Source organism: Taudactylus pleione, unplaced genomic scaffold (assembly GCF_031769625.1).
Source record: "Taudactylus pleione unplaced genomic scaffold, aTauple2 ptg000671l, whole genome shotgun sequence".
Classification (NCBI taxonomy): domain Eukaryota; kingdom Metazoa; phylum Chordata; class Amphibia; order Anura; family Myobatrachidae; genus Taudactylus; species Taudactylus pleione.
In genome coordinates, this window is record NW_028285073.1 from 4057896 (window position 1) to 4129984 (window position 72089).

The following is a 72089-nucleotide window of genomic DNA, read 5'->3' on the forward strand; positions in this document are numbered from 1 at the left end:
AGTGAAATTTTGTATATTTTCGTAAGTGACTGAAGTGAGCACCGCCACGACCCAGCTAGTCCAGGTTGTTGTATCTGAGAGTCAGCCGGGTTCGTGATAACTGCTAAGAGACTTTTACGGCCCTGTTTTTAAGGGGCATAGGGCCTGATTCAGAGGTGGACACTAATGCGTATGCAGCCACATAGTCTCACGCTCGCAGCTGTGAAAATATGCTAATGTTAGCAAAGATCACCCGAGCATAAAGACGCCCACTGCTGCCTTCGCACTTGCATGCGCGATGTGGCTAATTTATGCACGACCACGTAACGCCTGCGTTTACTTAACCACCCCCCGTCAACACCCCCAAATGGTCATTTCCTGTCAATCAATCTGCAATGGGCCTCCGTGGTCTGTGCCTCGCACGGCGGATGCAGCGGGATCGCACAACTGCCTTCATGCACGCACAATGCGATGCATACGCATGCCCAATGGCAATCGCTCAGTCTGTGTGTGCGAATTGCAATAGCGTCCACCTCTGAATCAGGCCCATAGTCAAGTGTAGAGGTATGGCCATACCTTATTGTGAATACTGGGGTCCTACGTCACTGTGGAATGTGTGGGAGCATGGCTGTGCTTCCTGGTTTCAGGTTAGTAAGTTAAATTAGCTACTTTAGTTACTTTCAGGATGGATCTAAATGGCAGTAGTATTAATATGATAGTGGCAAGTGTGTAACCCAGATACTGGCGATAATACAGGTGCTAAGTGTCCAAGTAGTTATCACTGGAGAGAGGATTAGTAGCTTGTCTCCAAGCACACTAGACAATCACCTAGCATTGTGTATTAGGTATGACATTGCTTTCTGCAGGTGGGGACAGAGATAACAAGAAATGCAACAAATACACAGTTCAGATCACAGAATGCAGCGGTAAACTCCATCTTTCTCTAAGCTGCTGCTGGCTGACTCTGGGCCTGATTCAGAGCCGAACGCAATTAGCGCTCGCTCGTCCAGAAAATAGGGGTGGCTATTCAAATCAACCGTTCGCTCTTTGCGGTCTGTTCATGCCTCTAGGTCTGAACGAGCGAACCAAACTTGCGGTCGTTTTTTTTTTAAATACGCCCCTTGGCCGCTCGCATCCTACGTTATGTCCGCTATTTATTAGATTAATCGAGTACATCGACCAGGGAATGAACTGCTCGCTATTCTTGGGGTTGGTTTTTCCTACCACAATTTTGCGAGCAGTTCTGACTATAAAATAACCCAGTGACGTGGTCAATGACGCTGCTGTTTTAATTAGGCACACCCATAAAACGCCCGTTTTGACCTTTAAGCACGCCTGCATTCGGATCTCAACTCCCCGTTTTCAAGCACCTTCCCCCGTTACCACCCACATACGCCTCTTTCTGTCACTGAAATTATCAGGCATTCGCTATTTTGCAAGCACATGAATTTCGACCGCACTGACTGGTTCGCGCATGCGTATAACAATCCGTACGCATGCGCAGTTGGGCAAACATCGCTCGGAGCAAACGAGCAGCCGCTTACGAGCGGCTCTGAATCAGGCCCTCAGTTTGGTGAGAACTGGGCCTTCAGAATAATATGGAACTGGAATTGAATACAATTAGGCAGCCAATGCAAGGCATTATCTTGGTGGTGGATCATGGTTTAATACAAATCCCAATATGACATTGCCTTTCCAGCGCAAGTCTGGCCACCTAGCAAAGCAGACGTGCTTGATAGTCTGACTCTGGGCCACCTCAACCTACCTCTGGCTCTTACGCTAGACCAGTTTCCCAACTCCAGTCCGCAGGGCTGAAAAGCAGTGCATGTTTTTCAGGTTAAAATGGATCAGGCAGTAATGCATACACCTGTTCTGAAGAATGGAGAATAGAAAACATACCTGGAAAAAAATAGTCCTCTACCATTTAGCTGTGCTTGCTCTCATCCATTCTTGATCTGGCCTGCCATCACCAATCTAGTCTGCAGCCTAGTACTTCTCAAATTTTCCTGCGGCATCCTAGTCCCCCCTCCCCCCTGGTTGCACTGCTATGCACTGGGCCTCCTGTTTGGGCACAGGGTTTACTAGTTCCTGTTTAAGCATCCCCAAACTAATCTAATAGTGCGTACATACGGTACGAATGTTATGAGCGATTAGAACGATATCGTTCATATCGTTATCGTTCACTTTTTTGCAGTCACCAACCTGACTAGGACCAACAATGCGCATTCCAGTATGAACAATAACTATATCTATGGTCTTTTATGCATGCAGGCCAACTTGGACGATTTTGTAAAGATTTGCCTGTAAAAAGATAGCTTCACTGAAATATCTATCATAGATATCTATCAGTGTGTACAACCAAAATCGTTTGCCCTGCACTACAGAAAGTTGGAGGGAAATCTATCAACGATATCTATGGTTGTTCTAGTTGTTCCGTGTGCCTGCAGCACTTCTATTTGGAGATGGAACCAGTTCCGCCTCCTCCAACCCACCTAGCCTGGCGCCGCAGGGAGGCTCCATTTGCCGGGCGCCCGCTGAGATTTTGTTACCAGTGGGCGCCCGACTCCCTCCCCGCAGCTCTGGCTCCCACAGTACACCATGAAGTCTCTCCCATAGTTCTGAGGAGCGGCCAGCCGGACGGACGCGGGAGTGAGACTTAAGGTAAGTATTTATTTTTTTGTGTGTAAGCGGCTTCATATTGGGGTCATAACTTCTGGGGGCAATACTACTGGGGCATTACTATTGAGGGCACTACTACTGGGGGCATTTACTCGGGGCATTACTATCGGGGTCACTACTACTGGTGGCATTTACTCGGGGCATTACTATTGGGGGCACTACTACTGGGGGCATTACTACAGGGGCACTACTACAGGGGGAATTACTACTGGGGGCATTACTTCTACAGGAGGCATTACTACAGAGGGAACCACTCCTTGGGGCACTGCATAAGGGTTACCAGTACTGGGGGCACTGAGTAAGGGGTACCACTACTTGGGTCACTGAATAAGGGACACTACCACTGTGGGCACTGCATAAGGGGAACTACCACTACTAGGGGCACTTCATAAGGGGCATTACCACTGTGGGCACTGCATAAGGGGCACTACCACTTTTGGGGGAACTGCATAAGGGGCACCACTACTAGGGTCACTGCATGGCACTGCATAATTGGCACTACCACTACTGTGGGCACTGCATAAGGGGCATTACCACTGTGGGCACTGCATAAGTGGCACTACCACTAATGGGGGCACTGCATAAGGGGCATTACCACTCTGGGCACTGCATAAGGTGCACTACTACTACTGGGGGAGCTGCATAAGGGGCACCACTACTGGGGGCACTGCATAAGGGGTACCACCACTACTGTGGGCACTGAATAAGAGCACTACCACCACCATGGGTACTGCATAAGGGGCACCACTACAATACAGTACGTGTAAGGGGCACTACTGCTGTGAGCATTGTATAAGGGGCACCGCTACTGTGGGCATTATGTGTATTAGGGGCACTACTACTGTGGGTATTGTGTATAAGAGGCACTACTATGTGAATAAAGACTGTGCTACTGTGTGGCGTAATTTTAATTGGGAATACTATTGTGTGACCACACCCTTTTTAAGACCACATCCCTTAAAAAGCCACCGATGGTGTGGGGGGGTTAGTTCCACCACTTCTCTAGGACTACTTTAAGCACTGCGTAAACATGTCTTCCGTTGCATGGGCATCAGTGGCGTAAGTTCATCCCAGACGCAAGTTATAATTTGGTGTCCGCCCTGTCACAGCCATTGACACTGTAATGTAGCAATTCGCATGCAGACAGGCTATAGATAGATAAAGGCAGAAGTTGATGGTCTGACATAGAGCTCTCCACTAGTGTATGGTAGCTTCTCAGGTGCCGGGAAGGGGTGCCATGTATTGGGCGGCCGTGACGATACACTCCGGGTACATAGTTACAGCCCTAAGTGGGGTGAATATGTTGTGGACAATGGAGGAGGTGCCCCTTCAGTGCTGGAGCCCGGCAGCAGGCGCCTCCATTGTCTCCCATAGTTCTGCCCATGATGGGCATGCATAAATTATCCCTTGCGATCTCCTAAGCAGCATGAATGCTCTCTGCGTGTCAGGAGAGCCAATGTATTTGAGATAGGTCAGACCTGCCGCAAGGTCCATACCTCCCAATTGTCCTTTTTTACTGGGACTGTCCCGCTGTCCTGCCCGCGGGCCTCAGTGTCCCGCGGTGGGGGGAAGTTGGGAGAGCACAAACCGCTGTGCTCTCCCAACTTCCCCCCAGAGCAGCGGGTGTGCAGGAGGAGAACAGATGCCGTGCACATGCGCACGGCGTCTGCTCTCTTGTGTAGGGAGAGCCTGGGGGCTACCCAGCGTCTCGGAGAGTGCTGGGCACGCCCCCAAAGTGACGAAAACTGAGGGAGCTCCGCCCCTTTTCCATTAAGCCACGCCCCTTTTTGGTCACGCGCCTTCGACGCGCGACCTGTCTCTCCTTCACAACTTTAAATGTTGTGAGTTATGAAGGTCTGCATGGGTGGTCGATGAGCATTGATGCTACCAATTTTTACGCTGGTACGGAATGTCGGACGCAGAAGAGAAGGCAGCAGTGGGTGTCCCTCCCTATGCTCGGGTAAGCTTTGGAACTATTAGCATATTTTTGCAGCTGCAGTCCGTGCGAAGACGCAGCTGTAATGCATTAGCATACATCTCTGAATCAGGTCCACCGTCTGTCCTGGGAGGATCAGTTTCTTCAGAGGTTCCCTGGAGCAGAGAAAGGTATATTTTTATTTAGTACACACACATACAAAAAAAAAATCAGTATAGAGTATAGAATCTTTACACAGAGCTGGGCTTGCTGCAGTGGCCCGGGTCAGATGCTGTCCCTGCATCTGTATTGTTATGCATTGCGGTGATTATATTTCCTGTTGCTAAGCCAAAATAAACCTTGATTTGCCTTTAAAATAATTGCCACTTTAAATCTAGTGAAATGATCCGGCTCCCGCAAATTGCGTGCTTTTACATTTGGCCCTGCCTTCATATACTGAGACTTTTTTTTTTCAAGAATGGACCGTGTAGCAGTGTGATATTTGTACTCGTGACGTTTCCAATACTTTTCAATTTTCTGGTACTGTATTTTCCATAAATTATTTGCATTGAAGGATTGTATTGCAAATGCAATATGCATTAATTTTTTAGTCCATGGTTTCCTAGCGATAACATACATGTAAGAGCAGCCGTCATGACTGCTAGGTGAGCTATGGGAGATAGGGGAGGGGAGCTGAGGACAATTAGCATTAGGAGGTTACCATGGAAACACATCCACAGTTCCCGGACCCGGCCTTCCCTGGTCTATCTACCCGGAAGTTGGCTTATGAGCACACCTCCTGTCATGGCGGCCCGCAGTGTGTTTGTCCCGGGACTGTTCAGGAACAAAGTCGCCATTGTCACGGGAGGAGGAACTGGCATTGGGAAAGCCATAGCAGCCGAGCTGCTGGGACTAGGTCAGACGCTTTGGCCAGGCCACGGGCAATCTGACACCCAGCGCTAATCACATACACCCTGTCACCCAGAGCAGGCCCCGGACAGGCTGTCACTCAGTGCTGGTCACATACTCCCTGTCATCCAGAGCAGGCCCGGCAGGCTGTCACTCAGTGCTGGTCACATACTCCCTGTCATCCAGAGCAGGCACGGCAGGCTGTCACTCAGTGCTGGTCACATACACCCTGTCATCCAGAGGAGGCCCGGCAGGCTGTCACTCAGTGCTGGTCACATACACACTGTCACACAGAGCAGGCTCCGGACAGGCTGTCACTCAGTGCTGGTCACATACTCCCTGTCATCCAGAGCAGGCACGGCAGGCTGTCACTCAGTGCTGGTCACATACACCCTGTCACACAGAGCAGGCTCCGGACAGGCTGTCACTCAGTGCTGGTCACATACACCCTGTCACCCAGAGCAGGCCCCGGACAGGCTGTCACTCAGTGCTGGTCACATACTCCCTGTCATCCAGAGCAGGCCCGGCAGGCTGTCACTCAGTGCTGGTCACATACACCCTGTCATCCAGAGCAGGCCCGGCAGGCTGTCACTCAGTGCTGGTCACATACTGCCTGTCATCCAGAGCAGGCACGGTAGGCTGTCACTCAGTGCTGGTCACATACACCCTGTCACACAGGGCAGGCTCCGGACAGGCTGTCACTCAGTGCTGGTCACATACACCATGTCATCCAGAGCAGGCTCCGGACAGGTTGTCACTCAGTGCTGGTCACAGACACACTCACCCAGAGCAGGCCTGGCAGGCTGTCACTCAGTGCTTGTCACATACTCCCTGTCATCCAGAGCATGCGCGGCAGGCTGTCACTAAGTGATGGTCACATACACCCTGTCATCCAGAGGAGGCCCGGCAGGCTGTCACTCAGTGCTGGTCACATACACACTGTCACACAGAGCAGGCTCCGGACAGGCTGTCACTCAGTGCTGGTCACATACTCCCTGTCATCCAGAGCAGGCACGGCAGGCTGTCACTCAGTGCTGGTCACATACACCCTGTCACACAGAGCAGGCTCCGGACAGGCTGTCACTCAGTGCTGGTCACATACACCCTGTCACCCAGAGCAGGCCCCGGACAGGCTGTCACTCAGTGCTGGTCACATACTCCCTGTCATCCAGAGCAGGCCCGGCAGGCTGTCACTCAGTGCTGGTCACATACACCCTGTCATCCAGAGCAGGCCCGGCAGGCTGTCACTCAGTGCTGGTCACATACTGCCTGTCATCCAGAGCAGGCACGGCAGGCTGTCACTCAGTGCTGGTCACATACACCCTGTCACACAGGGCAGGCTCCGGACAGGCTGTCACTCAGTGCTGGTCACATACACCATGTCATCCAGAGCAGGCTCCGGACAGGTTGTCACTCAGTGCTGGTCACAGACACACTCACCCAGAGCAGGCCTGGCAGGCTGTCACTCAGTGCTTGTCACATACTCCCTGTCATCCAGAGCATGCGCGGCAGGCTGTCACTAAGTGATGGTCACATACACCCTGTCATCCAGAGCAGGCCCTGGACAGGCTGTCACTCAGTGCTGGTCACATACACCCTGTCACCCAGAGCAGGCCCTGGACAGGCTGTCACTCGGTGCTGGTCACATACACCCTGTCACCCAGAGCAGGCCCTGGACAGGCTGTCACTCAGTGCTGGTCACATACACCCTGTCATCCAGACCATGTTGCGGCCAGCTGGGCTACATCTAACCTCAGTTGTAACGTTTACATACAACACGTGTATTATTTATAAAGGGTCTATAATTAGAGCTCATTGTTTTTAATGTTACCAATCCATGCTGTCTTTACTTGCGTTGTGATGAGTTCCTCATTATATTACAGCCAGAAGTACATGTATTGAGGAAGCCTACAGTGACTTTCCAGTGAACCTAAAATACTAGTCTCAAATGCATGTGTGTTTGGCATGCATTTTCACTTGTTCTTGTTTGCATTTATCAATAACAATAAAGGTGCCAGTGATTGTGAGGCATAGCACCATTTTATATGATGTACAGTACCTGAAATCTCAGCCATTTTACAGTCATCAGTCCTTGCCCCATTGGATCTTACAGTCTGAATTCTCCAACATACAAATTCACAGATACATGCTAGGTTCATTTTATCAGAATCCATTTACCCATGGTTCTATTTTCCTAATGTTTTTCCAATTAGGCCCACCCCTGACCTAGACAGAAGTAAAAAATAAATATAAATAGTGATTATTGCACATATAGTAGTACATAAAATATAAATAAAAGTGATATAGCTTTTTAATCAAGCAGTGACCTCTTCACACTTTTGTATTTTTCTTTTTTAGTATGTTTAGTGCTAAAGAAAAAAATTGGACATAGATATGTAAAATATTGTCACGTTATCATTAACGAATAATAACTGTTATAAATATTTGTAGTTCTGTGTTAAAAGAAGAAAACATTTGTTGTGCTTGCAAAACTTAATACTATCGATTTTGGAATAATATATACTATATGAATCCATATATGCAAAACCTGGTCAAGCTAACACAAAAGATCACTGCAAGATAATAGAATGCTAGTAACATAGAAAGGACCTCATTTTACAATTGTGAAGTAAAATGTATATTGTCATCATCACATTATTAGTGCAATTCTGTTTTACAATGCAGACAAATAAATAGTAGAAATGGACAAACTTCTGATAAATATAAAAAGAATTAATCTAACCTCCGAAGAGTACCGTATATACTCGAGTATAAGCCGACCCGAATATAAGCCGAGGTACCTACTTTTACCACAAAAAACTGGGAAAACTTATTGACTCGAGTATAAGCCTAGTGTGGGAAATGGCAGCAGCTGGTAGTGCCCCCAGCAGTAATTCCCCCTGGTTGTGCCCCCAGTAGTAATCCCTCCTGGTAGTGCCCCCAGTGGTAATCCCCCCCTTCAGTGCCTCCAGTAGTAATCCCCCCCGGGTAGTACCCCCAGTGGTAATCCCCCCTTTTAGTGCCCCCTATAGTAATCCCCCACTGGTAGTGCCCCCTGTAGTAATCCTCCCCTGGTAGTTCCCCCAGTGGTAGTGCCCCCTGTAGTAATCCCCCCCCCTGGTAGTGCCCCCTGTAGTAATCCCCCACTGGTAGTGCCCCCTGTAGTAATCCTCCCCTGGTAGTTCCCTCAGTGGTAGTGCCCCCTGTAGTAATCCCCCCCCTGGTAGTGCCCCCTGTAGTAATCCCCCCCTGGTAGTTCCCCCAGTGGTAATCGCCCCCTGTAGTCCCCCCCCCCCCCCCCCCCCCAGTAGAGAGAGACGTGACAAGAATAAAAAAAAAAATCACTTACCTGAAACTCCCGCTCCTGGTCCCGCCGCTGTCCGCTCCTCCGGCCGCTTTGCATGGAGAGACGTCGTCATGACGACGTGTCTCCCATCACCCACTGCGGGAGCCGGAAGATGGCTCCCGCACTGGGAGCAGCAGCAGGTGATGAGAGTCTGACAGACTCTCCACGGCTGCTGATTACACCAAACACGCAGCTGCCGGCTCCGGCGGCTGTGTGTTTGGCAGTGTGTAGCGCTGACCGAACTCCGTCCGGTCAGCGCTACACTTGACTCGAGTATAAGCCGAGGGGGTACTTTTTCAGCACATTTTTTGTGCTGAAAAACTCGGCTTATACTCGAGTATATACGGTATCTGTTTCTACAAACTATAAAGGTGCATACACACACAATGATTTTTTGAACGATTATCGATAACGATATAGATTATTGTTCAATCGTTGAAAAAATCGTTCACTTTCTGAGTTAAAACGATGAACGATTATCGTTCATGCGCGTTCACGTTTGTAGTTCAGTCAGACTGACCAACTCAACGATTTACAGTAAGGGAATATGCAAAAATCGTTTGTAGTTAAAAAAAAATCGTTCATTACATTTAGTAAATGAACGATTTTGGTAAACGATTTTCGTTCATTTTTCCCTTCAAAAAATGAACGAAAATCGTTTACTAAAATCATTCATTGACTAAATCGTTGTGTGTGTATGCAGCTTAAGCAATATATGGGTGACTCTAGTGTGCTACCTATTTTAGCCCAATATGCTAATCAGCTGTGTTCAGGAGTATAATTATTTTGGATAGCAAGAACTTTACCAAAGGTACACAGGGACTGTATTGGGACATTGATTGTTTTGGAGTAATTTTAGTAGTGTTTTTAACTATTTAAACAGCAAATTACATTTATTATGAGGCAGTATTTTACACTAGTCACAGTACAAAGTACCCTTCCACTCAGGGTGATTAATAGCTGAAACTTCAGTGTGTACTTACACTTGTTTTGCTAATGTGAATTAGAAATCTGACTGATTTATTGGAACTTTCAGGAACGTAGCATGTTTTCCAGGCTTCCAAAGTGAAATAAGCATTCTCAAAAATTACTGAAATAACATCTATACAAGTGTTTGATAATAGAAATGTTTATGTTATATGTTAACAGGTTGCAGTGTGGTTATTGCTTCTCGGAAACTTGACCGGTTAAAGGAAGCTGCAAAAGAACTGATCTCTCAGATTTCTCCTGCAAACCCCTCTTTGCTGACTGCCCTTCAGTGTAACATTCGCAAGGAGGATGAGGTGAGGGAAAAGTGTATGGTATATACCTTTATTAGCAGTATTGTTTTTTGATGGGCCTAGTGCACAGGTTCTCAAACTCGGCCCACAGGACCCCAAACAGTGCATGTTTTCCAGGTCTCCTCACAGAATCACAAGTGAAATAATTAGCTCCACCTGTGGATCTTTGAAAATGTGTCAGTGAGTAATGAATACACCTGTGCACCTGCTGGGTGACCTGGAAAATGTGAACTGTGTGGGGTCCTGAGGACTGAGTTTGAGAAACACTGCAATAGTGGTTTGACAATTTTCCATTTGTGTAAAAGCCATCTGAAACATTCACCACCTTTTAATGTTCTAGTTCACACACAACTCTCTTGCATTGCTGCTTGGGGGGATGGTTTGCAATCTGATAGGTTGCTCATGTGTGCTGCAATTCTAATGTTCAATGTGATCTGATGTTAATTCTGATGTTAATTGTATGCAATATCACAGTGGTAATGGGTGGAAAGTGACCACCGATCCAGAGGGACAGACAATGCTGTGGTCTTTAGGTTTAAAGGCAGAATAACTGGAATGTTAACGTTTCTCCACAGATCTGGTGGCATTGGTTCATCTCACATAATAACTGCCTTCAGTGTGTATAGGTGGCTGGTCCACTTGAAAATCAGAGAATTAGTTTTACAATGTCCTTATTTGTCTCACATTTTCTAGTGAATTGTCTTCCTAAAATACTAGTAAGGGTGATCGTGGACACAGGTTTATTTATAACATGTCTGATTTGAAATGATGACCCTATCAATATAGTGAAAGTTTCAGATGTCCTGTTAATTTTTTAAGTGTTCCTGCATATAATTTAAATCTAGAAATTACATTGTAATTTATTTCCAACTTCTCTGAGATACAGCCTCATCACCTTCCTATTATTCTGTCAGTGTGAACATAAAGGCAGAGACAGCCTCAGTCTAAAGGTTCGTATCCACTAGACCAGTGGTTCCCAAACTTTTTAGAAGCACGGTGCCCTAGAGTATCAGCATTTCTTCCACGGCACCCCTGTAGCAAAAGTTTCTTATCGAGAAATTCAGCAAAACTTAAATGAAGTAAATTGTGCTTATAAGTCACCCTTAGGTTCAGTCACGTGGCGGTTGACAGGGCTCCACTTTTTCTTGTCCACATATTTTTTGATTGGCAGCAGCCAGCACTGGCTAAAAATAATTTTATTTGTACTGGACCTCCAAAACAAGGCACCCAGTTTGGGAACCACTGCACTAGAAGATTAAAATGAGTGATTGAACGATTACGACCTCATAATCGCTCATTAATCGATCATAAATTGTGCAGTAAAATGTCAAACGACTTGCGATGCACGCTTCCGCTGGCCGTTTTTGACATCTGTCATCGCCTGAACATGCTGGCCAACCTGTCGATATGAGGGAGGGTGCCTGCACTGAACAACATATCGTTCAGTGTGGGCACATTATTCACTGCACAGGATGAAGAACAATGTTGTAATCGTACAGTCATTCCACTCTCGTGTAGTGGATACGCACCTTAACACAGAAACCTAATGCGATATAAAGTGGCCCCCCAGGATCAGCTGTTGAACTATAATTAAATAAGGACATTGAATAGCTGCCCTGAATTGGGCTATTTACAAGGCGGACTCTTATTTTTTCATTTAGCACCTTATATTTCTATTTCTTATTATATATTAGGAGTAATGGAAAAGTGAAAATTTACTGCATTGGAGTGTAATTTTGTGCTATTATACATTAAGTGTTTTTTAAATATTGGTGTTTTGATGTACATTTCTATTAAATGAATTATTTTATTTATATGCGCTCCTTGTTATTCTATAAATAAAATTTATTTACATGGACAGCCTAAACTTTCAACCTTCTTAGTACATTATTATTTTATTAGGTTATGTCCTGCAGGCATTTTTGTAGCTTGATAGCTAAACTCTTAATAGAAATGTTTGGGAGAACAATTTAGGTATGACATCATTTATTCTTTATATATGCAATAATCCAGGGTACAACCTTATCGATGTCATCACGTGGTGACACTGAGATTAAAACCAGGGACTCCTTTATGTCCTTTACCACTTTACTATTCTTTATGGAAGGCTCTTTCAAAATAATCAGGAATAACAAAGCAGTTGGTGAACTACAATTCCCAGCATGCATTGTGTGAGTATCCTTTATACCACATTGCAATTGGGCATTATCAGATTCAGATCATTTGCAAGCTGATGGCATCTTTGTCAAATGCTTTATATTCTCCTACCTTTGTTTTCATTATTGCATTTATAGATATATGTATCTACAAATCTGTAATTTTTCTAACACAGTCTGTGACATGGCAGTTAGGAGCTGATTGGTTGGGACTTTATCGCCGTTCACTTTATCTCCATTCAAAGCTTAGTAAATAGACCCCAGAATCTTCTCATGGGATGAAAAGATTTATGAACAGAACCTGCGGAAAAACATGTCAAAATATTTAGCTAATTTGGGATTGCTGACTGAGGATTTTGTGCTTGGCAGGGGTAAAGTATGCATGTAATTCAATAACATTATTGAGGCAATAGAAACATATTTGACGATAATAGTGTCATAATGTTGGAAATATATGTTGAGCTTAGTACTGATGAGGAAAGCATTATGTCAGATTACATCTACAGAACCCCGCCCCCCCAATGAAGGCTTATTCCATGACATGGGCCAAATAGCAAAGATAGAATAACTGGAGTTAAAGATGTTACATGTGTAATAGTAATGTCACCAGTCAGCATGTTCACTATAATGGTTCTAATCTGTATAATTCACACACAGCTGGCATATTATTATTCCCCTCATCATTTTTGAGTGTAGGTGCAGTCGTTGGTTAAGTCTACCTTGGACCTGTACGGGCAGATTGATTTCCTGGTGAACAATGGAGGCGGCCAGTTCCCAAGTCCAAGTGAAGCCATAAGTGCCAAGGGATGGAATGCAGTGATAGACACCAATCTCACTGGCACCTTCTACTGTTGTAAAGCTGGTTAGTACCAAATATAGGACTCAATAATCGGCTATCAGAAGTTATAAAGTATTTTTCTATGTTATAAAATAGCTCTGCAAGTCTATCTGGTCAGTCCTTGTCAGAAGGACATTTTAGATAGGTAAGCCTAAACAAATATACATTGCTTCCTGTTATATAGAAGCATGTGTCTTAGAATTGATTTGATTTCATTAAAAGCTAGTGGCGTAACTAGGGTATTTGGAATCCCGGGCAAAATGGAAAATGGAGCCTCCTCCATTTGCGCGCGTGGTGAAAAATGGGGCGTGTCAACAAGACACACACCCCTTTCTCGTCACTGTGGGAACATTCCTTTCCATTACATATGCACCTTAATGACCCGCGTAGTAGTGCCCCTTATGTAATGTCCCCAGTAGCAGTGCCCCATGTAGTAGTGCCCTTTATACAGTGCACCCTTATATAATGCCCCTTATGAAGTGCCCCTAGTAGTGCACCCTTATACTGTGCCCCCTATGCCGTGCCCCTTATACAGTCCCACCTATGCAGTGCCCCCAGTAGGGGTCCCCCTTATGCAGGCCCCCAGTAGCGGTCCCACTTATGCAAGCCCCCAGTAGTGCCCCTTATACAGTACACCAAGTAGTGGTCCCACTTATGCCGGCCCCCAGTAGTGCCCCTTATACAGTGCCCCCAGTAGTGATCCCCCCTATGCAGTGCCCCCGTAGGGATCCTCCCTATTCAGTGCCCTTTGCCAGTAGTGCAAAACGGACAAATTCATGACATACACACACAAAACACTCACTGACTTACCTGAATCCCCGCTCCTGCCGCACCCGCCACTGTCTGCTCCTCCGTTCTCCCGGTCGGTACTATGGGAGAGACGTCATGACGTTTCTCCCATCTCACACTGCAGGAGCCGGAAGGCGGAGCTCATGAGTGAGCTCCAGCCTGGCTCTAGCAGTGGGCGCAGTAGCCAATGAGAGTCGGCGGCGATGTGTGTGTAACTCTGTAGTGTGGACCGCACTAGAGTGACTAGGGCGGGCCTGTACCGAGGACGGTGGCACACGCAACCCAAACCCCCCACCCCCGTGTGCCGCCGGACCCACGGCGCCCAGGGAACGAGCCCCGGCGGCCCTGCCCTAGTTACGCCACTGTTAAAAGCTTATAAGGGGATTTTTGGTACTTACCTTTGAATCCTTTTCTCTGACTCAGGCTGGGGGACACTGGACCATGGGGTTGTAGGTGGGAAGGTGAGGAGCTGGCACTTAACAAACTGTAACTTTAAACCCAAGCTCCTCCCCTCTGCAACCCCATGACACCAGTGTAGTTTAAGTGCCTGAGGAAGCAAGGCACAGTTTAGGAGGGTTGCTGTGCAGCTCTGGTTTCTAGTTAGGATTTTATTTTCTTTGTAACCTTTCTTATATTTTTTTTTTTTACTTTAGGAGCTGTGCGCTGCTTACGGCAGTGCACAGTGTGAGTGCAGCGGCAGCTGGAGCCGCGCATTGCTGGGAGACGGCAGGAGGTGGTGCGCTAGTAGCAATACCCTCCGCCGCACTCCGGTCTCAGCAGAGACCGCCTGGGCCCTGGGACAGCGCGCCCCCGCACCCTTATAGAGGGCGCAGGGAGTCAGCGCTGTCCTGGATGGCGGCGCCATCTTTCCTGGTTTTGATGTGCCGGTGGCTCCTCAGAGCAGAGAGCCGGCCACAGGCTGCCCGCGATGCGGGCGTACCAAGTGTTTTTCCCAAGAGGGGAGTAACGCTTGCTCGAGGTAGCGGCTAGCTACCTCCTTCAAGCACGGGGGGTGGGGGCGGACCCTATTGCTGCTGGCTCAACCCCGCTCTAGGGCTGCAGATGGTTGAATCCTGCACACGTAGGACAGAATTAACCTGCGTAGGCTATCCAGGGGCCCTGTATGATCAAGGAAGGACACCTCAAGCTCCTCTCTTCTGCTCTTAAGCCAGGAAGGCTAAGGGGTAAATTTACTAAAGTGAGAGTTTTTAGAAGTGAGTTTTAAAAGTGATGTTGCCCATAGCAACCAATCAGATTACACTTGACACTTAACTAGCACCTTCTAGAAGATAATAGCTAGAATCTGATTGGTTGCTATGGGCAACATCACTTTTAAAACTCACTTCTAAAAACTCTCACTTCGGTAAATTTATTTAGAATTTTTTTTTTTTTGCCTGGGGGGACTGATTAACAGTCGACAAGTGACCGCACTTTATTTTATTTTTGTGTGTGTGTTTTCGTATGCTAACCGTGTTAGCGGGGTAGTGCAAGCGGGGAAGTTATGACTGACAAGTCGAAACCCGCAAAGGTCCAAACCCCTACATTGGCTATCTTTTTTACGTGTGCCCAGTGTCTTGTCAAATTACTATGTGGGCAGTTGGACGCCTGATAAGAAGTACACCACGCGTAAGTTTGCAGCCCTTTACCCGCTTGCAGTGTGAAAGAGATAGTTAGGAGCAGCTGCTGCTGCATATAAAGAATGAAAAATTGGATATCGGAGGCTCTTTTTGTTGTATCTTTATGTACACTTGGACCTGGTCCCTAGATCTGGAAAGAACTGAAAAAGGAAAGATCCTTTAGATACTGACATATGAAAAGTTATAGCGGATTGCATCGTGGGGATTACACAAAGGTTTTGCAAGGACTTATCCCTAGACCTTATGGTGTAAAAATTTTTGCTATAGAAACCACTAATGAGAATGGGTACACTGAAGGCGCCGTTCCTTCACCTTTTGTAATTAATTATTTTTGTGATTTTTTTTGAATAGATCACATGTTGGAACGTTTGGCAGCCACCGCAAATAGGGAGTGTTTATAATATTGATGCACAAGTCACGTGCTTTACTTGTTTTCCACATGCAGTATTTATGAGCTTTGTGTGCCACTTACATTAATTTGTATCATATATATATATATATATATATATATATCTTATATTCACAGTTCAGCACTCTTGCTGCTCCAGTGCCCTCCTCTCAAATAGTAATGAAAATTGCTGCACTCAGTATCTTGAAGCAAATTCAATGTATTATGTATCCAGCATACCAGCGTTTCAGGACACACAGGTTCTTTTTTTTTCAAGGTACCTGTGTGTCCTGAGACATTTATATGGTGTTATCCATCTATACATCTTATACATTAGAACGTCTGTTTGTTTGTTTGTCTAATTTTGATAAACTCCAAAACCACTGCGATTGTGATTCTGTTTTCACCATTGTGTAGGTAATTTTCCCAGGCAGGTTTAAGGTTAAGGATCATCAAGATCGGTCATCAGGGGGCTGTGGGCAAGGCTCCGTAGGGGGGCTCTCGGCAAGTCTAAATTATTTTCAGCCCTAAGCTCTGAAGAGGAGCTTTTGCTGTGAACAGTGATAGGAGTCCAGAGCCTGCAGTAAAGAGGGCAGCTGCCACCTGAGGAGACTTATTACAAAAGCGCTGGTGTACCTGCTGTTCAGGGACCTGTTATGTGCTGTGATTGGTGGAGCTCCCTGTCATCTGGGGAGGCAGCAGCATTGTCCTCAGTGACGAGACGACCGTAGGGCAGTCACTGAAGAGGTGGTTCCTGTGCAGGAGGCGCAGCACTGCCTCACTATAAGGGAGCTGATGTCCAAGTGGCAGAGATTACCAGAGTGCAGCCCACTGAGGGAGGGAGCCGGCTGCCTAGGGACAGACAGTTCACCGACTTCCACCCGAGCGGAGACGGGTGCTGCAGCTAGTACGTAATAAACCAATTCACTCCATTAGTATATATAAGGGGGATGTAGTTATGTGGCCGCCGGTCAATCCCGACAGCGGAATCCCTGCAAGGTATTTAACATAGGCGTCGAAATACCAACGACGGAATGCTGAGGACGCCAGCCCGAATGAAGGTAAGTCCGGGGCGCCCTTAGCATTAGCTGCGGGGGAAGGGTTAGGATTAGGGAGTCTAGCGGGGTTAGGTTTGGGGGGGAGATTAGGGGTTAGGCACCCCTAGGGGGAGGGTTAGGGTTAAGCACTCCCAGGGAGAGATTATGGTTAGGCAACCCCCTCTCCCCCTGGGAGGGCTAGGTTTAGGGAGCGGTAAGAGGGTTTTAGGGTTATGCACCCCCATCTGGGGTTAGGTTAGGGTCAAGCACTAGGGGGGAGGTTAGGGTTAGGCGGGGGGACAGGGGAGGGTTAGGGTACTTACCTGCCCCAGTCAGGATCTCCTCCTTTCTGGCATCCGCTGACGGCATTTGAACCGGCTTTCAATGCCCTTCCTATATAAGGGACTCATTAAATTTGAAACAGCTGGAGTAGGTTTTTTTTCAGACGGAGTGAGCCAAACTACCTGTTGACAGGTGCAGAAGACTCATTGAGAGCTACAGAAATCGCTTGATTGCAGTGATTGCCTCTAAAGGTTGTGCAACAAAATTTCACGTTAAGGGTCCCATCATTTTTGTCTGCCATTTTCATTTGTTCTATTATTTTAAAATACTCTGTTGAATCAAGGATCAAAGGCAAAGTCTGATTCCAAATACCTTTGCCACTTTCAAACTATTTTAAAGAAAAATTGTGGAAGGGTACCAACAAATTTGTCCAAATTTCGTATAAGCCCTCTCAGATGGATGCGTTTCCACTGGGAGAGAGAATATCAAAGGAGGGTAAAAAATTGCTACTTGCTATCATTGAATTCAGATGCACTCACTACTGTTTCCCTAATAAATAAATAAATAAATAAATAAATAGTTCAAGGATTTCAAAATGAATTAGATGGAAACACTTTTTGAGAAGGAAAGGTGAACTAAAAGGTTTCATAGCAATGAAACGCTAAAGCTCAACACTGTCCACCTCTGTACAAACCCAGATTCAGAGAAGTCTGGGTCATACTACATCGTATGAACTTTGACTGATTGCTGAATACCCTCCAACAGAGCAGTGATTACTTTCAGAACCTGTTCCTCTTTTATTCGACTCAGTTCCGCCCTTGAGTGCGTTAAAATGTATTATTTGCTGGCTGCTTAGAAACGGAGCTACACTTAAATGACGTCTGTTTAGAATTTGTGTATATTATTTGCATTTTATTATTTGTGGTTATATAATATGGATATTTTTGTGAATTTATGACCAATACTTTAATGAATAAAAAAATAATGCAAATAAAAACACAACTAATAATAGACTGGACCATTGTTTTATGAACAGCCTGTACCTTTAGTGAACATTACCACTCATACTGACATGTCCATCTGTTCGCAGTGTACAACATGTGGATGAAAGAGCATGGAGGAGCCATAGTGAACATTGTTGCAGACATGTGGAGAGGGTTTCCTGGCATGGCGTAAGTGTCTTTGTATCATACAATATATCTGCTGCTAATGTACATCTATTAAATATATTTACCCAAATTAATGTAATATTTTATTATTGGTCATTTCTTTTCTCATGGAGAACAATACATGCTAATAAACATCTCTGATGCAAAGTATAGAAAAATAGATAAACGCGTTTAGTCTAGTCCACAGACTTCTATCACCCTTGAGGAAGTCTGTGGACCAGACGAAACGCTTTGGGAGCTCCATATACCTGCCTTACATGAACTTACCTAAAAGATTAACAAATAAGATAAGCACTTGGCCATTTATCTATTTGTCTATACTTTGCACCAGAGATGTTTATTATGTTTACTATGAAGTGCTTCTTTTAGACATAGATCTCCTGCTATTAAAGTATTTTTCTCTTTTATAGTTTTTTATATATATTTATATATTATTAATTGCTGTTACTAGCTCAATAAAAATTGTATATATTTTCTTATATATAATATTTGTCTTTCTGGTTTATAATGTAAATAAGGAAATATTATCCAGATTGTGTTAGATTTTAGGATACATATCTTATGTATATGCACAGAGGTACACGTTCTACATAACTATTTTCCACAACTGCACTGAAACTTTATCACATTAGTTAACTTTTAGTTTTTTAGTTTATTCATTCTTCTTATTTACATCTCATTAGTAAGTAACACATCTTTTATACAAGTATTTAGTGACTATATTTACAGTTGTACCATTTATTTATTGTTGTATTAATAATTAATAACCACTCCACATATAATTCATGTGTATGCACATATTGCACTGACACTTTTTACACTATATAATTCTTACCCCCCTTTTTTTTAGTATATTTACTGTATCTACATTTCATTTGAAAACTGTACACTTTTATATTAATATTCACAGTTATTTATTATTGAATTAACGATTATTAATTAATCCATATATCTAAGCACTATTGTCGCTGCACATCAAGTTCACTTTGAAGACATTTCTTATTATAATAGCAGATTACCACTTCTACTTCTATCTCTTGAGATAGCTGACACCCATAACCAGATGGGAAAGTGCGATTAGATATTGTATTCAACCTTTGTTTCTGTATAAATATAATCCAGGTTGCGCTTATTTTGCTACCACTTTTCTATATATATACAGTATGTGTGTGTGTGTGTATATATATATATATATATATATATATTAAATGTATGCACATTATTTATTGTTGAAGATATTCAGTGTTTAAACATACTACACTATTAGCGCCCTCTTGTTTTGTTTTTATGTTTTATCTTTAGATCCATTCTGGCAAGGATCATACAGGAGGAGCAGCTTCCATTTCTCTCTGGTTATTTTTAAAGTATTGTCAATATTTGTATTAATAGCGCAGGGTTTGTGATTTTATATATATATATATATATATATATATAATCACAAACCCTGCGCTATTAATACAAATATTGACAATACTTTAAAAATAACCAGAGAGAAATGGAAGCTGCTCCTCCTGTATGATCCTTGCCAGAATGGATCTAAAGATAAAACATAAAAACAAAACAAGAGGGCGCTAATAGTGTAGTATGTTTAAACACTGAATATCTTCAACAATAAATAATGTGCATACATTTAATTTTGTATATTTACGCTTATCACAATTCCAATCAATGAAATGATGAGTCAGGACACAGTTTTCATAGGATATCCAGAACTTTGCCCAGCATCAAAAACAAAAACCAGAAGAAGATCATAGGGTAGAATATCAAAACTTTATAATTCACGACATATGGTTATGGACACGTACAAGATAAAAACTTGGTTTATAACATATCAATCAAGCATGGTTCACCCAAAACCAGGAGTCCAACGCGATCCCACTGAATGGTACCAAATTCAGATGATCTCTGTAATGCTGCCTCCAAGGTGTGGGCTTGAATGAATGTAACCAGGAACCGCCAACGCGTTTCGTTTGTAGACAAACTTCCTCAGGGATAGGTTCCTGATCCATTTGTGATGCTTTAAATAGGGCTAAGAGTTCACTAGAGCAGTCCAATGTATTACATTTTTTCACAGTAAAAAAGGACTCCATTTATGGTCACATATATTTCAAGAAAATGGCCGAATTTACACATTATAATTATGCATTAATGTACATTTGCACAATCCATTTCTCTGTAAATAAAATTGATAACATTTGACATTATTATAAAAACACAATCCAATTCAAATGTATACATTTAAATTGCTTAAACCCATTGAAATTCATTTATTAACAAAAATCAGGCTCACCAAAAATGGCCACCAAATATACAGACCATGCATAGAATCACCATAAACTAAAGTACAGCTGGTGAATAAATTAAGCTGTAATCAGCCATAATCAACCTATAAATGGCTGCCAACACATATAAAGGTGCCAACCAATAACATTATGTGGATCACTACTACCAATCAAAACTGATATCGTGTGTCATCCGGTTTGTCGGAAGTGACGCATTACCGGGAATATCCGTCTCAGTGGGAGACAACCCCGGACAGGCATATTATAACCGCCCGGATGTGTGGCAACAAAAGTGTGCCGATAAAGGAGTGCGCTATGAAAACACTATGATACGTCTTCCGATTACCGGAAGTGAAGTGACGCTAATGCCATAAAGGAGATAGGGCAGTGAGGGCACCAATAAAGAGTGCACTGTGAACCCACTATGACACGTCTTCCGATTACCGGAAATTATGTGACGCTAATACCATAAAGGTAATAGGGCAATGAGGGCACCGATTACTGTATGTAATGCGTCCTCCATTTTTACCGGAAGTGACATGACGCTATATTTAAGAAATTATAAATGAATAAATAAAGACACAGGGGAAAGTGTTTTGTCAACCTTAAACCGGAACTTACATAGCTTGTCAATCAAGCCACTAAAAAAAACCGCAACTAAACTTAATAGTAAGGGCAAAAAGAAATGAACTAAAAATCATAAATAAAAAGAAAAATTGAAAAAACTATTAATAATAATGACCTTATCAATATACTAATGTATGCAAATACCAAATGCAAACACAAATAAATAAATACATATAAGTTACCTATAACCTAGCACAGGAATGAGACTATATCAATCCCCTCGTTTAGACCTAATGAGGCTAATGAATTACACATATATATCCAATAGGATTCTTTTTTGGACAATACTAGATCCCTATTATAATGATAAGATGGGACATGTTCTAAAACTGTAAATTTGAACGTATGAGTGTCTGATCCATGAATACGGGTAAAATGTCTAGGTAAACTATGATTGGACACATTATTGCAGATGTTGCGTAGGTGTTCCTGAATCCTGATTTTAATTGGCCTCTTGGTCTTCCCTACGTATACCAAACCGCATCCATATATAATTCGGTAAATAACATAGGTAGTATTGCAAGTTACCATGGATTTTAGCATATATTGCTTACCATTGTCCAATTGACAAGAAAAAGGATGTTTATCCATATATTTACATACCATGCAGTTGGTACAGGGGAAACAACCATTTTTGTTTAATGTTAACCAATTCTTTTTACCAACTGTATTAGATTTCAAATTACTTGGAGCAAGCATAGTTTTCAACGCTCTTGCTTTTTTATAGACAACTTGAGGTCTTATTGGTAAATGGGGACCCAAAATAGGATCTTTTAGCAGAGTTTTCCAATGATGATTCAAAATGTTTTCTATTTTTCTATTCTCTACATTAAATTGAGTCACAAATGGTCTCATTTTATAATTAGTTTTTATATCCAAGGGAATAGATTCCTTATCCTTAAAAAAATTGGATCTATCTTTATTTCTCGCTTTTAGTCTTGCTTCCTCTAATTTTGTTTCATCGTACCCCGTATCCAAAAAAGGTTTTTTAATGAAAGAAGATTGCCTCTCAAATGAGCTTATCTCTGAGCAATTTTTCCTAATACGCATAAATTGCGAATAAGGTAAATTTTCTTTCCATAGTCTCAGGTGACAACTGTCTATGGGTATATAACTATTTGAATCAGTTTCTTTAAAATAAGTACTGGTTTTTACAATATTTTCAAGACTTGATTCCAGCAGAATGTCAAAATAATCTATACTGACTTTGTCGGTTTTATAGGTGAATTTAAGATTCCTATCGTTATTATTCAATTGTGTTAACAGGTTTTCAATGCTTTCTATGTCACCATTCCAAATGAAGATCAAACCATCTATATATCTTTTATATAACTTCACATTTGTGAAAATCGATTAATTCTTATAGATGACTTCCTCTTCCCAACATAAAAAGCAAAAATCTTTACTGCGCTAGACACTGTAGGTAAATTGGGATTTATGGATCTATATCAGGTTTGCTGTCTGTTTAATAAACAGGAGGCATATAGTAAAATATTAACTAATATTTAATACATACAAATTAATCCACATACAAACATCAAAAAATTGCAATCATATACACATGAATAAAAATCAGACATTTATAGAACTGCAGAGATCAAATAACTCTCTTACTGTAATATATTAGTATGAGAGTATGGCTTGATACCATGTCACTGAGGTTCCACAGCACAACGTTCTATTGCTCCCAATGCTTTGCAACAGTGTGGCTTTAAGTTATCAATTAGTTTCCAATAAAAAAACGTCTGAATTCCGCTAATTAATGGATATTCACTACTGGCGTCCCAGTGTGAAGTATAGTCACGCTGGAATATAGAAGGTGGGAAAGGGGAAAGAATTGATAGTACCTCGACCCCTGGATGGCTGTATCCACACCAATATCCGTCCTTAGTGTGGCTTGTCCGCTATCTGTAGAACTGCGGCTGGATGGAGCCAGTTGCTGTGCAGCGGAAAACCAGAGCTGCTCACGGAGCGGTGGTTGTGGTAACGGATGGCGGGGGTGCAGTGGAAGAACAGAGCTGCCCACGGAGTGGTGGCTGTATTTCAGCTGACGGTGGACTCCGGAGATACGGCGGAGGACCAGAGCAGCCTGTGGAGCAGTTGCTGTGTATCAGCTGGCGATGAACTCCGGGAATGGATCGTCACCTTCTAAAGATCCTCCAAAGTGCAAGTGCAGCAAGTGGTAAGGTGCTGTGGAAACCTCAGGTGCCTGGGTGATGACGTCATCACCCAGGCACCTGAGATAACTTTTCCATAGTAGCTAGAAGACTAATTACATCCTCTTGTTCTGACTCAACAAAAGTTGCCATAGAATCTGAGAATATTGACTGACATTTTGATGATCTCTTAGAACGATCTAAAAATAAAGGCATAATGCACAAACAGCAAATCAGGAACTGGCAAAAAAATACGATATAAAATCACAAACCCTCAATGCGCTATTACTACAAATATTAACAATACTTTAAAAATAACCACAGAGAAATGGAAGCTGCTCCTCCTGTATGATCCTTGCCAGAATGAATCTAAAGATAAAACATAAAAACAAAACAAGAGGGCGCTAATAGTGTAGTATGTTTAAACACTGAATATCTTCAACAATAAATAATGTGCGTACATTTAATTTTGTATATTTACGCTTATCACAATTCCAATCAATGAAATGATGAGTCAGGACACAGTTTTCATAGGATATCCAGAACTTTGCCCAGCATCAAAAACAAAAACCAGAAGTAGATCATAGGGTAGTATATCAAAACTTTATAATTCACGACATATAGTTATGGACACGTACAAGATAAAAACTTGGTTTATAACATATCAATCAAGCATGGTTCACCCAAAGCCAGGAGTCCAACGCGATCCCACTGAATGGTACCAAATTCAGATGATCTCCGTAATGCTGCCTCCAAGGTGTGGGCTTGAATGAATGTAACCAGTCAATATTCTCAGATTCTATGTGAACTTTTGTTGAGTCAGAACAAGAGGATTTAATTAGTCTTCTAGCTACTATGGAAATGTTATCCAAAAAAGAAATTAGACTTTGGTATGACATCATTACCCTAGAGAAATATATTGAGGTGAAAAGAGTCCCTAGAGGTCTTCGGCTACAAAAAAAATCCTACATGTAATCCTAATAATGAGGAATTCATTAAAAAATGGAATATAATATTAGAAGAATGTTCCATAAAATTTAATTTCATTGATTGATAGTAGCAGAAAGAAAAAAAGAATTAGTTACACTAGACAAACAAATGGAAGAATTAGAGAAAAAAATTGTCCCTCATTTTAATTCAGAAGAGTTCAGTGAAGAAATTAAGATGATACAAAAAGAATTGGAGGGTTTAGAAAATGAAATTATCAATAGGATACAAAAGAAATTTGATCGTGATAAGATGGACTATGAGTTAAATAAGGTGAGAAATTGGACAAATAATAGCCGAAAAGTCCCCTTTGATCCTTATACTAATTACTCTAGAACCAATAATCGTTTAAAAACTGTAAGATTTAATAGAGAGGTCAGACGACCTAATTTGAGACGTATTGATTCCACGGATTCTCAATTAAGTAACAAAATACCTGTTAGGAATAGATTTGAGGTGTTCAAAACCACCTTCCAAATCTCCCCCTACTAGGCCTAGTTTTTTAGGGCGAGAACATCATCGTTCCAATATGCCCCCAAAAAAAGAAATTTTACATCAAAGATTAGATTCACCAATGGGGTTCAAGAAACGGTTCAGACAGTACCTAGACGAGGCAGACGAGGAAGTGGAAAATTCTTCAAAAAGAGGACCACATGCAGAATCGAAGGGGGAGGGGATTTTCAACCTTTCATCAAAAACATTATCTTCCCCACAGAACAAATTATTAAATAAGGGCCTAAAATTTGCCCCCAGTCAACATGTAGACAAATTTAATTTGTTTATTGATTTAAATAAATTTATACGTAATCTTACTTTACAACGTCATTTTTTTAAAAATCCTATTCCTAAATTAGACTATCAACCCACTAAAAAACCTATAGTTTCATTACCATCTAAATATTACCCTGTGGAATCCAGAGGGAGTCGCATAGATATCTTATTTGACTCCGTTAGTGAGGATTTTAGAAAACTGAAACTTAACAAAGATGGAGGAGGTGATAATCTAACAACTCAGGAGAAAAAGGCACTTAAAGACCTGTCTCAAGATCCAACAATTGTTATAAAAAATGCAGACAAGGGGGGAGGGGTAGTTTTGCAAGACAGATCCAATTATATTATAGAAGCCAAAAAGATTTTGGAAGATACCCAGATATACTGTAAATTAACTAAAGATCCTACATTAGAATTTCAGGTGGAATTATTTTCGTTACTCCATAAAGCTAAAATAGATGGAATTATAAATCAAGATGAATTTAACTATTTATATGTTCAACATCCTAGAATGGCCACATTCTATCATATTCCAAAAATCCATAAAAGTAGAGACTCCCCGCCAGGGAGACCTATTATCTCTGGCATGGAGTCTCTAACTTCAAATCTTTCACACTATATAGATTTAAAACTACAACCCTATGTCAAAACATTAACCTCTTATTTGAAAGATTCCATGGATCTACTGAGAATTTTAGAAACATTTGAATGGAATAAGGATTTATGTTGAATTACAGTAGATGCGCAGGCTTTGTATTCCTCAATACCACATGACAAAGGAATATCATCGATTAAACATAGATTAAATCGGGACTTGAATTTAAGTCTAAAAGAAAAGAACTTTCTAATTGATGGTATTAATTTCATTTTAAAACACAATTTTTTTAAATTTGAGGAAGACTTTTTTATTCAACTCAATGGCACTGCAATGGGCACTAAGTTTGCCCCTGCATATGCCAACATATTTATGGGGTGTTGGGAAGAGGAAGTCATCTATAAGAATTAATCGATTTTCACAAATGTGAAGTTATATAAAAGATATATAGGTGATTTGATCTTCATTTGGAATGGTGACATAGAAAGCATTGAAAACCTGTTAACACAATTGAATAATAACGATAGGAATCTTAAATTCACCTATAAAACCGACAAAGTCAGTATAGATTATTTTGACATTCTGCTGGAATCAAGTCCTGAAAATATTGTAAAAACCAGTACTTATTTTAAAGAAACTAATTCAAATAGTTATATACCCATAGACAGTTGTCATCTGAGACTATGGAAAGAAAATGTACCATATTCACAATTTATGCATATTAGGAAAAATTGCTCAGAGATAAGCTCATTTGAGAGGCAATCTTCTTTCATTAAAAAACGTTTTTTGGATAGGGGGTACGATGAAACAAAATTAGAGGAAGCAAGACTAAAAGCGAGAAATAAAGATAGATCCAATTTTTTTAAGGATAAGGAATCTATTCCCTTGGTTATAAAAACTAATTATAAAATGAGACCATTTGTGACTCAATTTAATGTAGAGAATAGAAAAATATAAAACATTTTGAATCATCATTGGAAAACTTTGCTAAAAGATCCTATTTTGGGTCCCCATTTACCAATAAGACCTCAAGTTGTCTATAAAAAAGCAAAACTATGCTTGCTCCAAGTAATTTGAAATCTAATACAGTTGGTAAAAAGAATTGGTTAACATTAAACAAAAATGGTTGTTTCCCCTGTACCAACTGCATGGTATGTAAATATATGGATAAACATCATTTTTCTTGTCAATTGGACAATGGTAAGCAATATATGCTAAAATCCATGGTAACTTGCAATACTACCTATGTTATTTATCGAATTACATGTGGATGCGGTTTGGTATACGTAGGGAAGACCAAGAGGCCAATTAATATCAGGATTCAGGAACACCTACGCAACATCCGCAATAATGTGTCCAATCATAGTTTACCTAGACATTTTACCCGTATTCATGGATCAAACACTCATACGTTCAAATTTACAGTTTTAGAACATGTCCCTTCTTATCATTATCATCTTATCATTATAATAGGGATCTAGTATTGTCCAAAAAAGAATCCTATTGGATATATATGTGTAATTCATTAGCCCCATTAGGTCTTAAAGAGGGGATTGATATAGTCTCATTCCTGTGCTAGGTTGTAGATAAATTATATGTATTTATTTATTTGTGTTTGCATTTGGTATTTGCATACATTAGTATATTGATAAGGTCATTATTATTAATAGTTTTCTCAATTTTTCTTTTTATTTATGATTTTTAGGTTGCCCTTAGTTCATTTATTTTTGCCCTTACTATTAAGTTTAGTTGCGGATTTTTTTAGTGGCTTGATTGACAAGCTATGTCAGTTCCGGTTTAAGGTTGACAAAACACTTTCCCCTGTGTCTTTATTTATTCATTTATAATTTCTTAAATATAGCGTCACTTCCGGTAAATGGAGGAAGCATTACATACAGTAATCGGTGCCCTCATTGCCCTCTTTCCTTTATGGTATTAGCGTCACGTAATTTCCGGTAATCGGAAGACGTGTCATAGTGGGTTCACAGTGCACTCTTTATTGGTGCCCTCACTGCCCTATCTCCTTTATGGCATTAGCGTCATGTCACTTCCGGTAATCGGAAGACGTGTCATAGTGTTTTCATAGCGCACTCCTTTATCGGCACACTTTTGTTGCCACACATCCGGGCGGATATAATATGCCTGTCCGGGGTTGTCTCCCACTGAGACGGATATTCCCGGTAATGCGTCACTTCCGACAAGCCGCATGACACACGATATCAGTTTTGATTGGTAGTAGTGATCCACATAATGTTATTGGTTGGCACCTTTATATGTGTTGGCAGCCATTTATAGGTTGATTATGGCTGATTACAGCTTAATTTATTCACCAGCTGTACTTTAGTTTATGGTGATTCTATTCATGGTCTGTATATTTGGTGGTTATTTTTGGTGAGCCTGATTTTTGTTAATAAATGAATTTCAATGGGTTTAAGCAATTTAAATGTATACATTTGAATTGGATTGTGTTTTTAAAACAATGTCAAATGTTATCAATTTTATTTACAGAGAAATGGATTGTGCAAATGTACATTAATGCATAATTATAATGTGTAAATTCGGCCATTTTCTTGAAATATATGTGACCATAAATGGAGTCCTTTTTTACTGTGAAAAAATGTAATACATTGGACTGCTCTAGTGAACTCTTAGCCCTATTTAAAGCATCACAAATGGATCAGGAACCTATCCCTGAGGAAGTTTGTCTACAAACGAAACGCGTTGGCGGTTCCTGGTTGCATTCATTCAAGCCCATACCTTGGAGGCAGCATTACGGAGATCATCTGAATTTGGTACCATTCAGTGGGATCGCGTTGGACTCCTGGCTTTGGGTGAACCATGCTTGATTGATATGTTATAAACCAAGTTTTTATCTTGTACGTGTCCATAACCATATGTCGTGAATTATAAAGTTTTGATATACTACCCTATGATCTTCTGGTTTTTGTTTTTGATGCTGGGCAAAGTTCTGGATATACTATGAAAACTGTGTCCTGACTCATCATTTCATTGATTGGAATTGTGATAAGCGTAAATATACAAAATGAAATGTACGCACATTATTTATTGTTGAAGATATTCAGTGTTTAAACATACTACACTATTAGCGCCCTCTTGTTTTGCTTTTTTTTATATATATATATATATCTATATATACATACATTTCTATCTGCATATAATGCAAGTTGACGCAGGTATTGAAAATGTATATTTCATTAGTTGCTGTATGGTTTATAAATTACACTAATGAAAACTAAATTTTTAGGTGGGCTTTGCAGGAATCACCTTGTGTCCTCCCCTTGTGTGACCACCTCTCTTCTCTCTCCTGCCCATCCCATGTGTGTCCTTTTCTCATCTATGTAAGTTTCTCTCTCATCTATCCCATGCGTTACATCCTTTCTATTCTCTCTTGCCCATCCCATGTGTATCCTCCTCACCACTGTGTAACTTACTATCTCATCCCTCGTGACCATCCACTGTGGTTTATCATCTCTCCTGTGAAACCTCCTACCTTATCTGACATGCCATTCTCATGTGTGTCCTCTCCCCTGTGCAAGTTTCTCTCTCCTACCTATTCCATGTTTGTCCTATACTTCCATGTGTAAACTACTCTCCCTTATCTCTCCTGCCCATCCCATGTGTGTCCTCCTCTCTCCTCTCTCTTCTCTCTCCTGCCCATCCCATGTGTGTCCTCTTCTCTCTCTTCTCTCTCCTACCCATCCCATGTGTGTCCTCCTCTCTCTTCTCTCTCCTGACCAGCCCATGTGTGTCCTCTCTCTTCTCTCTCCTGCCCATCCCATGTGTGTCCTCCTCTTTCTTATCTCTCCCACCCATCCCATGTGTCCTCCTCTCTCTTATCTATAACGTGTGTCCTTCTATCTCTTCTCTCTCCTGCCCATCCCATGTGTGTCCTCCTCTTTCTTATCTCTCTCACCCATCCCATGTGTGTCCCCCTCCTCTCTCTCTTACTAAAAGGCATATAGAAAAAGCTGCCAGGAATTTCTCAAAATGTCAGCATAGGATATTACCTACCATGTAATGTGTAGTGTTGTAGAGCAATCACTCTGGATATTGTGGAGCTTCCTAACAATCATCCCTATCTGCACTCCCAAGGTCTTCCACCACAGCAAGCTTTACTCCTTTTGTAGCCAGTATACTGTATGTATACCTGAGACAATGCCTGTAGTATATTTCATTAACAGTACATTAGTATAGGAAGATCTGCGAATGTTAGTGTACCATTTGGAAACTGAGTATTTATAGCGTGTCTAAGCTACAAGTATCCATAAAATTGTTGAAAACATTTAGATACAATATATTATATGAAAACAATTGGTATAAATAAAATAGTCCATAATATCGCAAGGCAGTGCTGGAGTAAGATGGTTTGCTACCTATAACAATCTCTTATTTTATGGCCCTTACAGCTTGTGTCTCCATCTTTATGTACACCCACCAGGATTAGTAGTGGTAACACTTCTGCTAACAAATGCTGGCTATGACATAACTGGTGACTCAATATTTCAGCTAAGAATAGAGTAGGACAGAAATACTGTACATGGCTATTTGTACCCATGTTACACGTTTACTGGATGGAGTGCACTTTTCAGTTTAAAACTCATTTTTGTTTCAGTGGTTATGCAGTAAGCTTCCTTTGTTGAACTGTTTGTACTACTATCTGTATCTCATGTCAATGTCTTCATTAGGCACACGGGTGCTGCGAGAGCTGCTGTGGATAATCTGACCAAAAGTCTCGCTATCGAATGGGCGCACAACGGTGTCAGGATAAACTCTGTCGCTCCGGTAGGTAACACTGTTATTTTGAAGGGGGCTCATTTATACATACATACAATACATATCCATACATACAGCTGTGTCCTCATACACCTAGCCTCAATATGCAATGCAACTTTTCCTTTAAATTTACATCTTATTCACATCACAGACGCAGCAAAACACTACTCAATCTGTAATTGCATAGAAACTAGTTTTAAATATTTACAAAGTTGCAGATGAAGCAAAACAGAACTTGGAGGAAAAATAGCTACAGCCGCTGCATCGTAGCTCTTCGTATAGAGCAGGGATGGGAACCTCAGGCCCGGGGGCTGTATATGGCCCCCGTAATCATTTGGTCTGGCCCCCAAGGCTTTTTTCTGCTAGCCTCGTCTGACTAGCAGGTGCCTAGAATGGCTCCCTGCAGCCAGAATCTATGCAGCAGTGCTGCCTGGAGCGTCCTTAGGACCCTTCAGATGGTCACACTGCTACCCTTACAGCTTCCCGGAGTATCCTTTGAATGCTCCGGGCTTTGCTGTAATCACCTGCGATTGTGGTATTCCGACCAGCGTGACATCACACGGAGGGGTCGTGGCCTGCACCGGTTCCTGACACCTGGTATAGAGTCAGACTCATTCGCACACAAAATTACAAGTGTCGCATATTAAATGAATCCGTGTTGTCTCGTTAAGCTTCTTGGAATTGCATTACGACTAACGCATATTCAAGCAAAAAAGATGGTTGATGCAAGCCAAGTCGCTCGGGACCTGGCGTGACGAGAAGGGCTGTTTGGCGTGATTGCGGCTATAGTGTATGAAAACAAATATGTATATACATATAATCTCAAATCACGTTGCCCCTACTTTTGCAGGATAGCTGGAAATGGAGAGTAAATATGTCAATGTTACTGTAATATTTTAAACTTTATCTTTTTTCTCCCAACACAATTCTCATTCCTGCCTTCTTTATATTTTATGTTAGTCGTTAGAGTTTGGGGGCATGGGCACTCTCTGATTTACGTGTCATCAGAAGATACAAACTATTGAACATCTTGATGCACTTATCCATGCTCTTATGCAGGGCCGGCCCTAGCCCCCAATAGTAAGCCCCCTATATAGTACCCCCAGTAGTAGTGGTACCCCCTATGCAGTGCCCCCAGTAGTGGTCCCCCCTGTGCAGTGCCTTTGGTGCCCCCAGTAGGAAGCTCCAGCCCGGCTCCGGCAGTGGGTGCAGTAGCCAATGAGAGTCTAACAGACTCTCATTGGCTGCTAATCATAATGAGCACACAGCTGCCGGCGCCGGCGGCTGTGTGTTTGTCACTGTGTAGTGCTGACTGAACTCCGTCCGGTCAGCGCTACACGCGCGGTGCAGCTGTGTCACGAGACACAGTCTGCCCGCATGGTCGCAGCTGAGGCGCCCTCCACTATGTGGCGCCCTACTCAGCTGCGTACAATGTGTAATGGTAGAACCGGCCCTGCTCTTGTGTATAATAACATCATAAAGCATAATTTGTATTGTAGGCTGCAATTCTGCAGCTTGTTGTAATTTTAAAGACTTTTTACCACTTACCCACAACCGTATTTACTGATCTATAGCCTAAATATGACTTTATGCACCATTAATTGTTTTATCTGATGTTGCTTTTCAGGGCACAATCTTTTCACAGACTGCTGTTGAGAATTATAAAGATATGGGTCCTGCAATGTTTCAAAACTACATCCCCAATATTCCAGCGAAGAGACTAGGAGTCCCTGAAGAGGTATAACTCAAATTATCATAACCTAGCAAAAGGTTGCTAGTCCTATATCTGTCTCTGGCAGCATTGTGGGATTGATCAGTGTTAGGACACAAGCACTTTTCCTTCACCTTTGTGGTATGATTCCTGTAAACCAGAGTTACAAATACATCAAGTGTCCAGTGAATTAAGGGTCTGAGATGGATGCAGCCCAGTGATATCCTATTGCCCATGTTTCATATAGTGCTCAATCTTTTCACTGGAGTCTACTATCAGGTTTTTCTTGTAGCACTTAGTATACATATTCAGAGACTCAGGTGCACACTGATATACAAGTGTCGCATATAAAATTAATCAGCACAGTTTGCTGGTGTATCCTAGTCGTATCGCATTGCAACTTAAATGCATTTTCGTCAAAAAAAGACGCACAGCGCCAGCAGAGACTCACAGGACCTGGCACGCCAAGAGCATTTTTTTTGGTGTGACTGCAGCAAAGATGTGTAAGGACACATTTGCATATTGTAAGCTACACTGCGGCAGGGACTGATGTGAAGGACTGAAATATTCTCTGTAAAGTGCTGTGAAATGTCTGTGCGCTATATAAATAGCTGGTAATAAGTAATTACATCGGACGCAGAGAGGCTAGTCACACACAAGCCCATCCTTTCACTTTCCTTAGGCAGCGGGTGACAAGGTCACCACACAGATACATACATGGACAACAGCGATCATTTTCTATCTGCATGTACAAACATGACCAGAATCTAACAGTATTGTGCTAGAAGTGTGTATTTGGGGAGGTGTAGATCTCCCGGCAGTTAGAGCAGACTATAGAGAAATATAATCAGGGACTGCTATGATATATTTCTGCTCATTGCCAGTGAATATGGCAGATGTGGGTTCATGCAGTTAGTGTTTCACACAATATATTTATATAACTGTTCTGTGAAAAATAATTGCTCGATTGGAAATGTGGCAGTATATTGTAGATGTCACTCATGAATGTTACTTTCTCTCTGTTTAATTGGACAGATATCACCCATGGTTTGTTTCCTGCTGTCATCTGCTGCTTCTTTCATCACTGGAGAGACGGTGAAGGTCGATGCTGGACAAAGCTTATACAGATCTGCTTGGGAAGTGCCAGGTATAAGAGTCCTTTTTATTGAATATCCCATTCACAAGTTTATGTCCTCAAATAGTACTCTCCTCCCCCCAGCCAGCAAAGAGCTGAAGTCTTATGTCCAGGTCACCTGTTATATACAACCCTGTCCTCACATAGGGACATTTTTATCAATCTTTTTTTTTACTAAAACAATGTGAAAGTGAGTATTTTCACACCCTTTTCCACATTGTTTTAGTTTCACATAAAGTTATCACATGACTTTTGGAGGCGATTTTGTAAAGATTTCATCTGAGTTTCCCTAATTCTGCCATTACAGTCCAGGTTTTAAGGATATCCACGTTTGTGCACAGGTGACTTAATAAGTGCTCAGTCAATTTGATTAAGCACTTAACTGGCGTGGTCGCATGTGATGCCACCGGAGCCCAGAAGTATCTGGCAAGTTCGTATCACATGCGACCACCCAGCCACTCTGTCCCCCGTCTTCTGCAGAGGAGATCTGTTCTGCACAAGTGCAGAAAGTTTCTCCTCTGACTCCCCGGACCCCTCTGTAGTGTTGCAGCGGTCTGTGACCACCGACATCACTGCCGGAATCGCTCCCCAGAATGCTGTGCGAACGCCACTCTGGGCCACATGTGCCTAAAGTAAAAGTGCGAGGACATCAACTGCATGTGCGGCGATCAACTGCAGCAGGGAGGACTGATGATCAGTGAGGGGCTTGCCTCAGGGGATTGGGGGCTATCTTTTGGAACTGGGGGAAGGGTTTTTTTGCTTCCCATCAAAATATTTTTTTGGGCTGGCAGGGGATATTTAATTTTGTTTTTTTTACAAGACTAAACTGGGGACCCATTGTACCTAGGGTGAGGGTGGGGGCTCTGCCATGGGGATAAATACAATGGGGACCAATGAGCAGGGGAGTTGGAGGGGGCAAAACATCCCCTAGTTATATTTAAATATTTTTCCAAAATACTGTTTAAACTTAATTACACTTTTTTTTAAAAAGGAAACAATTACTGTGCTGTTTTGCCGGAAAAAAATATTAGTCAGTTAAGTGCCTAAACCATCTGGACTGAAGCGTGGATATCCTTAAAACTTGGACTGTAATGTCAGAGTTTGGGAAACTGTAATGGTGGCATTCGGAAACTCTGCATTAGTATATTGGAACAGGCATATGCCGGGTCATCTCATTCTTTGCCTCCCGATCGGCTTCGCTCCCCGCTCTCACTGCTCCATTCCTGCTTCTCCGTTCTGCCCACCCTTACACTGTTGTGGTTCCTTTTTGGTTTTAATTCTTGGAATCTGGTATGTCTGCGAGAGATATTCTCCGATGAACATCATGATTTTAGTTACCATCTTTCCTGAGACGCATTCTGTCCCATTGATAGTGGTCCAAAAGTTTTATAGATAAGGTGAGTTACTTTATTTACTAGGATGCACTATTATTCATTACCTGTTTCTGCAATTAAAGAATGGTACCAAAACATCCTCCAAGAGCAACTTCTCCCAACCATCCAAGAACAGTTTGGTGACGAACAATGCCTTTTCCAGCATGATGGAACACCTTACCATAAGGCAAAAGAGATAACTAAGTGGCTCGGGGAACAAAGCATGTAAATTTTGGGTCCATGGCCAGGAAACTCCCCAGACCTTAATCCCATTGAGAACTTGTGGTCAATCCTCAAATTCTGACAAACTCCAAGCATTGATTAGGCAAGAATGGGTGGCCATCAGTCAGTATGTGGCCCAGAATTTGATTGACAGCATGCCAGGGCAAATTGCAGAGGTCTTGAAAAAGAAGCGTCAACACTGCAAATATTGACTCTTTGCATAAACTTAATGTAATTGTCAAGTAAAGCCTTTGACACTTATGAAATGCTTGTAATTTTACTTCAGTGTACCATAGTAACATCTGACAACAAGGTCTAACACACTGAAGCAGCAAACTTGAAAACCAATACTTGTCATTCTCAAAACTTTTGGCCATGGCTGTGTTTGTGTCTCTCTCTCTCTCTCTCTCTCTCTCTCTCTCAGAACACATTTTCACTGCTCCACAGTCCAGTGTTGTTGTGCTTTACACCACACCATCCGATGCTTGGCATTGGACTTGGTGATGTGGGGCTAGCAAGCAGCTGCTCGGCCATGGAAACTCATTCGATTAAGCTCCCGCCGCACAATTTTTGTGCTTACATTAATGAAGTTTGGAACTCTTCAGCTATGGAATCAGCAAAGCTTTGGTGACTTTTATGTACCATGCTCTTTAGCAGTCGTTGACCCCGCTCTGTTTTTTACGTGGTCTTCCGCTTTGTGGCTGAGTTGCTGTTGTTACTAAACACTTCCACTTTCTAATAATATCACTTACAGTTGACCGTGGAATATCCAGCAGGGATGACATTTCACTAACCATCTTATTGCAAAGGTGGCATCCTATCACAGTACCATGCTTGAAGTCACTGAGCTCTTCAGAATGACCCATTTTGTATCACAAATGTTTGCAAATGGAGACTGTATGGCTAGGTGCTTGATTTTATACACCTGTGGCAACGGGTCTGATTGAAACACCTCTATTCAATAATTAACAGGTGTGCCCAAATACTTTTGTCCATATAGTGTGTGCGTGTATGTATGTGTATATATATATATATATATATATATATATACCCACGGTGATGGACTTGAGTGCATAAAAGGTGTTGCCTCTGGTGCCCCCTAAAGGAGGTTGTTAGCCATGAATGTTGAATAGTGCACTTTGGTAAGTCATTTATCAGTCAGTTAATTATATTGCTGCACTGTGTAATGATTAGATGTCTTTAGGATAAATTACCGTTATTCCTTTGCTCCTCAGATCACAACAGGTGGCCGGAAGCCCCCACTGGAGAAAACACCAAAGATTTGAAGAAAATGTTGTCAGATATCCCACCTCCAAAGCTCTGACCTTTGGGGCCAAAACCTGGAATCCTATAATGCACATCGCTGACTGGCTTAATTGCTAAGTAGCAATTATACACTAATGAAGACTAAATAACAGATGCAGATTTTACAAGATTTTTGGTTGAATACACCTACTGTGCTTAACTGCTTGAAAGACTGTGTCAATAACCCAATTTAAAGAGACACCATCATTGAAATTGTCTTTATGTTTAAAGAGCAAGTACATCTATCTTTGAACAGACGCGTAATCTACAGGTAAAGACAGATGTGGTTGCACAAACATGCGGTAACTGTGCTTGATATGGGTTATAAATAAATAAGCTTCTTGTGTATCTATCAGTGATCATGGATTTTCAGTTCTAATCATAGCTGTCAGATCCATTAGGCAACGTATATGCTCCCACTTAGGGCCCTGTGAGCTCTGAGGTGTCTAGATTACCCTAACAGGTTTTTTTTCTACAAAAATGGGATGTAGAGGTAGCCCAAACCTGTATGTTGCCTAGGGGCTCATTGATAATGGAGACAGAAACAAGTAAACAATAAAATATTCTCATCTCCCTGATGACGCCAGTGCTACCAAGATTCTTCCAGAGGGATATATCGCGCCAACATAGCATAATAGATATTATCCTTTAGCTAAGGATGAGCTGATATATTGCATGTCTGTGAAGTGGAGACCAGTTCTGCCCATGTATAAGTGACCTCTCACAGAATTTAGCATTCTGGAAATAGGAAGCCTCTATAAATATACTCAGTCTGCTAAATCGATTTTAATGCTGTATGCAGCAGTAGGATAAAATGTTCTTGAGCAAGGATACAGCCCTGCTCTTACAGTTATTTTATTATCATCTGAATGGTTTAGTATGAAAACATAGTTACCAATACATATACACGTAACGTATTTATCCGACATTTGATTCTCATATGTTAGAAGACCTTACACAGTTGTCTTAGTACTTTAGTTACATTAGATTAGGGGTTCCCAAGCACGGTCCTCAAGGCACACTAACAGTCCTGGTTTTAAGGTTAGCCATAGCTGGGTACAGGTGACTTAATTAGTACCTCAGCTATTTTGATTTAACCATCTGTGCTTAAGCATGGATATAACTAAAACCAGGACTGTTAGTGTGCCTTGAGGACCGTGGTTGGGAATCACTGCATTAGATGGTACATATGAGATAAATGTCCCTCAAACACGCATCTTGTATGTTGTAAGGAAAGTGCATGAAAGTCAAAGCTAAGCTTACACTAATGTCATATTAGCCATATCCTGTCATGTAATTTAATTAATTTGAAACAAAGACTCCTATAAATGTTCCCCCAGTGTGTTTTCTGAATCTTATTAATTATCAGAAAGCTAGAAGTCTGTAGCAAGTCAAGAGATTGGAAGAAGGAATGTAGGCTGCGTGCGCTTGAGAATGATCTGGTATTGACATTAATAGGAGATAAGCTGGCTGGAATACCCGGTAGGAAACATACATAAACAGTTATCAATAACTAATGTTGCTTTCCTTATGTTCTGCTCCATACATGTTGCAGGGTTATAAATTCTGCACTAAATCAAACCACTGAATTATGAACACAAATTTTAATTTCTAAATCCACAACTTCTGTAAAATGGAAATGTTCATATGAAAAATGTGCAAACATTTTTATAATAAACTTTATTTTAAATTCATGTGTTTTGTGATCTGAAGTTATGACTCCGCACATGTGACACTGAATTATAACTCTTATTATACATATAGAAATATTTTTAAGCCCATGGTTACATACCACCCACTGATTTCTACATGACAAATAGTTTTCTCCCAGCAGCCCAGGCTCCTTCTCCCCTATATCCCACCCCCATGCAGGCCAGTGTTGGTTTGGTGCCTGCAGGAGCGGGCACTCTTTAAAAAGGTCTGCTTTATGCAGCCTGAACTTTTAATGACATTTCTTTTATGTTAATTTTTAGAGTGGAGAGCGCTAGGCATCCAAAATGATGCCCGCGCTGCCGCTCCATCAACACCTTGCACTAGCGGCCACATTGCTGGAGAGTGTATCAGTGTCTTCGTCCGGACCCTCAGCAACAAACTTAAGACCTGCTCCCTGCTTGCAGAAAACTGCATGGTAGCAGCTATCACTGCCGGTATGGGAGACCCCCAGTGATGCTGACAGCGGGCGTCCAGGCCACCTGGTACCTCTGCTAGACCACAAGGACAGCAGGCGAATGGGCCATTTCCCTGAGCGTTTCCAGTTAGCTCGTCCCTTGGCGCGTCTCCTCTTAGTAGTCCTCATGCCACAGGGTGATCCCTCCTCTCCCCTGCCTCACAGAGACATTTTCCACAGTACATGCTGCAGCCAGTCTACAGAGAGTAGCACGGCTCCTGGTATCCCTGTATACATCCTCAGCGGTCAGATTATAGAGAAGTCTCCTTCCTGTTGAATGGGGTTTGGATTGTTGAGCACTTACTGCCCAATTTTACCGGCACTGAATGTTTCTGTCAGCATGTATTTGCATGTATTTGTGTTTAGGAGTACTGTTTATTTCTCATGTCTCCTGTTCTCTAATACTTTCTGTCTGACTTTATTTTATTCTGTCAGACATTTTTTTCTGTGCAGATAGCTTAGAATGCTAATTTCTATAGGGTTTTGTAATACCCCTTCTGCAAAGCCCCACTTATTGTGGCAAGGTTACATTCATTGCACTATCCCTTATTGCACACTATAGTTTACTTTGCGTTTGTGTGGGGACTGTCCTAGATTTCTGTTCCATGTCTTCCAAGGGTAAGGCACCCAGGGATGGGGGTGCTCCTGTGTTGCGTAACTGTGTTCTGTACTTTCTCCTCCGGCTCTGGACCATGATGGAGTCCCACTTAGACAAGGGCCGCCCCTTTTGGATTCAGGATTGGGTCCTCCTCACCACCGACGCAAGTCTTCACACATCGACGGCTTCAGAGAGCCGACTACCAATCAATATTCTGGAACTCGAGTGGTCTTCAGAACTCTTTGTCCTCATCCGATCTAGGCAAAATCTGACAACGCGATGGCTGTACCATGCATAAACCATCAGGGCAGCAGTCATAGCACCATGAAGAAGGTTAGTCACATTCTTATAGGGGCAGAGTTTCATCTTCTGGCTCTGTCCAGTCCAGAATTGGGAAGCCCCCAGGATGTTCACTCAGGCGAGTGGGTGCTTCATCTAGATGCCTTTTAGCTCCTGGTTCTTTGCTGGGGCATGCCAGATATCGACTTGATGGCATCTTGACACAACCACAAGCTACCAAGGTACTGCTCACCCACCACATCCAAGAGCCTTTCTGGCGGACGCCTTAGCGGTTCGGTGGACCTTCCATCTCATGTACATCTTCCCTGCCAGTAAATCTTCTGTGAGAATTTATCACCGTGTCAGGCGGACTGTTTAACCCCAGATCGTTTAGACTCTGTGGGTACCCTCCTTTCTGTTGGTGGGTCTAGATTTGGGTCTCCGCCTCTCTTCTTTGAAGATTCAGGTTTCTGCCCTTTCTGTGATCTTCCAGAGACCGATTGTTCTGATGCCTGATGTACGGAGTTCCCTGTAAGGTGTCGTCCACGTTCAGCCTTCATTCTATTCATTTGACACTTTCACGTTCGCTGACGCGTCTTTTGGGAGAAGGGTTCTCGGCACAGATCAGGAGCCTCCCCTCCCTTAGTGGAGATAGCTTTGGAACGTCCCACTGTCTAAAGCCTGTGTCCCCCATGGAGATAAAAAAAAGAGATTTATTTTTTTACCAGGTTAAATCCTTAGGGAACACAGGGCACTCACCCTGCAGGGTTTTTGTTCTGCTTCCGGTTCCACTGTCACGTGTGCGTTTGTGTGTGTGTGTGTCTCTTCCTTCTCCTTGCTCCTGTCTAGGGATTGCTAACTTAATTGGCCTGCCTGGGGGCGGGGTATAGGGGAGAAGGAGCCTAGGCTGCTGCGAGAAAAGATAAACTTTTGGTGCCATGACTCCTACTCCAGGCTATACCCAACTGTCTAAAGTCTGTGTCCTCAATGGATATCGAAGAAAAGGATTTAAGGATTTTACCAGGTAAGACCATTCATTTCCTTATTTCTTCTACAAAACATAGCAATAGCTGTTCAGCAAAAATCTCTGAACCCTAATCAAAACATTAAGTCACTGGATCACACTGGCAGCTTATGAATTGTAAGAAGCATAGAATCACAGTGTACTTGGTTTTTTTCTGTAAAGAGGGTGTCATTGTCTACTTGAGTTTACTTGGACATCAAATAATATCAGCAAGTCTTTTAAAGTTTTTGTAACTTCAGGATAGTCTCTTGGGAGTCTATCTACTAACCCTTGAATGGAGATAAAGTGAACGGAGATAAAGTACCAGCCAATCGGCTCGGCTGTGTTTCAAAAATGATAGGAGCTGGTTGGCTAGTACTTTATCTCCGTTCACTTTATCTCCATCCAAGGCTTAGTAAATAGACCCCTGAGTTTGTAAAACTCTACTTGAGACAACGCTCCTGAACAACGGTTTTCTGTTAATGCAGCACTCTTCCTTCATCTTCTTGATAGCAAACAATGAATTCAAATTCATATAATGTGCAGCTCTTTCAAAGTACATATGGCCTTGTTTCAATACTAGCAAGGTAGGCCAGTCTTTCAGCTTCTGGCAAACTTGATAGATTGCTGTAGTGCCTCTGACCATGATCTGGATTCAAGCAATGCCTATGATTTGATCTTGCTGGAATATAGCTTTAGCGCCTTCATGGCATGAACGTCATTTTAGCTCTTGCACCCAGCATCCTAGCATCATCAGTGCTATCTCTGTGGCAACTTCATGTTCAGTAATTAGACTAAGTTCTCACAAGCATGGCCCTCTCCCTCATCTGCTTTTCCTTCCCTTGTTTCTACCTATCCTCGCCACTGCCTACAACGGCACCCAACCATTGGGTTCTGCCACCCTGCTGCTTATTTGAGCATTATGACTGCTGATGCAGCAATGTTTATAAACAATGTCCCATGTTCTGCAATGTTCTGTATTGTATGTCACTTTCTTTCCTATTTATTATTCATACTTTTTCTGTTTTTGACCTTTGTAAGGAGCTGTGGACTCCTTGTGGCGCCATATAAAGGAGAATAATAATTAGTTCATTTGCTTGTTTTTCTGCTTTATCAGCCTGCCCTATCTTGTTGGACAGCAGTCCATACAGCGTCTGTCTGAGATGGCTACATCTATTAATAAGATGGTAACATCAGCTGGGGCCACGGCTACAAAAAAGAGACCATAACAGCCCACAGTTAATTTTCCCGGTAATTCTGATCCTGCTGACTCCTCTCATGAGGAAGGGGGACTAGAAACTGATTGGGAGGATACTTTAGAATGGGAGGAAGACTCCCCTGCTAGTTCAGGCGTCCGTCATTTAATTGACGCAGATACCTACAGACCCTACAGATACAAGATACTGACACCTCTGAGGCCTCTTCTACTTTCTTCTTTAAGCGTAAGAAGAAGCAGGTGTCTCTCTTTCCTTTGTTCTCCCATTTTGGCGAGACATTAGAAAAAACCTGGCTTAAACCGGACACACAGTTTCAAGTGCCTAAGAAATTCAGGTATCTTTATTGCTTTGCAGAAGAGGACACTACACCTTGGGAGGTCCCCCCCTTGGATGGATGCACCTATTGCTAGGTTGGCTAAGGCTACCGTTATGCCTACGGTATACACTGTTACTTTGAAAGATCAGACTGATCAGAAAAGTGATGCTATGCTAAAATCTGTGTTCATCCTTACGGGTGCCTACCTTAGGCCTGTGCTGGCTAGTGCTTTCGTTCTTAGAGTTGTAGTCACCTGGTTTCCTCAGATGGTTTCTAGACTTCAGTCAAATCCAGACTCCTTTACTCTAGCAGAGCAGGTCCGAGATGCCTAGTTTATGTTGAAGACGCTTTGTTGGATGTGGTCTCTGTGCAATCATTATTTCAGCATTGGCTGTTTCTGCTCAGCGGTCTATTTGGCTTTGGTCCTGGAATGCTGACCCAGAATTTAAATGTTCTTTAGAGGAGGGTCTTTGATGGGGAGTTTATTTTTGGGTCAGAACAACAAAGATTATTTTCCAGTCCTTACCTCCCGGTATCTACCCCAAAACTAAGGCTCTTCGGAAATTAGATTCCTTATTCGTGCTCTATGGATTTCACAAGAAGGGATGGCCAGCCAACAAACAGACATTGGCTAAATTGCTTCACATGACTATCTCACAGGCTTACATGCAGGCAGGCCTTCATGTACCAGCTACTGATACTGCTCATTCTACTCGCTCTGTGGGTCCTTCGTGGGCAGCTCACTGTGGCGCTTCAGCTGAACAGCTTTGTAAGGCAGCCACGTGGTCCTCTGTCCATTCCTTTCTGAGGTTCTATACCTTCGATATATTTGTCTCTCAGGATGCTTCATTTGGGTGCCGGATTCTCCTCTCAGCGCAGGAGGGTCTCCACCCTTGAATAACTGCTTTGGGACATCCCCAAGGTCTCCCTGTGGAGCCCTATGGACCCTGAAGAAGAAAATGAGTTATGGTAAAACTTACTTTTGTTAACTCCCTTTTTTCGAAGTCCATAGGGTTCACAGAGCACCCGCCCTGATGCACCTGGCTTCACATGGGCTATGTTTCTGGTGACCAGTTTCCTGTCTCCTTCTATGTGAGAGTGTGATTCTTGTATGTACCAGTCTTTCTTTTGTCTTCTCCTCCTCCTTCAGCCTTTGGCTTGTCACGAAACTGAGGTGCCTCTGGCTCGGGGGCGCGGTATAGGGGGTTGGACCAATGCATCCTGGGAGCTGAAAGCTTTAACTGCGTTGTGCACAGTCCTCAAACACCACCTACACCCCAAGGTCTCCCTGTGGACCGTATGGACTTCGAAGAAAGAGAGTTAACAAAGGTAAGTTTTACCATAACTCTCATTTTTCACTACTTGCACACATATGAGTAACCATATTAACTTATATTGAAAACAAGGTAAAGGTATAGAGTGAGGGTGCAGTGTACCCTCCATTGACCGGACAGTATATATGGAGTGGGAGACGGCAACCTTTGCCCGTACCGATTATTCCAGAAATTCTTGGGCTTCACTAAGACCATCTGGCTGCAAACTTTGTAGTCTACAAATCCATTTAGACTCTGCTTTACATAGAGTAAAAAATGTGTCTGCGTCTGAGATCACTGAGACATTTAGACAGACCACCAATAATAATTAAAAGGAGTTTAACACAGTAGCAACAATTAATCTTACTAATAGAACTGCAGTTCCTAAGATCAACATATAAAATCACATAGCAGAGACAATGTAACACTCTGCGTATAAACACCAATAATAAAAGTATTTTGTGCTGTTTCCCAGAGGGGAGAAATGAATAAATGTCAATGGTAGAGTAGGAATTTATATTCCAATCATAAACAAAGTTCCATAGGCTATTATATTGAAAAAGAATACTTATTTGCTCAGATTTGAAAAAGCAAATGTCTCTCTCCCTCTGGAGAAATAACCGTGCCACCGCAATGAATGTGCGGCCACTCACCACTTGAATGAAATCAGTCCTGGCCGTGAGCCAGAGTAATGGAAGGTGAGTGCAGCTCAGCCGTTAAGGTCCTGAGCAAGAAAGGCAGACAACCGGGAATCGGCTGCCAGGTAGATATCAGCTGGAATGAAAACTGCGGTCGTTGGTCTATTTCAATCAGCCGAGTTAAGGTGCCTGGGCTGTATGCCCCCCGCGGTCATCCGCATCACACTGTTGTAGTCACATACAAAACCAGTGACCGCTGCGAAAATCTGGTAAGGTATGAAAGCAAATGACAATCAGCAATTTGCTCCCAAACACCGGAAAATGGACAAAAACTGTTGTTTGAACAAATTGTTTAGATCAAACATTTAACAAACTTGTCTGAACGACCATTTTCACATGTTTTCTGGCATTTAGGAGCAAATTGCTGATCATAAGTTACTCCCATACGTTACTAGATTTTCATTCAAACCAATCAACTAGTTGGATGGTTGGACAGAAAATCTTTACGTGTGTACCCAGCCTAAGAAGATCGCTAACATTGTAACTCAATTGTTACTTTTGAATTGAACAGTTGCTTGTTTTGGTTTATAAAGGTGCATACACACGGGACGATTCGCTCCATGAACTAAATCGTCCCGTGTGTCCCTGGCTGGGGTGCGCTCAGTGTCGTTAATGACACTGAGCAGAAACACTGAACGAAATCAAGAACGATTTTCTTCAGTGCCGGCCACCCTCCCTCATCCCCGAACATGTTCAACCTGACATTATCGTCAGGTTGGACGGGAGTTTCAGGTGATGAACAATAACTACCAACTACAAATGGGAGTGCGCATTGGTACTTATCATTCATCGTTTTGGGGCAGAAGCTGAACAATTTTTTAGACTGAACGATAATGATATCGTTATCATTCAGTCGTCCAAACAATCGCTGCGTGTGTAGGCACCTTAAGTTTCAAACACTATGTTGATTGATATATGTGAATATCTGTAGTGATCATTGGTATATGTAACTATAGTGACTATTGCCACATGTGTGTTGTTTAAGAAATACAATATTTTTCATATTTTTTATATATTTATTATTTGCTACAAATATAATTTATTTGTGAATAGAAGTGTAATTTTTATTACATCAGCGCAGATTTCTGTATTTTAGTTCTTCACTACCAAAGTCTGTTATTGTGAATGAATGACATGCCTTGATCAAAGGAAATTTCTGAGGACATCAGAAAAAGAGTTGTTAATGCTCATCAGGCCTAAAAAGGTATTCACCATTCCTCTGTCAATTCAACACCGTTGTTACACTCCAAGAAAAACATTGCTACCCATTTGAAGTTTGCTGAAAACCACCAAAAAGACTATTGGTTCTGTGTATGGATCAAACATTTTGGTTTAAATTTGAAACATTATGTTAGGAGAAAACCAAACACTGCATTCTAACATATATTCACATCACATCTGTAAAACTTGGTGGTGGCAAACTTGGGGACATTTTTGTGCTAAGCTACCAGTGGCTTTCTCACAACCCAGGCTTGTTACCTCTGCCGCTGGGTCACTTAAGGCTCCTGTGGCCAGCCGTCTCGCTCCCTGAACTCAGTTGTGCGTCCACTGTCATCCCTTTGAGACGCAGGCTTCATTTGTTTCCACAGAAAAAAAGAGATTTGCCCCCCAGCACACTGCAGCACAAACAATACTTAAATCCTACATGATAATAGAGATTTAGAGGTATTAGTTACACACATTTGCAAATATATGAATAAGCGCCAGGCCAATCGTCAAGGCTCCTCTATACTGGTGTCCCTAGCATTAAGGGGCTCACGTCCGAGAAGCAAGGCACCCCAAAAAAAATTCCAGCGAAGGGCCATCCCCAGGGCATCACACGAAAAAAGGTAAAAAGGTGATTGTGAAGTATAAAGAAAAGATGTGTAAAGATAAATCAATAAGTGTTAATGAAATGATAAAGAATTAAAATGACATAATGTACAAACAAATAGAGAAGTGATAAAAGTATTCTATGTGAATTAAGTGGTGATGCCATGAGAAAGGCCCAGTCAGAACCCCCCCGGGGGCCCCACTCCCAAACGCTCACCCCAAAATAATTATTGCTACATTATAGTAGCACCCACTCTGGGTCGTATAATTACAATTGATGAACTGCATGATAACAGTACATATATAAGCTGAGAGCTAACTTACCTTGGAGGTACCCCAAATAACCTCCACATGGCACTATAAGCATCAGCACCTCCTCCTAATGCTGACTGCCTTCATGCCTCTCCAAACTTGCAAAAAAAAAAATTTTTTTTTTGGGGTGCCTTGCTTCTCGGACGTGAGCCCCTTAATGCTAGGGACGCCAGTATAGAGGAGCCTTGACGATTGGCCTGGCGCTTATTCATATATTTGCGAATGTGTGTAACTAATACCTCTAAATCTGTATTATCATGTAGGATTTAAGTATTGTTTTTGCTGCAGTGTGCTGGGGGGCAAATCTCTTTTTTTCTGTGTTCAGTGTAAACCCCGCCCTTTACAAGTATCTGTGTTATGCAATTAAGCTGATCTGAGCAACTACCATTTTTTTTTGCAAGTTTTTTTTCATTTGTTTCCAGCCTGCTAAGCCGCAGTCCACATCAGAGCCTAGCCTGGAGTACAGCTGTGACAGGTCCCGATCACCTGACCACGACCATCCAATCCTATGCCAGACTGAGCCTCCCTGAACCACCTGATTCTGCTCAGCCTCACACAGCTAACCCAGGGGTATAAGTACCATCCACTGACTCTAGCAAATTGCCAGTACAACGTTTAAGCTCTGTTCCTACTGAGTCTATGCCACTGAGCTTCTGCACTACTTTCCTTGGAGCACCAAGTGTCTTGAGCAGTGCAGCTCTGCTTTCCTGCTGTGCTGCTGTTTGGCCCAGTCCTTACTGGGTGAAGCTACACCTGTACTGTGTGACTAATTTTCTAATTGGCGCCTTTCCTAGCAACAGTAATATTTGCTCCAGTATCCAGATTGCTGATATCCTCACTTCACTTCCAGACTTAAGAGCCAGCTATCTGCTTGGTTGCAAAATTCCAGCATTGCTAGAGGCTGTGACTTTGCCTGTTGAGAGTCTAATTACTATCCATATGATTCACCTGAACTACCACTCTGCTATAAGAAATACAGAAACCACGGCACTGTCAATAACCTTTTGTCACCCAGGTCTGATTCAGCATTGCTTCACTTCTGCTTCAACTCTGACTCTCCACCAATCAACTGTGTAATGTTTAGCTCAGTCATTACTAAGTGAAGCTCAGCTGTGCTCCGGTTACACTCATGTGATTCTGCTACCATTCCAGCCTGATCCAGTGTGCAGATTCTGTGCAAAGCATACACCTGTCTGCTCAGGTAATACTAACTGTTCCTGCTTCCCCGGTTCTGTTCCTGTAACACAGCTACCTTCCATTCTGGTGTCCGGTCCTGTTATCCTCAGAGTGCTCCCAGACTACAGAGAAAACTCAGTTTGAGCCTGCTAAATCCTTCTGCTAAAGTTCTCCACCTCAAGCGTCCTGGACTACAGTAAGAAGAGTGTTATTATTATTGTCAAGTAACAACCCAGTTCAGTCTGGTCAATATACTGCTACACTCTTCACCGCTACTTACATTATATCAACAGAACACCGACGTCCCTGGTGGTCTAGTGGTTATGATCTGGCATCTCTCTGCCGAGACGGGGTTCGATTCCCGGTTGGGAAACATCTATAATATATTCAAAGAGGGCTCCTCAAGCCTGCCAGCTTTGATCACACACCTCCCACCTCTCAAACAGACATCTACCAGACCCCGGTTCCACAAATAAATACAGGAGTGACCGGCTTGCCATCATTAATGGAATTATGAATTCTGGATTGTACCAGCACATTATAAAAATCTCAAGTATCCATCTGTGAACTAAAGCTCAAGAGAAGCTGTGTCTTGCAGCAAGCCAATGACCCTAAATACGCATCAGACTGCAAAAAAAAAATAGATGAAGCCAAAGAATTCAGCATTTTGTAATGGCAAATCAAATTCCAGACCTGCATCCAGTAGGAATGTTGTGGTAGGACATGAAGTGTGGTGTCCGTGCAAACATGTCCACCAGCATCCATGAGTTGAAGCAGCTTGTAAGGAAAAATTAACCAAAATACTTCCAACCTAATGTGCACTACTGATCAGCGGATGTCATAAGCTAGATGCGGTTAATTTACCACCGCCCGGAATCCCGACGGCAGATGGCCGACCCAGGACTAAAGATAGGCATCAAAATGCTGACGCCTATCTTTAGCCCCGCGCCAAAATCACGGCGCCCTGCATCCTGAACGCCAGGGACAATTATGTTGTAACCGTGGGGGGGGTTAGTTATAGGCACCCCCTGGGGGATTTAGGGTTAGGCACCCCCCCCGGGGAGGGCTAAGGTTAGGCTAGGGGAAGGGGGGGTTAGGGTTAGGCACCCCCGGGGGAAGTTAGGGTTTGGGGAGGGGGGTTAGGCACCCCCCAGGGAAGTTAGGGTTAGGCACCACCAAGGAAGGTTTAGGGTTAAGGGGGGGGAGAGGGGAGGGTTAGGGTACTTACGTGCCCCTGTCGGGATGTCCTCCTGTCAGGCTTTCGACGTCTGTATGAGAACCGGCGGCGATTCTGTCGTGAACATTTGATTGGTTGGTGCTGTTCAAGGGGGGGCAAGGGTGGAGGATGGGGGAACACACCAGCTACTAGATCCTAGAGCTAAACATACTTTATCTGCCACAGAAATATATTATTGGATCAATTTGATCCATAAATAAATTAAAAAGTACTTTTTGCATTCTTAATATTTATTGTTTGTTGAGGATCTGAACTCATACAACAATTCTAAAAAACTGTTTGCACCACAGTGGGCCACCGATTTTGATTGTGACTTTGTATGCCACTTTCCTATAAATTTATTTGTTTCTTCCGAGACCAAATATCAGTTTCTATTGGCTGAAGGGTCGATTTTTTTTTTTTTACCAAAATAGGAAGTACCTAACAGTGAAGCAAGAGATGCAAGTACCACCTACTGAGCATTATGGCCCTCGCAAGTGGGTCGATGGTCTGCACTGCGCATGCACACGACGGAGGGAGCTCCGTCGTGCGCTTGCGCGAGACGCGCCGAGCGAAGGACTTTCCTTCGCTCGGAGTGTCTCATCAAAGGGGGCGTGCTGTCGATGTTGACTGATAGCACGCCCCCTTTGGTGGGCGTGCCTGGGGCGTGCCTGCCAGACGGAGGCGTCCCAAGGGAACGCCTACCGTCTGAAGCCGGCCCCACTGACATCACTAGTGATGTCAGTGGGAGTGATTTTGGCTCTGATAGAGCCAAAATCACTCCTGGCCTTACGGTTGAAAACCTCAACCACAGGCTGTTGCTCGCAGTGGCGATGGTCGTGATGGTCAAGACCATCGCGACCATCATCCTGCACGCACGTATATGCTGTGGGTGGTGACCCACAGCTATACGAGCGTCCAGGAGGACGCTCCATATTAATGGAGGTGGGCCCTGATTCAGAGCGAGCGCTCTGGTCAGAGCGTCCGGCTCTGAATCAGGGCCTATGTTTTAAGTTTCTCTGTAGAGGAAAATAATTGTGTAGGCTGTGGATTTGGTTAATAAAAAGAAAAGAAAAAAGAAGTTTAATATCATTAGTTCAAATCTGTTGTAGGAGAAGCAGCTACATACCAAAATATGTTCAAGTTTGGGCATATGTCTGCTGAAAAGAATTTCGTTTTATGCCCTTTGAACAAACTTGTTGAGGTAACTGCAGAAATCTCTCTGGTGGGAACTGCAGAGAGAGATGGCACAAGGCCAGTGACTTCTGTAATCACTGGTCAAGGCCATTTTGGAATGTTTTGGATGACATAAACTATTAACATTATTGGCTTTATATGGGTGAGGGTAAATTATGTTAAAGTGGAGGGGCAGCTATTTTTTGCCTGCACCAATAGCAGTGAGTATGCAGCTCAGAAGGTTATTGTGCCTCAGTGGTGTCTGCAGTTCTTAGTAAGGTGATAGTATACATTTTGTTTCCTATTGGCGCTGCCCATAAAATGGCTAATTGATGATAACTGCCACAGGTGGATGTTTTATATCAGATTTCATTATATATATTTTCCAGGATTGCAAATTCTGAACTCTTATGTCGGCCCCTGCCGCATCCCGCTGTATGGGGTCGTCAGCCACATCGTCAGGTTGAGCTGCATGTAGGTCCGACCTGACGATTCGGCTGATGACCCTACGGGAGCATGCACCGCCCGACATAGTGGGTACACACAGGAGCGCCAATAGCCGCCCCAGGCCTGGTTAAAAGGAGGTATGGCCACGCCCCCTTAGGAAAATAAAGTTAACCCCTCAGCCCGGCGCGGTGGGGGGCACGATCAGTAAGATTGCTCCGCCACAGGCATAGGCGACTGCCGGGAGCAGTCTCCCAGTGCAACCCAGCACACAGCAGCGTGTGCTGGGCTGCTGTGATGTAAGAGAGAGGGGGGCACGGCGCTGGGCCCCTCCAGCAAGCCCAGGTCCAGGTAATTAGTACCCACTCCCCCCCCCACTCTCGGCGCCCCTGGGTACACACTGCATGATTTGAACGATTTGTCGTTCCCATCTGCTGGAATCGGGCAAATCGTTCAAAATATCGCTGTGTACCCGGCTTTAGGATGTTTATGAAATCTGTTGCGCACATAACGTGTACAGGCAGGGCCGGCAACAGAAATCATGGGGCCCGGTACGCACATTTTTTTAGGGCCCCCCACCATCCCTGGGTTCCTAGCAGTATCACAAGCAGAGGGTTGACAGAGTAAAGGTGACATGGGGAAGCGTAGGGGCAGAGGGTCTGTAGGAAGCGTGATTGGGGGGGAGGGAGAGAGGAAAGAGAGAGGGGAGAAAGAGAGAGAGAATAAAAAAATAAATGTAGAAATAAATAAATCGGGAGGATTCTGACCTTCCTGCAGAAGGTAACTTACTGCCCGTGGCTGACACAGCAGGGCTTTAGTAACGGAGGAGACCAGGGTCACATGCTTTACTGTAGCTGGTCTAGGAATACAGCCGCCGAGGGCCCCCGGCATCAGGGCCCCCGGGAACTGCAGTATCAGAAAGCCTGATAAAGGTAAGAGAGGGGAGGGGAGGAGCCGAGAGGGAGGGGGATCAGATCATCTCCTTTGCTACGGGCGGCCCAAGGCAGTGTACTGTAATGAGTCAGTCTGACTCATTACAGCACTGCTGTCAATGCCGCTTGGGGCACCGCCGGCCGTTCTGTAAGTGATGCAGGGCGCCTGCAGTGCACCATGCAGAGCAGCCATCAGTTACAGTAGTTCAATGTTTTTGGGCCCCTCTGGGGCCCTAGAATCTCGGGGCCCAGTACGGCTGAAGCCTAAATGGCCCAGGCTTTTCGGTTACAGATAACACCTACCTTTGTTAAATGTCGTAAGACTCGTAACACATACATAGAAATGATTTTAACACATCCCTTTCAAGTGGATATGTTAAATCAATTCATTTAGATGCACTTTATATTGAGTCATTTTCAGCAGCTCACCAGCAATAGACTTTTCACAGACACCTACAACAAAAAGGACAAGGGAGCCCCCATAGTGCACTACATCAATGTGACGGGATGTAGTTTATATGCCGGCAGTCGTAATACCGACGCCGGAATCCCACCGCTTGGCAAAATGCAGACTCCGATATTCCGGTGATCAGGATACCGGCGTCAGCATCATGACCGCCAGATTCCCGAACGAAGGATCCGGGTAAGTATCAGCGCATTAGCCGGGGATGGGGGAGTTAGATTTAGGGATCCCCGGGGTGAAAGTAGGGATAGGCACCCCCCCCCCCCCCCCTGTGGATGGTTAGGCAGCAGGGAGGGGGGATTAGGGTTAGGCACTCCCCAAGGTGGGTTAGGTTTAGGGTGTGGGAAAGGGGGGTTAGGCACCACCGTGGAGAGGTTAGGGTTAAGCACCACTAAGGAAGGGTTAGGGGGGGGAGAGGGGAGGGGAGGGATATGGTACTTACCAGCCTCCGTCGGGATCTTCAATAGTCAGGCTTCCGTGGTCAGGATTTGAACCAGCCACCGGTATTTCATACCCAACCCAATGTGAGAACTGATAAAAAAAAATCACACCAAATTCATGCAAGTCTTATCTTCACACAACTCCAGAATTCCTTCTCTGGGGCTAAACTTCAGCCAACAGTTGTGTATGATCTAAAACAAAAGGCACACCAACCTAGTGCATTACTCTTAAAGTAAATGTTCACAATTGAAAAAGAATAAGGGGCCCATTTATCACAGTTAATTTGAGGTATGTTTTCGGGGGTTTACCTCAAATATTAAGTATCCCCCGGATGTATGAAAGAGGGACCACAGCAGGTATCTCCGATACCTGCTGCGATCCCTCCATTGCCGCCCGCAGCCGCATCCCTCATAGGTTTCTATGGGGGATGCGATGCTGCCAAATGCCAAAAGCATTCCCGATATTGGCCCCAGCAGCTAACGCTATCTGAAGATAGCATTAGCCGCTGTAGTCTATGGGGACTTACCGCATTTCAGCCGGCGGAGGGATCTCCCCGATCCCTCCGCCGGCAATGGGCGCCACTCATGTGCAGTCCCGCATGCACTCCAGCCACATCGCAGGGACGGGCTCCTTTTTGGAGCCTGTCTCCCTGCATGTGCCAGAAAGTACATTCAGCCGGTATGATCGCATTTTGCAATGCGATCATTAATAAATGGGCCCCTTACTCTTATATGAGCAACTCCTGATCCAGCTAGAGTCAGAAACAGTCTCCAAAAGCCCTTACAACAGTAAAAACGTAGTATGGGGAAGAAGAAGAAAACTCTCTTGTTGGGGGCACTCGAATGTAAAGGTTATAATAAGAATAATATATAAAAAATAACTTTTATTAGATATATTTTAAAATACCAAAAACAAGTCTGAGCCTGTTACTTATTGGCATTACTGTTGGAATAACAGCTATAAATTATCACAAGCAGAACACGAACATACATAGAACATAAGACAACATATAATACAATACTTATCACAATTATGTGAAGCTAAGTGAAATATTACAAATAGGTCTATAATTCTCTGTCTCATACAATATTGAGACCTATATAAAACATATACTAGTTCAATGACCTCATAATGTCGTCATAGCACAATGGCTAATCAGAATTACGGCAGAAGCATACAAGGAAATCTTCTAGAAAAGAATGTGATAATAACCATACAATATTCAATATAGGTTACGTGAGATATCACAGCACAATAACACTGAACAGTAATCAGAGAAATACAATGATAAGGGGGTCAGATGAAATAATAGCTGACCCTGCAAATATCAAAATGAATATAAGTAAATCACAGGTTGTAATGAGAGGCAGATCACACGTGGGTCGCCTGTGATGCCACCCAGGTACTTGTAGACAGTAAGGTTATAGGAAAAAGTAAAGCTACTCCTTTACGTGGAGTTTACAAAATAGCAGCTGTTGCATGCCATTGTATAGCCATTGAATGGCATGTGAGCGTACTATAAAGGTACTCCCAGGGTAGGGAATAAGTACAATGAGTATCTGCTGTTGGACTGCGTTGAAAAGAAGGTCCTGGTGTAAACATTGCAGGAACCTCTAATAGGCGCACCCCAATGAGAGTACTCATAGAGACAATAGTTATCGTAATGAAATAACACAGCATAGGTTTGCGATCTGTGCTGCTGCCAGTCATATACCAAAGGTAGTGGTGAGAGGTGGGAAACCCAGATCGCATATGCAGTGATAGGAAGAAAGAGTATGAGTGTAGCTGCACTATGGCTAGTACAGGACAAGTGGAGCTCTGTTGCCCTAAAGGTATTGCAGGGTCACAAACTTGTCTCTGTTAAATAAAGCCACTCAGTGCGCTAAAGAAAGTGTAGTATGAAAAGTACCTGAGCGCTCACCTCCAGGGAGCCGGTGTGTAGTATAGAAAATCTGCCACTAGAAGAGCCTGTCAGTATGCTGCCATGACGAATCCCGCCTGTACACAGCCGGATTCGCGGGTCTGAGACGCGCGTTTCACTGTCGCTTCCTCAGTCAGATGCATCAGGCGGGATTCGTCATGGCAGCATACTCACATGCCATTCAGTGGCATACAATACAATGGCTATACAATGGCATGCAGCAGCTGCTATTTTGTAAACTCCACATAAAGGAGTAGCTTTACTTTTTCCTATAACCTTACTGTCTACAAGTACCTGGGTGGCATCACAGGCGACCCACGTGTGATCTGCCTCTCATTACAACCTGTGATTTACTTATATTCATTTTGATATTTGCAGGGTCAGCTATTATTTCATCTGACCCCCTTATCATTGTATTTCTCTGATTACTGTTCAGTGTTATTGTGCTGTGATATCTCACGTAACCTATATTGAATATTGTATGGTTATTATCACATTCTTTTCTAGAAGATTTCCTTGTATGCTTCTGCCGTAATTCTGATTAGCCATTGTGCTATGACGACATTATGAGGTCATTGAACTAGTATATGTTTTATATAGGTCTCAATATTGTATGAGACAGAGAATTATAGACCTATTTGTAATATTTCACTTAGCTTCACATAATTGTGATAAGTATTGTATTATATGTTGTCTTATGTTCTATGTATGTTCGTGTTCTGCTTGTGATAATTTATAGCTGTTATTCCAACAGTAATGCCAATAAGTAACAGGCTCAGACTTGTTTTTGGTATTTTAAAATATATCTAATAAAAGTTATTTTTTATATATTATTCTTATTATAACCTTTACATTCGAGTGCCCCCAACAAGAGAGTTTTCTTCTTCTTCCCCATACTATGTTTATCTATACTCTCATGGGGAGCACCTCCACACTTTACAATATTTTTGCTTGACACCTATACTAGGGTTTGATATTTATAATTGTGGATTTTCATTATTCTTTTGACTAATTATATCCAATATATTATATCCTGTGCTCAAACTATATCCCCCTATTCCCCCCTTCCCTGGTCATTTATGTTTTAACAGTAAAAACGTCCCTGGCTTCCCAACCGCTGGAATCCCGAAGGTAAGTAGCGGGGATAGGGGCATGGTTAGCGTTAGGGGTTAAGCACTAGGAGCATTTTATACACTAAGGGGGACGGTTAGGTTTAGGGTGTGGGGAGGGGAGGTTAGGTTTAGGCTCTAGAGGGGGGGAGGTTAGGTTGAGGCACCGGGGAGGGAGGGTTAGGGTAGGGCGAGGGGTAGTGTTAGAATACTGCATTTTTACAATATGTAAAATTATTTAGTGTACAACTAGTCATGCCATGTACTGTATGTGATGCTGGGGTCATCTTCTGATTTTATTTTTGTAGAAAGTACGGTTTTGCTGTAAATGTTCTATTTACCTTTAACATATATCGTAAACTGTGAATTATTGAGTATAAAATAATATACTTTAAATAAAAAGGTGGAAGCACTAAATGTATGTGGATGACTTTTCTTAAATAGATCAATACATATAATAAAAAACTCAATAAAAAAATACATCAAACCAATAAATAAAACAAAAGGAAATATGAATTTTCCTTACACTCAATAACAGACTAATCAGGGACGGATTATAGGAGGGGCGACAGGGGCGGTTGTTCCGGGTTCCCCGCACACTGTCCCCCGTCCCTGGCCACATCGGAATCTATTTTTTTTTTTACGGAGCCGTCTGCCGTGGTCCGCGATTAAGTCCTGCCCCTCTGGTATTTGGCCCTGCCCCCTTTTAAAAGACCCTCGAATCGCACCAGCGAGTGACCAACTTCTGCTGCTGCTTCCTCCTTGAGTCCTCTGACACCAGAAGATGTAAGAAGACAAGAACTGTATGTGTACCTGTATCTGTGTTTATATATCTGCCTGTCTGTCTGTGTGTCACAGTGGAAACTGTAAGCTACAATGGGGCAAGGCTTAAAGCTAATACACATTACCTGCACAACACTGCTTAATATGCTTGGGCCTATATTAAAATTATATATATATATATATATATATATATATATATATATATAAGAAAGTGGGGTGGAATGGGCATGCGCCAAATAGTGTATTACATTTAAACAAGATAGTGTATCTGTGCTCAAATGGAATTGTGCGTACCAGAAATAAATTCTTTAATGCTTACCTGAGTGGTCTTGTCAGCCGGGTGCGGTTATAGATGTATCCGGATATTTGGTGCCACACAAGGGACCTTCAATGAAAAAGGCTCATAGTAGAGCCAAATAGAAGAGAGAAAATATAGTGTAGTAAGTCTAGTACACAATACGTGGCTAATAATTATTGTGCGTACCAGTTAGAGGCTTGTATAGGAATATAAAGTTAGGTTCTTTACTCATCTGTACTGCTGTATTCCTCTCACCCCAAAGTATTCCACGTTTTTAGATGGTGGTCTTTTGAATCAAAGAAAGACTCATCATCAGTGGTGTATTTTAAAACACGGGGCTTTATTAAAGGGGAATATACAATGGATACATATAGACAAAATTAATAGGAGATATGAAGAGAGAAAATGCTTATCTGCAAAGGTAGTAGCCAAGGTCCATATAGGTAAGGCTGGCAGTGTCCAACGCGTTTCGTCCTTTGAGGAAGTTGGCGAGGAGCATTCTGATGGTGATGTGGTTTGTTTAAATCAGGCTCCGGGGGAGACAGTTGTTGTCCGTGGGATGAAAAAGCCCATCGCGGTCATGCCTGGGCAGAAGGCCAAACATTCCACCTCTTTGGTCTGGCAATTTTTCTATCCAAATCCGTACAACAACTGTCTTGCCAAATGTACCATATGTAAAGGTGAAATAAGTAGGGGTAGAGACGTTAACCACCTAGGAACATCCTCCCTTATACGTCACCTGCAGCGTGTTCATAAAAAGTTAGTGTCAAGTTCAGAAACTTTGGCTAAGACCGTAAGCAGTCCAGGGACACCTAAATCCCTTTGTCCTGTTGTATCCAAGTGCCTGCAAACCACACCATCAACTCCCTCCTCGTCAATTTCCTCCTTAGTCAGGATCGGAAGTAGTCCTGCAGGCCATGTCACTGGCATGACTGACTCTCCTATACGGGATTCCTCCGGAGGATCCTGCATTGCTACGCCTACTGCTGCTGCTGTTGCTGCTGGGAGTCGTTCATCATCCCAGAGAGGAAGAAGGAACACCACTACTTTTAATAAACAATTGACCCTCCAACAGTCCTTAGCGAGAAGGATGAAGTACGACAGCAGTCATCCTGAAACAAAATGGATAACTGAGGCCTTGACTGCTATGTTGGTGTTAAGACGTGCGTCCGGTATCCGCCATTAGTGCAGTGGGATTTAGACAATTGATGGAGGTAGTGAGTCCCCGGTTCCAAATCCCGACTAGATTCCACTTCACTAGGCAGGCGATACCGAGACTCTACAGAAAGGTCAGAAAAAGTGTCCTGAAAAATGCGGTTGTACCCAATGTCAACTTAACCACGGACATGTGGACAAGTGGAACAGGGCAAACTAAGGACTATATGACTGTGACAGCCCACTGGGTAGATGTATCACCTTACGCAGCAACAACAGCAGCGTCACCAGTAGCAGCATCTCAGAAACGCCAGCTCGTTCCAAGGGACCTCCGACAGCCCCTTAGAGAAACTGAGGGAAATCATCGCCCAGTGGCTTACCCCACTTAGACTCTCCTGGGGATTTGTGATATCTGGCAACGCCACCAATATTGTGCGGGCATTACATCTGGGCAAATTCCAGCACGTCCCTTGTTTTGCTCACACAATAAACTTGGTGGTGCAGAATTTTTTGAAAAACGACAGGGGCGTGCAGGAGATGCTTTGGGTGGCCCAAAAAATTTCTGCCCACTTTCGCCATTCACCGACTGCGTGCCTAAGACTGGAGCGCCAGCAAACACTCTTGAACCTGCCCCGCCATCACCTGAAGCAAGAGCTTGTGACGCGGTGGAACTCAACCCTCTATATGCTTCAGAGGATGGAGGAGCAGCAAAAGGCCATTCAAGCATATACATCCACCTATGACATAGGCAAAGGAGGGGGTATGCACCTGACTCAAGCACAGTGGAGAATGATTTCCGTGTTGTGCAAGGTTCTCCAGGCCTTCAAACTTGCCACACGTGAAGTCAGTTCAGACACTGCCAGCTTGAGTCAGGTCATTCCCCTCATCAGGCTTTAGCAGAAGCAGCTGGAGAAAGTGAAGGAGGAGCTAAGACGGAGCGATTCCGCTTGGCATGTGGGACTTGTGGATGAAGCCGTTCATTCGCTTTGCCAGGATTCCAGGGTGGTCAATCTGTTGAAATCAGACCACTACATTTTGGCCACAGTGCTCAATCCTAGGTTTAAAGCCTATGTGGTGTCTCTCTTTCCGGCCGACACAAGCCTGCAGAGGTGCAAAGACCTGCTGGTGAAAACACTGTCAGCTGAAGCGGAACGTGACACATCAACAGCTCCTTAATTTTCTCCCGCAACTGGGGCTGCCACGAAAAAACTTAGGTATCCTAAGCAACCCGTTGGCGGTGATGCAGGGCAGGCAGGACCAAGTTTGGACATCTGGTCCGGACTGAAGGACCTGGCAACAATTTCTGACATGTCTACTGTCACCATTGACAATGGTGGAGGATTACATCGGTGACAGCATCCAAGTAGGCATGTCAGACAGTCCGTTCCTGTACTGGCAAGAAAAAGAGGCAATTTGGAGGCTCCTGTACAAACTGGCTCTATTTTACCTGAGTTGCCCCCCCCTCCAGTGTGTACTCCGAAAGAGTGTTTAGTGCAGCCGGGAACATTGTCAGCGAAAGGCATAGGAGGTTGCTTCCACAAAATGTGGAGAAGATGATGTTCATAAAAATGAATTATCAATTCTTCCAGGGAGACTAGTATCCAGAACGTACAGAGGTACCTGTGGTGGTGGATTCCAGCGGGGATGAATACTCTGTGAGGATGAGGATGTACACAACACTGAAGAGGGTGAGGAATCAGTGGATAAGGAGGATGAGGACGACATCTTGCCTCCGTAGAGCCAGTTTGTGCAGGGACAGATTAATTGCCAGCTTGTTTTGTGGGGGCCCAAACGAACCAATCATTTCAGCCACAGTCGTGTGGCAGACCCTGGCGCTGAAATGATTGGTTTGTTAAAGTGTGCATGTCCTGTTTATACAACATAAGGGTGGGTGGGAGGGCCCAAGAACAATTCCATCTTGCACCTCTTTTTTTTCTTTGCATTATGTACTATTTGGGGCCTAGTTTTTCAAACTGCCATCCTGTCTGCCACTGCAGTGTCACTCCTAGATGGGCCACGTGTTTGTGCCACCCACTCATGTCGCTTAGTATAGTCATCCAGCTACCTCGGTGCAACCTTTTGGACATAAAAACACTATTGTGAGGTGGGAGGTGTTCAGAATAGACTGGAAATTAGTGTAAGTTAAGGTTATTGAGGTTAATAATAGCATAGGAGCAAAAAAATTAGATTTTAGCTGTTTTTATGCTTTTTTAAAAAAAAATACAGATCCAAAACCCAGAACCCAAAACACGGAAGGGTGGTTTTGGCAAAACCAAGCCAGATCCAAAACACGAAGAAAGATCCAGATCCAAAACCAAAACACGAAAAGTGGCCGGTGCACACCCCTAATATATATATATATATATATATATATATATATATATATATATAGACACTCCACAACCCGGCACTCAGGTCAGCCAACAAGAGGCTGTATTTGCTCCGGTGCCCTCCTCAAGAGGGAAATACCTCCACATGCATAGGAATCAAATCGGCAGGCGGCACTCAGAGACTTTTCACAGATGGATAACAAATTTATTCACATATTGTGCTCGACATCAACGTTTCGAGGAACTTGTCCCCTTCATCAGGATAACACAAACATCATACAGACAAACCTTAAATACCCTTACCTCCATGTTACCCCCGAGTGAGAGCCGCGATCGCGTCTGTCAGCTTCCGGTACATCTACTTCCGGTGTCAGCGTCATCCTGTACACCGGAAGTGATCACCTTACCGCATCTATTGCAACCATGGCAACATACTAAAAAAACGTGTTTAATGAATAAACACATCTAACCATCAAAATTTAAATAAGTGCTAATAACATATAATCAACGTGATCAAAATAGTGCTATGTGACCAAGTAAGATGTATGGCTAATTAGTCATACAAATATCATACTAAACTAAGACAAATCAAAAAAATATGATATGTCAGTGCACAAAAACAATTTTTTAGAATAAAAAGATAATATTTTATATATAAAGAAAAAAATGTGTACCTATGTGTATTAAAATAATATTTATATAAATAAAAAACTAAAAATAATATACAAAAAAATTTTTTATATAGAGAAAACTGTGGATGCAAGACTACATAAAAAACGGAGAAGGAATATCAAGCAAATATCGTACCACCTGTCAGAAACAGGCTATAGGGTCTCATGTAAAGATAAGTCTGTGAGTCATATTGAAAAAATAATACGTGTCACTTATATGAAAAAAAATTTTTTTTTATTTTTCTCAATATATAACCAACACCAATTTAAATCTAATGTTGCATTACTTATTTAAAAGAGAAGAGAGAATAAAATCTCTAAAACATCCAAAAATATGTCCCTCCATATAGGAACATACAGATATCTTTAATTAGTGAAAACTAGCCAACGGAGCTGACACGAATGAACTCTTAAATAGACCACGATGTCAGCTCTCACTCCTCAGTAAAATGACAAAATCCAAACACTTAACGACAGGCACATAAAGATCCCATCACATAATATATACACAATACCACCATATTACTGAATACACAGATACATAATGTATACACACATATATATTTTTTAAAAGATATAACACCCATAACAGGAACTAGACTAAGATTTTACAAAAAATTGGATAGACCTAACGTATCATTTAAACCTCTGGGCTGTAACGTTCCCAGACGATGAATCCACTTGGCCTCCAATTGTAGCAACTTTTTTGCTCTATTACCCCCTCTAAGTGTCACAGGCACATGGTCAACAATTCTGTACCGTAGTGTTGCCATACTGTGTTTGTTTACAGCAAAATGTCGGGCTACTGGATGCTCACTATCGCCCGACACCAGAGCTGCCCGTATGGCACTTCTATGCTGGGCCATTCGTTCTTTGAACTGTCGTTCAGTTTTACCCACATAGTGCAGGCCACACGGGCAGCTGATGACATACACCACGAATTTGGACGTACATGTGAGCCGCCATCTGATGTCAAATTTTGTACCAGAAAAAGGATGCCTAATCTCGTTCCCTACAACGAGATAGTTACATGTCACGCATCCTAGGCACTTGTAGCAACCATTTTTTCTGCTAAGAAAATGCATATTTTTTGATTTATTGAACCCTGAGATGTCTGTCTTAACTATGAGATCCTTAATACTACGTCCTCTAGAGTAACTTGGCATAATTTGAGTATTATGCAACAAGACAAGCTCTGGATCTGATGTAACCAGTGGCCACAGTTGTTTGGCTCTATTCCGGGTACATCTACTAAGAGTATTGAATTGGTTGACCCATGGAATTTTATTATTTTTCTTGTCCCTCTGTTTAACATTAGTGAGGAGTTCTATTCTTGTTTTTAACATCGCTTTTTTTCTGGCCCCAACCAACAATTTAAGTGGGTATCCCCTCTCCCTAAACTTCAACAACATTAGATCAAGTTGTACTTCTGTCTCTGCTGGGTCGCTGGTAATCCGGCGCACCCTTAGAAATTGTGAAAATGGTAACCCCTTTGTTGTAGCCTCTGTTCCTATATGGAGGGACATATTTTTGGATGTTTTAGAGATTTTTTTCTCTCTTCTCTTTTAAATAAGTAATGCAACATTAGATTTAAATTGGTGTTGGTTATATATTGAGAAATTTTTTTTTTTTTTTTTATATATATATATATAAGTGACTCACGTATTATTTTTTCAATATGACTCACAGACTTATCTTTACATGAGACCCTATAGCCTGTTTCTGACAGGTGGTACGATATTTGCTTGATATTCCTTCTCCGTTTTTTATGTAGTCTTGCATCCACAGTTTTCTCTATATAAAAAAAATGTTTGTATATTATTTTTATTTATATAAATATTATTTTAATACACATAGGTACACATTTTTTTCATTATATATAAAATATTATCTTTTTATTCTAAAAAAAATTTTTTTTGCACTGACATCATATTTTTGTGATATGTCTTAGTCTAGTATGATATTTGTATGACTAATTAGCCATACATCTTACTTGGTCACATAGCACTATTTTGATCACGTTGATTATATGTTATTAGCACTTATTTAAATTTTGATGGTTAGATGTGTTTATTTATTAAACACGTTTTTTTAGTATGTTGCCATGGTTGCAATAGATGCGGTAAGGTGATCACTTCCGGTGTACAGGATGACGCTGACACCGGAAGTAGATGTACCGGAAGCTGACAGACGCGATCGCGGCTCTCACTCGGGGGTAACATGGAGGTAAGGGTATTTAAGGTTTGTCTGTATGATGTTTGTGTTATCCTGATGAAGGGGACAAGTTCCTCGAAACGTTGATGTCGAGCACAATGTGTGAATAAATTTGTTATCCATCTGTGAAAAGTCTCTGAGTGCCGCCTGCCGATTTGATTCCTATATATATATATATATATATATTTAAAATCAACTTTGATCATTTTATTGATAGGGGCCCCCACATGTTTGTTGCCCAGGGGCCCCCACAGACCTTAATTTGGCCCTGAGATTAAAGCACCACATTCATCTGAAAAATTAATGTATGATTGGATATTGCTATCAAAAAATAAAGTCTTAATCCAGTCATGAATACACGTAATAACTAATAAGTCTGTGGGCAGCACAGACAGTGTAATGGTTAGCTAAACTGCCACATAGCACTAAGGTCGTGGGTTCGATTCCAGCTACGGCCCTAACTTTGTGGAGTTTGTATATTCTCCCTGTGCTTACATGGGTTTCCTCCGGGTACTCCGGTTTCCTCCCACACTCCAAAAATATACTGGTAGGTTCATTGGCTCCCAACAAAATTAACCCTAGTGTGTATGTGTGTGCGCATGTGTTAGGGAATATAGATTGTAAGCTCCACTGAGACAGGGACTGATGTGAATGGACAAATATTCTCTGTAAATTGCTGCTGAATATGTGTGCGCTATATAAATAACTGGTAATAAATAAATAAGAGTTAGGGGTGAGAGCTTTTAGAATTGGAGATGTTGCCCACAGCAACCAATCAGATTCTAGGTATTATCTTCTAGAAGGTGCTAGTTAAATGTTAAGTAGAATCTGATTGGTTGCTGTGGGCAACATCTCCACTTCTAGAGTCTGTCATTGATTAATAACAATAACTGATTGTTAATAAGTCAATCCAGATAAATCAGTTAGTAGTATATAAATATAAATCCCCATGGCTGTGAATAAGCACACCCTGCACCAATACAGTACTTGTTAATACTTACTTCTCCGAAGTCCCGCGTCGGCTGGAGCACCACTACAAAAAACGCCTGGAAAATGGCCGCTGCGGCCATTTTCCCTGCATTTTGCGCAGTAGGGAAATCGCTGGGAAAATGACTGCCGCGCCATTTTCCCGGGGACCTGTACATGTGCAGTAGACTCAGGGCACAGACTAGTGCCTGGAGTCTACTGCTGCTGTCAGTGTGCTGGCGGCCGCCGGGGAGAGAGAAGGGGGACCTTTGAGATACTGGTCATGATTCAGAGGTGGATGTTAATCCCATTGTGACTGTGTCTTTGTATGCAACGGTATGGTGAATTTATGCTAACGCTGCAGCTGCTGTAATTTTTACACCCAGCGTCCTAATACACAATGTGATCGGCGTCACAAGACCATCACGGCACATGCATATTGTGGCATGCGCAGTAGACAAAACATTGTCCATTTGCAAACAGATTGAAACTGTGGAGCTGATTCAGAGGGTTGGTGCACATCTCCGATGGCCAGTGCTGTGCATAGGCGTATGACCCGTACTGAGCATGTTTAGTATGCTTGTGCGATCTCGCACGCAGTCTGGCAGCAGGCTCTCAGTGATTGACAGTCTGCTGATGTTTCTGTCGGCTCTATTTGTGGGGAGGGAAGAGGCCAGGATCTCTGTCAGCCGACGGAGATTTCCTGGCCTCTTTGTGCATCTGCGGTGATCGGCATGAGTGACCCAATGGTCAATCAACCGGCCGAGGATGACTTAGATGATCCGATGCTACATCCATGGGCACAGCTCGGATCAGTAATGCATGCAGGAGCACACCTCCTGCTGCATTACCATAATATTGCTACCGCAGCTGCTACCATGTTAGCATTACCTACTTAGGCTGAATTACCTCCAGTGTCCAACTCCCAATCAGAGTGCACTCTATGGTCATCGGTCATTCACCTTCAAACTAGCTGGCCACTGCGAGATTTTTCTGCAACTACCTCAGTGTCCAAAGTTTAAAACCAAGGACAAAGAACAACATTCTTATCAAGAGAAATATGTGATGGCCGTGACAGTCATTTTATTTCATACCTTGGTTGTTTATTAATTGGAATCTCTCCAAATAAAGGTTCCGATTCAAAGCCACATGTAATGCCAATGTTCACATAGTTGAGCGATTGTTTTGCAACTGCGCATGCATGAAAATCCATAGAAACTCATAAAGAACATGCGTTACACAGAGTATACGCACAGGTACAAGTGAAGGTGGCTACATACACGGACGCACGGCAACAGAGATGGGAGGCCATAGGGCCTGGTTCAGAGATGTACACTAATTCCATTGCAAGCCTGCAAATCTGTCACTCAATGGTCGTAAAGGCACACGCAGCTGAATCAGCGACTATATGCAAATGTTGCTACAAACTCCTTCCCTTGTGTACATCCATGTGGCGAATTGTGCAAGGACTGAGACGCCCCCTGGCAGTGCTGTAGTTGTCTGTGAAAGCCGACATCACCGCCAAAATCATTTGCATGGTAATCTGGGGGGCATGAACTGGAACAAAAATGTGAGGACTATTTGGCTGATCTCTGTCTGTGCAGAAATTAGCTGAAGCAATAGGGATGGACATAGGAAGCCCGACCACCAGCCATTGAATTATAATCATACGATGGTATAACCATCAATGGTTATACTGTGGGCATGTGCAGAAGCAACCGTAAGGAGTCTGGAACATGGAAAGCCTAAGCAATACAAACCCCAGGTAGGAGAGGTACCAAGACACAACTCTGGGTAGGAACCCAAGGAAGACAGCAGAATGGGCCTATCTAAGTATAAGATCAGAGAAGGGGAGCAACAAGACAAGGCGCTCAAACCCACCACACTAAGCAATGGCAAGTAGTAAGACAGTTGTCCCGGTAAACCAATGAATGAGCAATGTACACCACAATCAAGGACTACTAAGAGAGCCTACCAAAGAATCATAAGAACAAGCGGCATATGACTAGTAGAAGAACGATAAATAAGAGCAGAAACTTCCACTGTACCGCTGGAGTAACCAGAAGGAGAGCTCCGAGATTTATGGAGCTGGAAAAGTGCCTCGGTAACTCTTAGTTATGTAAGATACAATAATCTCGATGTCCATCGGGCCCCAGTGATCACAAGTGATCACAAGGCACTGAAAAGTGTCTGAAAAATGTAGAACCCACTTACCTGAGTGAATGACCTGGCAGCCTAGGAAGGCCGCCTACAGAGCCATAAGATGACGCACTGCCAAACTGGGGTAGCGGCTGACCGTGTTAAAGGAACCTCAACTGAGAGCGCCACCCTGATGGCTTATGTGGGCAACGGATGTTGCACTGTCGGGCCAGACCAGAAACGGACGATGCTGGAGAAAAAGGTAGAACCAGACAAAGAGCTCTGAAGACTACCCAGAACAGCAGGATGAAGATTGGTAACAAGCTCCCCTGAGCATCCACCGATCTTGAAGGTCTATGTCACGCTCTGGACTATAAAAAACATTTTCTTACCTCTCCCATGCCTGTCCAAGCTAGTACAGAGGTCTGATCATGCTGCTGACTGGTACTGAGGCCTGTCTGTGCTGTTCCTGCCCCACCCGCTCAGCATCCTGTCACTGTGCATGGAGATGGCTCTTTGCAGCTCCTTGCTCATAGTGTGTCTTCCCAGCATCATGGCACACAAACTGCAAGCCAGAGTTTCCTCCTAAACCACAGTATGAGCGAAGCTAAGTTGGACTCTGTCACCTGTCTCTCCTCCACCACTCAGAGTGCTGCTCCCATACCAGCTGATCGCAGCATCCAATCCCTGGGGATCCTCCCCTCTAAATTCCATTTCCTGACTGGCCTCTGTTGCCAGTACAAAGTCGCTTCTTGCTGAAGTTACAGCTCAGTACTGAGCTACCAGGTACTCTGTATCTGAATGGTCCCAAGGCCCGATTCACTACCGATTACAACTGTGATTACGCACACAATCGGCCGTTTGTTGCATCATCACATTGCGCAAGCGTGAACCAGCCACTTGGATGGCAGTGACTACGCAGACCCATCGCAGAGTGATTGACAGGAAGTGCCATTTGTGGGAGGTGACAGGGGGGGTTTGTCGGAACGCAGGCATGCCAGTGCGTTTGAATACCATTGTATGGGCATGCATAAATTATCCACGGTGATGCTGTACTCATAGAGTGCGATGAAGTTAGCAATTTCTGAGTAAGGTCAGAGCTTGTGCAGGTGTGCGTGAGGCTGCGATGGCACTAGATGGCACCAATTTTTCACAGTCTTGCTAAACATTACAGATGTGTGTAAGGTAAAGTGGGCATCCTTATGTAGTGGTACGACGGCATAGCGATCTCAATGGATTAGCATACTGTCGCAGTGAGACTGCATGCGTAATCGCTATTTCAATATCAATTGCGTTCCATAATGAATCAGGCCCCCAGGCAGTTATATCCAGTTCCTAGATCTGGTAAAACAAGTCTCCTATACCATCTTGCACACCAGTCTGGTTTTACCACTGAGGCTTGTTCTTACAGCAACCATCGGTTCCAGCCGATACCTCCAACATTCGGTCTCATCTGATGCTTCTAACATCGGACTCTTATCAATTAAGTTCATCAATTCATCAACATCGGACTCATATCAATTAATTTATTTAATTCCTCAACATCCGTCTCAAACCGATCAAGTTCATCAGTTTTTCAACATCAGAATCAATTCCATCAAGTTCTCAACATCGGTCTCAAACCGATCCAGCTCTCAATCCAGCATCATTGGTCCCAGTTCGATTCTGCTCATTCATTCAGTATTATATATTCAGTTCCATTACAACCTGCTATTCAAAAAAGACTTTCTATTCCTGTTCTCGCCTTCAGGCCCATCATCCACTGCCATATCTCTACCTCCTCACATCTATACATGAGAAGGTCCTGGCTCAAACCCCCTGTGTTCATCCACGCCTCTCAAATCTCCTCTTCAGGCTCCTGTTTCAAACCCAAACCAACCCTCAGACGTGACAATCTAATGACAGGTTACTGCCCTCCACCCAGATGTGCATCGATGGTGAGAAGAACCCCTGTCATGGGTCCCAAATAGAGCGGAGCATAGAAATTAAACCTGTGAGTGTCACATTTTATTTTTTATTATTATTACATGCTGAAGTTGTGAGGTTTGTGCACTAGCGCTTTGAGCCACCACAAAAAAGGGGCGAAAGCTTGTATCATGAAAATCAGACTGAATCTATCTCATAGGGCCCGAATTTCCTTGTACAGAGGCAGAGAATGAAACAGTGCAGTAACCCCACCCTGTGGAAGGGGTAGATTAGAGAGCCCAAGCTCTGTCTGCAAGAGTGTAAGAGCACTCGGTGGAGATGCCAGAATAGAGGGAATGGTAACCGGGAGACTGTTAGTCTAATGGCAGGGAAGAATACCTGCTGAACCCTGGAATGAACCCTGGAATGCAGCAACGCTCTCCTCCAATGGGAAAAAGCTTCCAAGAAATTATCCATGCATGGGACCACAGAAGATCTATCTTAAGACAGATGGATATCCAGTGACTGAGCCCTGATGAGCAGGTCGAGAGGAGCTGCCATGACTGTCCTGATCCTCATGAAAAAAACACAGGGGGCTGTGGACTTTCCAGTGATAACGAAAACTGGAAGGGATTGTCCTACACAGCATACCTGAGGAAGTGCTAGTGACTGATTCAGATGGCCATATGTAAATTGGCCTCTTAGGTGTGAAAGGATGCTCCAAAAAAACGCCAGTCTGAGCGAATGATGAAACGGAGTGACCCCATGCAAAATCTGAGAATTCTGGAGTCCCTGCTAGTGCCCAGAGAATGAGGATGGGCTAGAACAAGCAGTTCAGCATCTGACCCGAGAAGGACTGGTATAGTAACTCGCACCTTCATAGACAAGGGACCTTGACAATGACCGTGGAAGTCATAGGGGAGCGAACAGAGTCTACTAGAGCTCTGGCTGCTCCTGTGAGAGCTTGGAAAACCCACTAAGGCATATATGAGTCCCTTATTGGACTTGAACCTGTGCTGGTCCCAAGATGGGAACAGTTCCCCTGATCGACTAATCAGCTAGGTTGTTTGTCAGAAGTGGAGACTGGGCCCTAGACCACCTGGCCATCTTGACCCCATGCTGGGGTTCCCTAAGTGGAAATCCACCCCAGCCAGTGGCAATAGACTTGCCAGCTGTATGGCAGACTAAGGTCACATACGTCAGGACCCAGGGCCCATAGAGGAACTCCTTAATCTAAAAGGTAGATGGCCTGGTACAGAAGGCAGACAAGGTATTTGGGCGCTACCTAGAGACTGTGTCATCCAACACTGGACCCTGAGGATCTTCTCCAAATACAGAAGAGTCTCTAAGTACTTGTCTGTGATAGCACGCCAGAAATGTAGCAAGAGGACTGTCCTGGCCACCATGGCAGATTTCCGCACTTAAAAGGTTAATCCGACTATGTAACTTCTTACTTAACTAGGTAGTAGCCCGACTGACCCACAAGGGACAATACTTTGTCCTCGAACTGAGACCGTCCTATAGGACATCTGTCCAGCAGCCCCTAGCCTTAGCTGCCCAAGCAAAAGTGGGGGACATGGACTAGAATAGATAATTCTGGGGAAACTATACTGCTGCCCAGGGTAGCAGATCTAACAAGGGCCAAGAAAAACAACTGGGAATTCCCACGTTGAAAAACCCGTTGTTGGTAGCAGATAAACAAAAGCAATGTGTTTAGTGTCAGGATTCAGCCTGGGAATGGCCGTTACTCACTGCGGTGCCGGCTTCCCCTGACTAGCCGCACGGTCAGACGCCAGGTGTGGCAGCAGGTCACATGCTTATCCCCAGCGTCCTGTTGACTTCCACACAATCCTCCATATCGGAGTTCACAAGGCGGTGGCCATGGGTGCAGCCATATTGTCTGTCTCACCTGACCAGATCATCCAGCAATGGTAGCATGGTCATCTCTCAGCTGACTCCTCCAATGGACAGCTACCTAAGGGCATAAAGCAGGACTCCAGGAAAGTCACCTGAAAAACCTCTTCTCCAGTAGCTGCTAGCTTCGGATCGCTGTTCCAGGCTCCACTCTGTTGTATCCTCAGTGATATTCAACATCAGTCACTACCGATATTCTCCAGTAATATTCAGCATCAGTCACTACCGATATATTCTTCAGTGATATTCAGCATCGGTCACTACTGATATTCTCCAGTAATATTCAGCATCGGTCACAATCAATATTCTTCAGTGATATTCAGCATTGGTCACTACTGATATTCTCCAGTAATATTCAGCATCGGTCACTATCAATATTCTTCAGTGATATTCAGCATCGGTCACTACCGATATTCTTCAGTGATATTCAACATCAGTTACTACCAATATTCTTCATAGATATTCAACATCAGCCACTACTGATATTCTTCAGTGATATTCAGCATCTGTCACTATCAATACTATTCAATGATATTCAGCATTGGTCACTGCTGATATTCTTCAGCGATATTCAACAGCAGTCACTACTGATATTCTCCAGTAGTATTTAGCATCGGTCACTATCAATATTCTTCAGTGATATTCAACATCAGTTACTACTGATATTCTTCAGTGATATTCAACATCAGTCACTTAACAGGGTGTCTACCTTTTAAAGGAATGGAGACTCTAGCTTCCTGTGCCGAGAGGCAGACTCACAACCGGACAGGACCTAGTGCTGTTAGGCCTGGAAGGTCTGTGCTGAGCCATGTCTTGCTGGCTAGCATCAGCCACTCCTGAATTAAGTAAGTGGAGGAGTGCTGCATTTACCTGTCTCTCTGGCAGGTGTGACCCTTCTTGTAGGAAGTAGAACTGCGCATTAGCCCACCGGACCATAATAGTCTGGGCCGGGAGCTGCAAGCTGGTTAGTTAACATCCACCTGTAATTGGAAGTCTCTGCCAGCTTCCTTGACTGATAGCCATGGATGAAGGAACTGAGGCCTGTCATAAGGATTCCTCTGCCATCAGGGTCTCAGAATCCTGTGGAGAAAAGGAGACTTATCTTACCTGTTAAGTTTTTTCTCCGACTCCATAGGGGGCACATGGTTGACACTGGGTATAGCCTGGAGAGGAGAGTCTGAGTCACCAAACAGTTAATGAAATGTACCCACAAGCCCAGGCTCCTTTCCACTATACCCCATCCCTAGCTAGAGGTCATCAGTTTAACTTGCAATCCCATGGCAGGAGCGAGGCAGAGGAGAAGGAGAAGAAAGGCAAAACCATACGCGCCATGAAATGCACAGCCAGACTGGTCACCAAGGAAACACCCCCCGGCAGACAGGTGCGTCATAAGTCTCCTTTTCTTCTTCCTCCACTAGGGGGCACAGGGATCACACTGGGATATCCCAAAGCTGTCCCCTATGGGCAGGGACACTCCTAAGCTGCAGTGAGTACAGAACGCCCGAAGACAGCGTCCGAGGATGCCAAAGTATCAAGTGCATAAAACCTGATGAAGGTATGAGCAGATGACCATGTGGCAGCCTTACAGAGCTGTTCTGCAGAAGCCCCACAGCGTGCTGCCCAAGAAGTCCACACTGATTGGGTGGAATGGGCCATCCGGGCTAACGCGATGGCTAGTAGAAACACAGTTTTCCACGGGAGCCAAAGCAAAACCAACGCTTTTAAAGGTTCAAATGAAGCCGACTGGAGAGCTTGGAGAACTAAAGAAATATCCCAGGGAGCCACAGATGAAACAAATGTTGGCTGAACATGGAAAACTCCCTCGAAAAAGTTTTGCACTTCTGGAAGCAGAGCCGTAGACCCAAATCCAGACCTGTTTGCAGCAAGGAAAGGATATGGGAAAGGCAGAAAGTCCTGGGGTTAAGACCCCTAGTCGAATACCAGGAAAAATAGATACGCCAAATCTGATGATAAATACAGTAGCATGGTTCAAATGATCCTCCTGGAGAATCCTATTGCTCTTAGAATGAATGTCTCTAGAGCCACCCCGTCAAAGCGAGATGGGCTAGATCCAGATGAAAGCAGGGGCTTTCAGACAGAAGATCCCGCCACAGTGGAAGGCGCAGAGGGGCATCTATGGAGAGGCCCAGGAGATCTGCAAACCACATGCACCCAGGCCAATCTGGAGCCACCAAGATCAGAGTGCCTCCCTCCAGCTTGAACTTGCGGCGGAACGGAGGAATCAAGATTGGAGGGAAGATATAAATCAGAGGGAAAGTCAAATAAACCGCTAGTGCATCTACCAGGACAGCTTCTGGATCCATGGTGCAGGAGCAACATCTCAGAAGCTGATGGATGTAGCAAGATGCCATCCTATCGATGTCCGGCAGGCCCCAGCAACTGACTGACAGCTCGTAGATCAAATAGAATTAATTAGCCTAGGCTAATTATAGGAAGAGATTCCTGTGTCCTGCCCCACACAGGAATCTCTTGCTGTAATTAGCCTAAGCTAATTAATTCTATTTGAGTACCTGGTACTCCCTGGGTATTCCTGGGAGCACCTCCAGCTAACAGATTGATTAATTATATGGTATGATTATATTACTGGTTTCCTTATACATCCTTTAACTTGATACTCCTTCCAGTGCGGGAGAATACATTTTTTCTTTCTTCCAACAGCTGGAAGATGTCTGGATGTAGTGCCCACTCGCCTGCATGGACATTTTGATGACTTAGGAAGTCCGCTTCCCAATTTTGAA

General features: G+C 43.3%; 1 protein-coding gene across 1 annotated transcript; it reads left to right on the forward strand.

The window, feature by feature from the left end:
- The first annotated feature begins 5350 nt into the window (after nt 1-5350).
- PECR (peroxisomal trans-2-enoyl-CoA reductase) lies at nt 5351-36940 on the forward strand. Its single transcript, XM_088455787.1, has 8 exons — nt 5351-5489; nt 9978-10111; nt 12961-13126; nt 18326-18407; nt 30529-30625; nt 32244-32354; nt 33363-33474; nt 36293-36940. Exons 1-8 carry the CDS (start codon nt 5360-5362, stop codon nt 36379-36381), a joined length of 921 nt encoding a protein of 306 aa, XP_088311913.1. The 5' UTR covers nt 5351-5359; the 3' UTR covers nt 36382-36940.
- The last annotated feature ends 35149 nt before the right edge of the window (nt 36941-72089 follow it).

What these genes read in the sequence shown, in the direction of transcription:
- PECR (XM_088455787.1), top strand. Translation starts at nt 5,360, where the DNA reads ATGAGCACACCTCCTGTCATGGCGGCCCGCAGTGTGTTTGTCCCGGGA. An exon ending in GACTAGGAGTCCCTGAAGAG is followed by an intron (nt 32,355 to 33,362) that starts GTATAACTCAAA and finishes TTAATTGGACAG; the next exon opens with ATATCACCCATGGTTTGTTT. An exon ending in ATCTGCTTGGGAAGTGCCAG is followed by an intron (nt 33,475 to 36,292) that starts GTATAAGAGTCC and finishes TTTGCTCCTCAG; the next exon opens with ATCACAACAGGTGGCCGGAA.